Source organism: Fundulus heteroclitus, chromosome 13 (assembly GCF_011125445.2).
Source record: "Fundulus heteroclitus isolate FHET01 chromosome 13, MU-UCD_Fhet_4.1, whole genome shotgun sequence".
NCBI lineage: Eukaryota > Metazoa > Chordata > Actinopteri > Cyprinodontiformes > Fundulidae > Fundulus > Fundulus heteroclitus.
Window position 1 is genome coordinate 1,305,669 of NC_046373.1, and position 72,089 is coordinate 1,377,757.

The 72,089-nt window shown below is 43.0% G+C and overlaps 1 protein-coding gene and 1 long non-coding RNA gene across 10 annotated transcripts; one reads left to right on the plus strand and one right to left on the minus strand.

The window, feature by feature from the left end:
* The first annotated feature begins 350 nt into the window (after positions 1–350).
* On the plus strand, positions 351–29,547 carry zgc:91944 (HNF-1_N and homeodomain domain-containing protein). 9 transcript variants are annotated; one of them, XM_036144844.1, is made up of 11 exons: positions 363–1,348; positions 1,382–1,801; positions 9,801–10,236; positions 10,547–10,632; positions 14,838–14,948; positions 16,073–16,312; positions 19,451–19,607; positions 24,122–24,204; positions 26,587–26,682; positions 26,795–26,913; positions 29,197–29,547. In XM_036144844.1, the coding sequence occupies exons 3-11, from the start codon at positions 9,809–9,811 to the stop codon at positions 29,335–29,337; spliced, it is 1,461 nt and encodes a 486-aa protein (XP_036000737.1). In that variant the 5' UTR covers positions 363–1,348; positions 1,382–1,801; positions 9,801–9,808; the 3' UTR covers positions 29,338–29,547. The 9 variants fall into 9 exon arrangements, 7 of the variants coding, with proteins under 7 accessions (XP_036000738.1, XP_036000737.1, XP_012731226.2 ...); XM_021323192.2 differs by lacking the exons at positions 363–1,348; positions 1,382–1,801 and adding exons at positions 7,432–7,711; positions 28,635–28,713 and having other exon boundaries at positions 29,197–29,283; XM_012875772.3 differs by lacking the exons at positions 363–1,348; positions 1,382–1,801 and adding an exon at positions 7,277–7,711.
* Positions 29,548–31,800: 2,253 nt separating this feature from the next.
* Positions 31,801–34,027, minus strand: LOC118565157. Its single transcript, XR_004932220.1, has 2 exons — positions 33,910–34,027; positions 31,801–32,910 (listed from the first exon to the last, which is right to left on the minus strand). It is a non-coding gene; the product is annotated as an uncharacterized LOC118565157 (long non-coding RNA).
* Between the last annotated feature and the right edge of the window lie 38,062 nt (positions 34,028–72,089).

Sequence of the window (72,089 nt, forward strand, 5' to 3'; positions counted from 1 at the left end):
AGAGCATAAAAATCTACTCAGAGAAACAAAACATATTATCCAATTTATTATTTTTTTATATCCTCCTCTCCATCGTGCACTTTAAACATTGACAAAACGAAAAAAAAAAAGTTACTTTCTTCTCTAAATACAAATAAAAAGTTGACATGGTGAAGATTATACTGAGCTTAATATACATCGGAGTGTTTACAAACCATTATTTTGAAAATAAACGAGGGGGCGGTAGAATTCTAGAACACTGAAAGAGCAGTACTGTGATGTCATAAGACATTTGATGATGTCATTGTGGAACTCACTGTGTGAGAGTTCTTTTAATTATCACAGTTCAAGGAAACTACCAAGACGTGAAGACCTGTGCAGTCAGCTTTCAGCAAAAAAGATATTCCTTTAACTTTAGTCTTTGAGAAAAATGGAAAACCAAACAAAAGAATTTCCCAAGAACGAAATTCATTCCCAGGAAAGCGAAGAGGAGAACGAGAAAAAACAGGATGCCTGGATTCAGAACAGAAATTCACAGTCTGGCAACTCTTTTGAGGAGGAAATCAGCCGTCTGAAATCTCTTTTGGATGCAGAAAGCGCAAGATTTAACGAAGAACAGCAAAGAGCAAACAGGTTGGACAAAGAATTACATGATGCAAAACTCCAGCTCCAAAAATGGAAGGAGTTTAGTGAGAGGAACGGTCACATGGGATTGAACACCAGTGTTGACACCTTATCAGCTGAGCTCTTGATGGAAAAGGAGAAAAATAAGGTCCTACAGCGAGAGAAAAACGAGGCAAGCGAACAGCTCAAATCTTCTGAGGAAAGAGAGAAGCTTTTACAGAGCGAGTTGGACCAATTCAAGGCGTTACATGAGGAAGTTATCACTAAGCTTCAGATGGATCTTATTAGTCGGACAGAAAGGCTGGCGACGTTGGAGGAGGATCTAATTAGGGAAAAAAGAGCCAACTCCAAAACAACCGTGAAACTTACATTCCCGTGGAACCTGAAAGGCGAGAACAAAGCTCAGCGTACAGAGCCGAAGCAGGAGATTGCAATGCAGAGAAAGACGTCTGAAGAGCCGGAGACGCTTTTGCAGGGAGGGCTGGAGCAGATGACGGTATTATACGATGACCTAAGCACTCGTTATCAAACCGATGTTAAATTCCTAAAAACACACACTATATCATTAGAGCAGGAGCTAAGAAACCACAGAGAAACTCATTCCGAGGTGGTGAAGATGCACCGCATGCTTTACACTCAACAAGAAGCTGAGAAGGAGGCTCTCTGTCAAAAACTGGACTCCCTGCAAAACGCCTTTAAAGAGACAGAAACAGGTCACCAGAGAGAGCTGGAGGACATCAAGGAGGTACACCAGAGAGAGCTGGAGGACATCAAGGAGGTACACCTGGAGATCGTCAGGAAGAACGCAACAGATGCTGAGAACCTGAGGGGGCAGGTGGACGCTCTGGAGCGGGAGCTAAAGGATGAGAGGTACGCTCACGCTGAGACGGACATTAGGGCCATCAGGGACGTGAAACGTCTAAAAGCAGAGAAGAAGATGCTGCTGCAGGAAACGGATGAACTCAAAAAGAGGATCTCTGCGGGCCAGGTGAAGTTTAACGAAGAGCTGGAGGCTCTGAGAGCGGAAAAAGAAAATCAAATTCAACGTAACCGTCAGCTTTGCGACGAGCTGAACGAGAGAGTCAACAAGACTTCTGAACCGGAGGAGGCAGAAAAGAAGCCGTTTTTGAAAAAAGTACGACATGCTCTTGGTCTGAGGAAACCAGAAAAATGGAAGAAAAATAAGCCCACCTGAAATGTAAGACACCTTAACCATTTAAGACACATTTTATCCTGGGGGGGGGGGGGGGGGGTATTGCTGTCATTTATGTGTGACCAAAAGCTACAGTTGACGCTTTTGCTTGACTGAGGCTGCACAGTGGCGCAGTGGGTAGCGCTGTTGCCTTGCAGGAAGAAGGTCTTTCCGCATGGAGTTTGCATGTTCTCCCTGTGCATGCGTGGGTTCTCTCCGGGTACTCCGGCTTCCTCCCACAGTCCAAAAACATGACTGTTAGGTTAACTGGCTTCTGTAAATTCTCCTTAGGTGTGAGTGTGTGTGAGAATGGTTGTTTGTCCTGTCTGTCTCTGTGTTTTTCCTGCGACCAGGTGTACCTCGCCTCTTGCCCACTGACAGCTGGAGATAGACACCAGCAACCCCTCGTGACCCCATGAGGGATAGACGTGTCAGGAAATGGATGGCTACCATACAGAGCAGTATTTAACCTCCATCCTGACATGTCTTGCTGTGTGGGAAATTTGATAAGTGCTTCCTTTGGTTTTCGCCGGGTGCTCCGATTCCCCCATCTAATCAACAAAATGTGTCTTTTCATAACAAGTTTTAACATAAAGCACAATTTAGACCAAGAAATGGTAAACCGATTTCACCTTTATTGCTCCTCCCTACTTGAAGCGCTTTACAACTCAATATGTGCCCCCCATTCAGCCAATCCATACATAGAGACATACTGCATACAGCATCATGATCACAAAGCTATGCATATGGTATACATGTGGATGCAGCATTTGGACCTTTAACTGGTAAAGTAGACCCCTAAAAATATTCTGTTTAAGGCCCCCAAATGCCCAGGTTCAGCTCTGCTGACAGTATTTTATTCACAGTTATTGGAACACATAATCCCTGTCTCATGTAAAATGCAGAAGCCACATCTTCTATTTTAAGATTTAATGTTGTATATATATATATATATATATATTAGGGCTGGGCAACGATTAAAATATTTAATCGCGATTAATCGCACTGATTAATCGCGATTAATCGCGATTAATCGCATTGTATTTACAAACTCCAAGAATGAATTCAAAAGTAGTGTAAAGAGCACTTTTATTTTAATGTTCTGCTGCCATATGAACAAAAGTGTTGTAACATTTGTAGCACTTATCAGTAACACATATTTAGTGTAAAGCTCAACTTAAACATGTAAAACAAAAAATAGCAATAATAATAAATTAAAGCTTATTGCCACTGACAGGGAATTCTCTTTATGGGGAAAAAATCTACCAAAAACAGGCAATTTCTGAGGTAACAGCAGGGAGCAGCATTACCATTTTATGTTCAATACCAAAGTTTAACTTGGCAGTGGTTACAACTAACTTGTTTCTGTCATATTCCATGCTGGAAGAACTTTAAACTGAAATGCTTGCTAACTCGATATGCTTGAGTTTATTTGACGTTGACACGCGGTTTTTTGTTGTTGCTTTCTCGCGCGCATATAGTGAATGGCAGGGGGAAAACAGGCAAAAACACATGGATACTTTGAAACGAGAAGCGACTTCACCGACGGCGTCGATGCAGACCCCCCCGCTCCGCTCCGCACAAAACTTGTTCCGGCCGCCAACTCACCGCCTCGCCTCGCCTAAGCTCGCTCGCGGTACCTGCGGGAAACACCGCCTTCCGCATGTCAGCTGTGTTTTTTTCCGGCCAGCACCTTTCTTCCTCTTTGAATCCGAGGCTTGGCTGACAGCGAGGTTATTGGCGCATTATCGCCACCTACTGTTCTGATTCAAACCCCTACACCGCAGCAACAGACCTTCACAAAATAAAAGCATGTGACCAACATGCGTTAACGCGCGTTAAAGAAAATATCGCCGTTAATAGTCTAATGAGTTAACGCGAAATTAACGCGTTAACTTGCCCAGCCCTAATATATATATATATATTAGGGCTGGGCAAGTTAACGCGTTAATTTCGCGTTAATTCATTAGACTATTAACGGCGATATTTATTTTATCGCGCATTAACGCATGTTGCTCAAATGCTTTCAGTCAGTGTCAGTCAGCAGCGCGCTGACGGCAGCACTCTCCCGCTTCCCCTCCCCTCTCGTACATGGCTCAGCAGCGCCAGCCAATCAGCACGCAGGCTCAGCCTGGCCCGCCCACTCAGCTCTCACACAAACTTAATACACAAACAGCTGAGAGAGAACGCAGCAGCGGAAAAACATGAACAGAGGATGTAGCACCGTTTGGCTTTATTTTAATACCGTAAATGAAATCAAGCTGTATGTTTTGTAAAAAGCCGGTTCATTTCAGTGGAAACACAACAAATTTATCTAAGCACGTGAAAAAACATGAAAACGTCGAGCCCCAGAAACGGAGAGAGGAGACGAAACTTCTCTCACTGCCCCGACAGACCCACAGACGTCACTGACTGAGGCGTTTCAGTCCTCCTGGGAACATCCAGGTAGATCAGTGGATGGATGGATGGATGGATGGATGTTACTGGAGCCCACACATAACATGTAATTAAGACCTTGAAAGAACCCAGTACATATATTAAAAAGTGTTATTTAAGATAAGATAACATTAGCTAATCCTTTTTTTATCCCACGACGGGGAAATGTATAGGATTAAAGCAACAGGCAGGTGCACACAACACAGACAAAATTACATAAGGATTGAAATATATAAGAGGTGGATTAGCGAAAAAACACTGAACATAACATAACATTATTATTATTATTATTTAATTGTAATAATAAAATAAAAAACACAAAACCCAAAAGGTCAACAGTTTCATGATACATCAAGCTTAGGGACTGGCTAATACACAGCAGGTCAAAAAAGGCCATATTTTGGCTGCAGTGCTTGCTGTTCTCTTATGAAGAAAAGATCAACTAGTGCACTAAATTCAATAGATGGGTTGAAAATATCCAGTATAAAATAAGTGCTACAAATGTTACAACACTTTGGTTCATATGGCAGCAGAACATTAAAATAAAAGTGCTCTTTACACTACTTTTGAATTCATTCTTGGAGTTTGTAAATACAATGCGATTAATCGCGATTAATCGCGATTAATCAGGGCGATTAATCGCGATTAAATATTTTAATCGTTGCCCAGCCCTAATATATATATATATATATATATATATATATATATATATATATATATATATATATATATATATATATATATATACAATAACTCTGTAAAAAAGATAATATCCTCTCTGCTGAATTGCCACCTTAACGCGGTAGAGGGGTTTGTGCACCCCTATGATGCTGAGATCTATATTGTCAGGAGAGTCCTGGTAAGGTCTCCCATGGCAATTTGTCTTAAGGGGAGGGGTCAGACTAAGAGCGATTCAATAATTCCAATAGAATGGCAAACCACAAGCTCCAGGGTCACGTTATTTGACTCTTTTTAGTTATTTCTACATTAGTAGCTCACTCTGATTGCATACAAAGTTTTTATAAAGGTTTATCACATCCTGCTGGTATTTTAGTTGTTATTTTGGTGTGTAATGGTTTGTTTTTGTTCAGTTTCCTAGAGTCTCTAAAAGTAGAATGGGAGGCAGATCCTTTAGTTACCAGGCTCGTCTCCTGTGGAACCAACTCCCATTTTTAGTCCGTAAGACAGACACCCCGTTTACTTTTAAGACCAAGATTAAAACTTTCCTTTTGGATAAAGATTAGCTATTGTCAGCTTTAAACTTTATGTTCTCTCTCTGTTTTTTTTTTCTTCATAGTAACTACATCTGACAGACACACGTTTAGACAGACACATTAAATGACTGACCAGGGAGGTAAGTTATGATTCAAACCAGGAGTATGCTCCCCTACACTGCAGCGCCCGTACAAAAGAACACCATGGTTGACGGTGTCAGACGTAGTGGATCAGGATAAGAATTGAGGGTTTGGGTTTCTTGTAATAGTTCAGTCAGAGTCCCCCACCCTACCCCACCACCACCACCACCACAACCAGATGCAGCAGACATGTGATAAATATTTTTTTTGGCTATGCTAATATATAACCCGTAAAAAAGATCAGAACATCAAATTACATTTGATGATGCACACATTTTCCCCACAGGTTTTCCTTTGAAACTTTATCAATATATTGGGTCCACATTGTGTGTCCCTATGAAAGACTAATTTTGATAACCAATAATAATTTTTTCATTGCTGTATGCATAAAAAAATATATTTGGATTCCATTAAAACCGGTACTGGTCACTTATAATACTCAGATCCTCCACCAAAGAGTAGAAGGCACGTACGTATAAGATTTGGCATGGGAGGGTTTTAGGCAAGTGCTAGAGGTAGGAAAGCAGGTCATCTGACCTATTAGGAAATAAACTGGGTTTCTAGCGGTTTAAGATTTGTTTCAGAGTCGTTACAAAAAAGAGAGATAAACCAAACATGCATTTCCCTGTGCGGATCACCAAGCTGACATTTTTTTTTAATCATTATTATATTCAAAAATATTATAACAAGTCACATTCCACAAACAAAATAATAGTGATTTAACATGTTAAAAACTGAGCAGAGTATGTATAACACAAAAAGAGAAAATGTGTTTACAAGAAAAAACTAAAATAAAAAAGCAACAGTATCAGAACATAACCAGAAATTATCGAAATAATTGCAAGAGGGCTTTCACACTTTATATTAAGTTATTGATGTGTTGCATTACTGCTTGGGCTTTTGGGTTGTTCCAACGGTATAACACTTTGTTAAACAAGCATATCTCACTTATAAAGATATTGAAAGAGGGGGGGTAATTTTTAAAAAGCGGCACGTGTGAATGAAAATTTTTCCCAGAAGGAATAAAATATTACCATAGTTCAATTATTTTTCCCCTGTTAAAAAAAAACAACCTTTATTATATCAAAATTCAAAAGTGGAATAGAATTCTTAGGTAGGATCCAGGTTTGGAAATCCTTCCAAAACACATTTATGACATTACATTGAAAAAAAGAGATGTTCTGCTGTCTCAATATCTTAATCACGAGGTACACAGGTGTTGGTATTTATGTTGATTTTTTTTATTTTTTTGCAAAAAGTCATTACAAGGGTAAACGTAATACATAATTTTGAAATGGATCCGCCAAGCTGAAACAACACGTCCTGCGTAAACCGGAAAGGGTCTCGTACTGTGGGGGCATGTGTTGACAGCCTGCAGCTTTGTTGGCTAGCTGATAGCCGGCTAAATCAGTCAGCTAGCGCACTAAGTCGCTGTGAGTCGGCTGCGTTTAAAGCCCTTCGATGAAGCAAAACTCATGGTTGCTTACAGATAAGCAGAAGGATATTTGTTGCTATTAAACTATTTCCGAGATATTTCTTTCTTCACTTCACCGACACAGAAACGTAAGCTCTGTGTAGTTAGGTGAAAATAGTCAGCGTCAACGCACAACATCGGTATTTCCGGCACCCTACAAAATAAAAGTACACCGTTGACACGTTCCATGTTTTTTTTTTTTTTTTTACCATAAAAAGCGTCATAGTGTTTACTCAAAGCAGGGAATAAACAATATTTTTGTGCATGCTTATCTAAAAGCTTTATCCAGTCTATATACGAGGTGCTTTATTTACACTTTTTATTTTATTGTTTTGTTTTTTTTCATTTTTTTTTTCTTACAACTGTCCAAGAGAACGGAGGGTTGTTCTGGTCGCTCGGGGGAACCAACCAGAACCAGCTGTTCACGTCGCTAGCTTAGCTACCCCAGCACTGCTAGCGAGTGATTTGCCAGCATGCTAATGGGGACAGTTTAACCGCAGCACACTGCAGTGAGTCTCTCCTGTCGGAGTCCGTTAGAGGTGCCAGCCGAGCCGAGAGTCCGCCGAGCCATGCGACAGTGGTCTGTCCCCGCGGCGACCCCCCGCGCCGAGCCACTCCCGGGGTGCCCGTCCGCGTCACCCCCTCCATCGGGTAAGAGAGGGGGGGAACATGGGAAATAATGACAGGGGCTGTCAGGTTATTTGTTAAGCCGAACTCCCGATAGTCGCTTTTAGTTTACCAGTGGGAGAATGTGTTTACCGAGCGCTGCGGACATCACCAGACTGCCCTTGTTTATTTACAAAGTTTATTATTATTATTTCTATTTTGGGGTTTAAACCCATTATGCCCTCTTACGTGTTCATTAAAGGCATTTTAGTTCTGAATCATGAGAAGCGGTGTCAGATTTCCAGAGATATTCCACGCGACCAGAATAATATCCGCTCAGAGCAGAAGTAAAAAAAAAAGAAAAGAAAAAAAGAAAAGAAAGAAAAAAGTGAACAGAAAACGGCTGGGCATCACGTTGAGGAAAGCTTATGGTAATTTTCTGCCCGCTGGGAGGATTTTACTTTGATTTCTAGCCTGGGCAAAGTGACCAAGGTTAGTGTCAAGCGTCTGTGCCAAAAGTGTTTGAAAGGTTGCCAGAACTTTGAGCGAGCCGCTGGTTTCTCCAGAGGTGACTGCAGTCCGTTTTGTGCAATTCTTTAAACCCGCCTCGTCTAATTCAGTTAATGGAGCCCCTGCAAAAAAGTATTCTGGCCCCCCTTGAGCTTTTCCTCATTGGCCGTCCGGTTTGCTGGAGTGTTCTGGGGCTACACCCACACCTAGTTCTGTGCCAGATATGTCCAGCTCGCTTTGACTGAACTTGTAGGTGGTGTGTTTATGAGCGTAGATTCTCAACTCTCAAATGATTTACGGCAGGACTTTGACTAGGCCGATCTGATGTGCTTTCTTTCCAACCCATGGCAACCCATGTGTGGAGTGCTCGTTGGCCCAGTATTCTTGCCTGGCCTGTCACTTTTGGTGAGGACCAGGCAACCATCAACCATGGTGTCCTTCTCAGAGTGCAAACTGGGAGATTGTTTTCTGACCTAACCCTGCTTCAAACTTCTCCACAGCTTTCTCCCTGACCTGTCCGCTGTGGTCCCCTGGTCTTCACGAAGCCGTTTGTCTCTAATGTCCCCCTAACAAACCTCTGAGGCCTTCACGGAACATCTGGATTTTTACTGAGATCAAACAACATGCCAATAGACTTTATTCACTAATTAGGGGACCTCTGAAGGCAGATAGGCGCAGTGGGGGTTCTAGACCAAATTTAGCAGGGGGGCCAGGGTGGGGCCAGTGGTTTTTTCACAGGGGCACAGAACGAAAGATTGGGAAAAAAAGCCTAAACAGGTCAACATTTCGTCGTTTAATATATTAAGTAAGCCAAAGAGCCAATTGTGGCTCTGGAACTGCAGGTTGCAGACCCCTGATCTTTTCTCAATACGGTGGGAGCTTAATGTGAACAGCATTTTTTTTTAAATTGTTGTTAATTTTTATATTTATTTTTTAATTATTTTGTTATTTTATTATTGGGTTAAACCATACACGTAAAAAATACAACTGATCCAAATGACCAGTCGGTCACGATATCTTTATCAGCATTTATCATCCTATGAAATTTAATATCATGTCTTTAGTACAGGGGCCATAACAGGGGCCAGGAACAGTTCTACCGGGGCCCTGGCACCTGTTGGCCCCTGTCTAGAACCGCCCCTGGTTAGGCGCCTCGGGGTAAAGAGGCATAATACAGAAAAATGCCACCGTTTTTTTAATTTAAAATGTTAAAAACTGTCAATCCCTTGTCTTCCATTTCACAAAAACACACTAACTCTCTTTGACAGAAAGTGTCACCGCTAACCTTGGTATTTTATGCTTGTAATGTGAATCAAGAAGAATGATTTTCCGGGTACTTTTATAAGGCACCAGAGTTGTTTGTGCCAGCTTTTGCTTTTCAAAGTATCCACATAGTTGGACGAGCACGGAGCGAGGGAGGCGTCTGAATTCAAACGAGCCGGTCCCGTCTTCTTCATTTCATCTATAAATAATCCTTTGATCAATTATCAGCGGGGAAGAGATAAATATAGCCGCGTATGTTTTGGTAACACTTTTAAGAGAGTCTCGTGTTGCTCGTTATCGGGTGGGAAATCAACCCCGGCGGTCTCATCCATGCTTTAACGAAGCCCGGTTGTGTTTGCAGAGGCCAGGATGGAGGGATGCGAGGCGGAGCCGCGCTACACCATCGAGCAGATCGACCTCCTGCAGCGCCTGCGCCTCTCCGGCATGACCAAGCCTCAGATCCTCCACGCCTTGGAATCCCTGGAGCGGCTGGACCCCGAGCACCGCCCGGCGCACGGCGACCCTCGCCCGGCCCCGCCCAACGGCGCCGCCCCCGCCACGGGCGCCCCCGCCCCGTCCTCGTCCTCCTCCTCGTCCTCCGCCTCCTCGCTCTCTCTGGCCTCCGCCACCACCCAGACCTCGGGCCTGGACGGCGCCGCGCTGTCCCCCAGCAACAGCTACGAGGCCTCGCCGCCGCCCCTGTACCCGCCCAGCGTGGTGGTGCAGCGGGCGTTCAGCTACGACATGATGGGGGAGGAGGAGTGGGACCTGGAGGAGAAGGTGGAGGAGTACATGAGGTGAGGGGAGGACGGCAGCCGGGCGGGCGGTAACTGTCCTCGCGAAGCTGGAGAAACGAGACGTAGAGCGGTAATATGGCTGTGTGGGAAAGACAAAAAGAAAGAGAGAAAGGCTATTATACCATCAGATAATGACAGCTGCTGTCTCCAGAGCCGCAGGCTCGTACCCCAGAACTGTGGTGGAGTTAATTCAGGTCAGGTGTTTAGGGATGGCTGAAAAAAGCAAGCTCGCAGTGAGTAAAGCTGGTTAGAGCCTCAACCACTGGGTGATTTCTCTATTAACTTGATGTGCTTCCGTTGCTTTTTGCAGGAGAGACAGCAACCTGGTGAAGGAGGAGATCAAAACGTTCCTGAACAATCGGCGGATCTCTCAGGCAATCGTGGGCCAAGTTACAGGTATTTTCCTTCCTGGTGTTCAACAGATCTGCTGCTATTATATGATGTTATTTACCCACTGATCTTTGCAGGTCATTGCCTTGTAACAGTTGTCATACGCCTAGAACTTTTTCCCCCATTTTTTCCCTTTACAGCCACACTTTCCTTGGGTTTTTCTGTGATAGACTAACATAAAGCAATGAATGGCTGTGAAGGCAAAATGTTTATTTTTTATTTTTTACAAGTTAAGATTTGAACAGTTGCAGTGTTGTGAAAATTATTAATACCTTGATAAAGTCAATATTTAAAGAAATGAGTTATTCAAAGATACTTAATTGGATAAAAGTAGAAACTGCTTCGTTCACATTTGCCCAAATTGTTGCACTTCTTCCGAGCGCAGCGCTCAGATTACACTCCGTCGCTCATCTCAGCAATGATCTGCTGCTGGAAGTTTAAACTCTGCTAACATGTCGAGTTCAGCCAAAAAAAATACACGCAACCCTTTTTATCGACAAGACATACACAAAAGCGTTGTTTGGAGTACGTCTAATATGGATCAAAAATGACAACAGCTAATAGTTGGGTTTAAGGCTGGACGATATGGAACAAGAAAAATATCTCAATATTATTTGGGTAGATGCTGTTATACAATATCCCAATATGTTTTTCTTTTCATAAAGTAATTATAAAAAGGCGTCTCTGAATCAAAATCCCAAATGTCTCTCAGGGACATTTTTTAACAAACAGCTGTAGATGGATCAAAATGACAAACAGCTAAAAAATAACCTGCTGGAAAACACAAAAGTATAATTCTAACGCAACATAGACCATGTCAATATAGGCGATATAGTCTCTTCCTGTATTTCTTTCTTTTTTCAAATCTCAATATATTGCCCAGCCCTAGTTTGGAGTTACTTTCCCTGTATAGGCCAGGTGGATAAGAAAAAACAACATGCTGAACAATGCTACAGGCTAGGCTAAGATTACAAGCTAACACTACGACACTAAGAGCAATTTAAAATGGCCAGTAAAGTTCCTAGATCTGCAACAGTGAAGTAGTTAAGCTCCTGGATGACATAAATGAACCCTGTCTGGTTAAATATTTGTGACACGGACACAGACAGCCTAATGACAATGCCCAGATACTAAATAGCCAAGCAAAGAAATTGTCTTCCAACTATATCTCTAGGTATTTAGTCTTTTAGGCCGTGCATCCACATGGATGCAGCGTTTGAGACCATTGATGGTTTTTGAAACCTGGTTCTGTGGTTCTGTGTGTACCATATTTTTCGGACTATAAGTCGCTCCGGACTATAACTTGCAGCAGTCAAAGTATTCACCATAAAGAGTAAAAAACATATATAAATCACACTGGATTATACGCATTTATTTAGAAATTAATCTCACACAATCAGACCAAAAACTGACATTAAATGACACAGCTGCATTCACGACCGGTTGAATAACGTGGAACATACCCGAGAGGATGAATGGGTTAAAATAGTAACTCCAAGAAGGAAGGTTTTATGCAGCACATTTCAGCATGACGGCCCTTTTCGCTTAAAGTTTTCAGAATTACACCTAAATTTAGACCGTGAGCGTAACAGTGCTACGTGCTAAGCTAACAGGACGACACGGATGTTTGAGAGCAGCATAAAGCTCGTGTTCATCAGCAAAGCTGTAAACTGCTAGTGCTAGCTGGTATTAGCTTCACAGACAGCCCAGTAACTGGGTTCTGTCACAGTCTGGTCCCTTGGAGCCACACCACGCAACGCTCTCCTGCGTGAATGCATACTGAAACAGCGAGAGACCAAACAAATATGTGTTCAGTCTTTGTTGTCTATAGATTAACGTTTCAATACATTTTTATGTAGGCAAGATAGTTTTCACATGCCCAGTGAGCCCTCTTGTGGCTATTGACAGAGATGTTTACGCCTTGTTTCATACTGGTCGATATGATTTACCTTTTAAATTTGATATACGAGTCGCACCTGAATATAAGTTGCAAGATCGGCCGAACTATGAAAAGAATTGCGACTTATACCTCTTCACAAATGACAACAAACATGGCGGCGTCCAGTGCTTTGTTAGGTGTAAAATCCATCATAATTAAAGTGATTCAGTGACCTTTTAACGCTGTCTTCATGTAAACTGTTCCTGACTTTTATTATTACAACCGCGCTCCCACTTTCCTCTGTTTGTGAGCGACACAGTGAGTTAAAGCCTTAAGTAGAATATCCTTAAGTCATTGGCGATTTTGTGAGTTTCTGCTCGCTTTATTTAAAAAAACGGTTATCAGTTATTTAACAGCTTTTTAGCGAAGTAATGCCTTTGACAGTCACAACTGTTCAGTGTAGGTGTTGATTCTTTACCGCTAATTCAATAAGCTATCTATTACTAAATTACTTTATATTTGAAAGCAGTCTGAAATATGAAGACAGGATTGGGCTTTCACCACATAAAGACTAAAAATCTGGACTTGGAGGGAAGTTTTGCTTCAATCTGGGACTGCTCCTTTTGAATTCGTTTGGGTTAAGTAGGGACATTCAGCAAAATTCTCTGAGCTGATTGGACGAAGCGACGCCTAGTGCCCACCTACCGAAGGTTGGTTTTAGCCAATCATGGTCTCAAATTAAAACGTAAGCAGCAGGCGTCATGAGAAACCACAACAACGTAAGCTGGTTAAGATTGTTCTTGCTGTTCTATCAAAGAAGAAACCGTGGATTCTTACAAAAGAGATATGAGTGCGTCCTCCTGCACTGCCATGTTTGTGTTGGTTTGGTTTTGGACTAAGCTGCTTTAGCTTTTGTCGCAGCCGCATGTCCCGACTTAAACCACAATACTGCAACGTGATTGGCCCGAACAGCTTTTGGTTCATACATAATCGGTCAAAGCCGGACCAGGACAAGATGGATTCTCGTGTGTTTGTGAACGCACCAATACCGCAAGAAGTTATTTTGAAGGCAATATTAAATCCAGATTTAATATTTATCAGGGATAAGAAGGAAAAATATTTTTTTACTGTTGGAAAATCTGCCACTACGTCACATAGCGAGGTGTCTCTGATTGGTTGACGCCTCGCGTTCAGCTGCAAACGTTCAGATTTCCCAACTGTAGCGCCGGCCGCTCTAGAGGCGCCTAACGGGCATCAAGCCAAATGAGCAGCATGAAACGGCCGGAAAGCTTCAAAACACGCACCACAAGATGTGCGTGACGCACCGTGAGAGGTCTCAAACCCCCTAGAGGTGCGTCCGCCAAAGACTTTGGATGTAAACCAGATGACGTTAAGGTTCAGAGCGCGTTCAGTCTGAACGCAGCATTATTCAGACTTGGTAGAGTTTTTACCCCTTTCTGACAACAGTACCCTTCTGCAGTCGCAGAGCGGCGGCATTTTAACAATCAATGCCGGCGTACATGTCGGAAGACCAACAACATTGCCAGAAGTTGGTCCCAACAGAAAGTTAATGACGTGATATTAAATCGACAGATCTTAGGTTTAGGTTCCTCATCCCCCAATGTTAGGTTTAGCCCTCAGGGGAGGGGATAAACTGCAGGCATTACATCAGGTTTAGGTAATCCACTGACATTAGGTTTAGCTTCCCTAACCTTTCTGTCTGTGTCTGCATATTAGATGAAGAAGAAGAAATGTCCAAACACTCAGGTGTGGACTTCCAGTGTGATTGTAAAAATGGCGACGCCCTGCGTCTGCACTAGTGTGCCTCTCCTTTCTGACGCAACCAGGATTTGACCCAGGGTCCTCTGTATGAAAGATGCTAACTTTTGCCATTACATCCCTAAGGATCCCTACTCTGACCCACACAGCGCAATCTACATAACAAATCTCATGCTTTCATTTATGGTGAGGGAAATTGCCCTTCAGAACAATTTAGCAATTTGACCCTTCGCCTCCTGTCATAAAACACACCATTGAGAGTACCCCCCCCCCCCTTTACCACCCTTCTTTTACTGTGTATTATTACATCTAATGATAGACGTGAGAATGCCGGAGACGGTGCTTGTCTGTGCCGTTTCTGTGTGAAAACAGAGCAGGACGTTCCTCGCGAGTCAAGCGGGCGCGTCTTTCAGTGAAACGTCCACGTCGGGGCGGCCTCATCAAATCACCGTGGAGACGGTCGATCCGGGCCCGGCTGACGTTCACCGACATCATGAAATGACGAGGCACGTGCTCGGGTTGACACGGTTATATGTTTGCCGTCTGTGTGCAGGCATCAGCCAGAGCTACATCTCCCAGTGGCTCCTGCAGCAGGGGCTGGAGATGAGCGACTCCAAGCGCAGAGCCTTCTACCGCTGGTACCTGCTGGAGAGGAACAATCCAGGTGAGGTGCAGGGTATGAGGAGGAGGAGGAGGAGGAGGAGGGGAATTAGACCTCTTACCCACTACAGTAAGGGGACTCTGATCCCCACAGGAGTAATCAATGCTAGCTACAGAAAGAATATTTAGGCAGGTGCTGCTCTCTGGCCTATGGTTGAATGTCAGGTTTAATGGTGATAAATCAGGTCATTCAAGGCTTATTAAGCAGAGACGACACGCTCTGTGTTTAGTGAATATGACCCACTGCCTGCTCCCCCCTCACCTTCCCGCATGGCTAACCCTCCCACCTCCAGTTCCTTCCTGCTAACCCCCCCCAACCTGCTCCTGGAGGGCTGCGAGGTCAAGGAAGGACGCGGGACAGATCTACAGTTTCAGAGGGAAGACAAAATGCTAAAGGTAGTCCCGTCACAGGAGCTTCTAATCAATAAGCCCTCGGCTCATGGAAATCAAGCTGCGATGTATGAAGGCGGTCCGTCCACGCGGGCTACAGTAACAGCCGGGATCCGTTCTGACCTCTTCATGTCCTACAAAGCCGCTACAAACGCCCGCCTTCAGCTGCTCAGGATGCTCAGCAGCATGTTTCCACTCTAAAGCATCGTGCTGTTTTTTTTTTTTTATTTTACTGTCGAGAAACAAGTCGTCTGACAGCTGATCTGCTGTCAGCCTTCATGTTTGCTGCTTGTTTTGCGTTTGTCTGTTTTCTTTTTCTTGTTTTTCTTTTTTTTTTGTTTTACCACCCAGCCAAAGCTTTGCTTCAGCTCCTCTACAGTTTCCAGCCCCGATGCTGGAGGTACTCTGGTGCTGGTTTTCATCCCTACATGGCTAACAGTCTTTTTACAGAAATACTAACAAGAATGACCTTTTTTCTGTTTCCTGGGCCAAAAAAAATGGCTGCTGTCCTTCGCTTCTCATACTTTGCTCCTTTGGACCTGCCCGTGATCAGTCAGTTCCCTGTAGTCTGAAAAAGCCTTCCAATCTGCGACCAGGCCAAAGGCGATCGCAGGCGTTTGCTGTCCGACGCGTCCCGCAAATCTCACGGCAGGTCTACAGGAGCGCGTCCGAGAAACCGCACCTGGTGTCTAACCCGATCCGTGGCCTTGCCTGACTATTGGTTTTGTCCCAATGAAGGCCTGAGGTGGAGTGAAAGCCAGCACAGCGTGAGTCCCACGCCCAGGGCCAGGGGAGGGGACAGAGATGGGACGGTAGCAGGGGCGAGCGGCAGCCTCCTCAACATCTTCCCCAACCCCAACACCAGCCTGATGCCCAACCACAGCCCGTCGTGGAGCAGGCAGAGGGAGCTGCTGATGCACCTGCTGCCGTGGTACACTGCCGCCGCCGCCGCCGCAGCAGCTGCCCAGGCCCAGCCAGGTAACCCCGGCCTCGGCGGCGAGCTGCAGAGGACACCCTCATACCTCGACAGCCGTAATCCTCCACCTACTGTCGTTGTTTCTGACAGGATGTGGCTCCAAGGGGCTTATATCCTTCTCTGTTTTTTTATTAGTTTTGAGACTGAAAGAATTGTACTTCACATCTGTGCTGTTTCAGAGTTTGTTTTTTTTATTATTATTTTGTCAGGTTTTTTTTATGCTATACAGAAAAATGAAGGTTGAAATGCTACTATAGAGAAATGCTGCATGTTTATGCTAAGCTTCAGTAGGTTCTAGAGGCATGAAAATCAGCGCCCATATTCACAAAGAATCCTGAGTCTGAAAGTAGCGCTTAGTGATGTCGTTTTAGGAAAAAATCTCCTCAATTCTAAGATTTTTCTTAAGTTATTCACAAACCATGTTTGGAGTAGTGAGGTGTGTCTTAAGCAGAGAAGATTGTGGAAACAAAGAGAGCTGATTGGCTGATTCACCACCTAAACTGTGGAGGAAATGAGAACATAAACTTCTTTAACAATCATAAAATTATTTAAATATTTATATTATATCATTATTTAGCTAAGATAAACTTTATCATTCCTATGTGGAGAATATATTAATTTCAGCAGCCTGACAGGTTTAAGGCGGGTCTAGTAACGTAATTTTATTGAGGATAAAAAGTATTAATATTTGTAGCAGTACGCTTCAAAGTCCGTCTATTTGCACCGTGATCCGAGGGCCAATTTTACCTTTTAAACACTGCTTTATTCTCCTAGCAGCGCTTTGAGCAGGACAGTTCGGTATTTGCCACCTTTTTTTCTCTATTTTCTGTCCTTTTTGCAAAATACAGCTGCTTTAGACAAGGAGTAAAATGACGGGAGAGTTAAACTAGATAAGCAAATCCAGATAATGATGAGGATGTAAATAAGGTGCGCTCGTGCATTTTGATTGCGTGTGACAATCAAAATGACCTCATCATGACATACATTTCTGAATTCAATCAGTTAATTTTCCTCCATTACTAGGAGCGCATTTATGCTGTTTTTCTTTCTTGTACTATCAACCAATCACAGCTCAACGGGGTCAACCACACCACCCCACTAGGATAGAAAAATCTGTCACGTCTATCCTCATAGCTCTCAGCAGCTGAGACTGCTGGGTAGGAATCTTTAGGTAGGAGCTCTCTGAGACGACTCTTTGTGAATACAGGCACTGACGTTTCCTGACCGTGTTTGTGCTCGTGGACATGGCGCTTCAATGGTATTTCTCCTATATTGTTGAGCAAAGATGCTCCTGGAAGATGGGCTGATCCCATATTGTATTTACTACAGCATTTCCAGGGAAAGGGTTGGTGAGTTTGCCTTGACTTCACTAGACAGTCCCCTCAGTCTGAGGGAGCGTCTCCTCAGATAGCTTCTTTAGGGGGAGGGCCTGACACTTCCTGGGCTTTCATGCTTCCCTGAAACGTTCTTCATGACAGCGTAGGGCTGGACGATAATGATCAACAAATTCATAGCATATATTTTAAATGCAGCCCTGGTCATTTTATGCTGTCGCTTAGCGACCTGTTTTTCTTAACACACAACCACTGAATTCAAACTCAGCCTTTTATTAAGACAACTTTTTACCCAAACTGTATTTAAAAGAACGCATGCTCTCTGAACTCTTTGAAGGGGGCGGGGCTTGGTTCCTGGGTCTGCGTTGTGATTGGTTGGGAGGATGTAACGACTGTAGTATTAACCTACATGATACGCTAGAATACAAAAGGAAGGAAAACTGTTATTGTATTGAACTTTTTATTGACCCTTTTTTTTCTATCATTGATATACGCCTATCAATAGATATATATTGTTATTGAATTAACGTCCAGCCCTATGACAGCGGAACCTCTCTCCCCGCTGTTCTTTCTGGTCTGATAGTTGGACGCTATGGGCATGACCTCGCTTCCTTTTGATGGAAACCGAAAAGTGTTTCCTTTGGAGTAAAAAGGGCTATTGGAGAAGAATAATTTAAAAGAAACTGTTCTGCTCTTCAAATTCAAGAAGAAACCAGCCACAGTCCTCATCGTTCATATTTTCCTCTCCGCTAACAGGGCTAAAAGGCTAAAACACAGCGCAGATGAGACTTTCATTAAGTTTTCTAAACTTTGCCACGACTTTCAGTTCTGCCGATCAGCGTCCATAGCTGCGCAGAATCAAAGCATGTTTGCACCTTAGAGCGACGAAGCAGTGACGCAAACAAAGCAAACACATTATGGCTTTCAGCCGTGACCGTGCATCAGTTCAGACAGAGCCAGCTATAATTATGATCCTATCTATGAATCAATCTGTGATTTCAGTCTGGGCCATCATAATGGAAGTGCCCACTTACTCCACAGCTTCAGCCAGAACCAGGAGAGCCTAAGGCGTACATTTCTAACTAAAAGCATGTTTTGGATGCGCTTGTCTATCCAATAAACCATTTTGGACCTCCTTTTAGTTTAAAGTTATTTACCTAGAAAGGCCCTTCACAGATGTTGGACCTAATTCTAAGCTCATCTGTTAAGAGAATTATTTTCATTCAGAGACATTTGGCTGCGTCAGTCAGACACCCCTGAGCGATGTGAATCGTTCGCCTTTCCCTGCAGTGCTGGGAGGACTGCTTTGTTTTTCTTTCTATCTCACGTCTGATTGTTGTCGTAATAATAATCAGGTTACAGTTCTCGCATACAAACATGATTTTTGTTTTTATTTTGCCCTATGAATATGCATCGACCACACAAGCACCGCTGCGTTGTTTTAAAAGGAATGGCAGAAGACGGGAGGAGTATTGATTCGTGTGCAGTGAGACGGCTTTAAAAAAAACAAAACACCGAAACCAGGAAAACAATGATCTGGTCCTGCGCCTAATCCTCTACCAGTAAAACTGAGCGCAGGGATTCAAGGCCCTCGCTGGTACCCCTCTATGAAATGTCAGTGTAACGTTTGTCGCGGTTTAAGTGAGAGTTTCAGGAAGCAGGGTGGCTTAAGAGCGTCTTCAAACGATAAAGTAACAAGTTCTAAGATGCATGTAGTAAAAGTTCACTTGACCTGTAAGGCTGTCAGCCAGCAGGGCTGCAACGTTTGCACGAGATGAATTGTCTCTGCGTTCTGTGCTCCCCCAGGCGCCACCCTGTCGATGCGTTCTTTGGTGAAGGAGGAGCCTGACTGGAGAACGGGCATCATCGCCAGCGACAGAGCGGGGATAGTAGGCGGTCCTCTCAGGCTGCGCAGGGGGAGCAGGTTCACCTGGAGGAAGGAGTGCCAGTCGATCATGGAGAGGTGAGCGCGTTTAAAGGCACCTCAGATTTGCTCTTCTCCCGCTTCGCCGGCTGCCGGTGGTCAGAGGGGCCCCGTGGCTTCTGTCAGTCGGCCCCAGGGCAGCTGTGGCTACGATGTAGCTCACCACCACCAGTGTGTGAGTGAACGGGGGAATGGCGCTTTCGGGTTGTTGGACTTGATAAAAACGCCATACAACCCCAGACCATGTGCCATTTATTTCAACACAGTGTTATCTGCATTTACTTTCCATTGGAGCGGGGGAAAAATGTACCACTCTTTCTCTGTACCGCCGATTATAAAATCTGACAACTTTCTGCTCGCCGGTAATCAACAGTTGTGCTGAGCCTTTGAAATCTTTGACCCCATGTTTTTTTTTTTTTTTTCAAAGACCTTATTACTTTAGCTTAGTTTGGGTTGTGGAGTAAGGGAACTGCACATGTGGGATATAGTAGCCTGGTTCCAGAGCGTGCGTCAGGGATTGGTTGCTGCAGCTGAATGATCGTTCTCCACTACACTTCACTTAGGGCTTTCCAAACTCCCTCTTCTTCTGATATCAAAATAGGGCTGGACCATATAGAAAAAAAGCATATCGATAAATTTGAAATCTTATTCATCGATATCAATAATTATCAACAAATTGAAAACATAGATTTCAAGTGCATCCCTGGCTATTTTATACTGTTGCTTAGCAACCTATTATTAGATAAAGAACACACAAGCACTAAATTCAAACTCAACCCTTCATTCAACCAACTTTTTACCAAAACTGCTAGTTGTTAAAAAAGAAAAAAGAACGAGTGCTCTCTGAACTCTTTGAAGGGGGCGGAGCTTGGTCCCTGCATCTGCGTTTGTGATTGGTTGGGAAGATGTAATGATGTAATATTAACCAACATGGCTAGAATGCATAAGGTAGGAAAACTGTTATTCTATTGAACTTTTTATTGACTCTTTTTTTCTATCATCATATATACGTCTAACAATCGATATATATCGCGACTAAATTATCGTTCAGACCTATATCAAAATGGAATTATCAGTCAACATTTTACGTTGCAAAAACCATGCAAAATACAGGATTCAACCTAGGATTGGCAATGCAAGGAAAACTAGAGCACACTAGTATTAGTATTTGCTGTTGTACTGTGAGGAAATGATGAACTAATACAAGCAATCTTCTTTAGCTGCCTCAGTGATTGCTGAATAGCTAGCTACATTATCACCCCGTTGTTACAGGGTTCTTACTGATGTCTCTTCCTGTTATGAGAGTTGTTCTGCTCCACTGTCACCATGTGTTTCTTCTCGTGGAGGGATTGCTGCAAAGTTAAAGGTAGAGTCTGCGATTTTTCCGGAAGTTTCCCCAAGTCCCTTCTTGAATAACTGCGCATGCGCTAGATCGTCTTACCTGCTCTTCCTCTTCTCAGGTAGATTGTGTGAAAAAATTCCACTGAGGCCTTCCTCTTCTCATAAACATGTTGGATAGTTCACTTCTTGTGACTCTCAGCCATGTTCAAAGTATACAGTGAAAGCAGCGGAGCTAACACCGAAGCTAACCACTGAGCTAACCGGATACATAAACAGTAGAAGTGTGCGCAGCCAGCAAGCGGAAACTAACTAGGAACGTGGCGTAACAGGAGTGTGTCAGAATGATTGACATGTGGGACAACCAATAGAAAAGGCTCTGACAACCAAAACTCTAATTACTCAATTTAATGACTTGATCCAATCAGATAGGTTTCCACCATTGATAATGTTTGTCTCGTATCATTACAAACTCAAATTAACTGAACTATATTATAATTAAATTCAAAGCAGTTTGATATCATAATAGATTTCTATATTGTTGAAAATTGACAGATTCACTGTATAAACGGTTCCTACACATTCTAGACAATAAATCACTTTCATGGTTTCTAACATCCTTCCATATTACCCGCCGCCCTCCTTTTCTTGTGTCCTTGTATTCTTCTGCAGTTCTTTCTTTGTCCCTCATTCCTTCCCTTCTAGCGTAATTCCTTCCTTGTTTCCTTGTTTCCGTCCTTCCTATTAAAGCTTTGCATGGCTCCTTCTTTCCTCCTGTGCTTCATTCCTTGTGCCCCAACTTTTTTCTTTCCTAGCTGAAATCCTTTTGTATTTTCTTTCTTTTTTGTTATTCATTCCTTTCTTAGTTCCTTTCTTCATTTCTATCTCCAATTTTTCCATGTTTCCCTCTTCCATCTCCTGGCCTTTGCTTGTGTCAATCCTTCCTTTGTACCTCCAATCTTTACCTTTTTTGTACTTTCTTCCTTCATTCATTTCCTTGCTGAAAGTTTTCTTTGTTTCACTATTTGAGTATATAATTTCTTTTGTGCATCTCCCTTTTTTATTGCATTTCCTTCCTTCCTTCCTTCCTTCCTTCCTTCCTTCCTTCCTTCCTTCCTTCCTTCCTTCCTTCCTTCCTTCCTTCCTTCATTTTTATGTTTCCTTTCTCCTTTTCTTGTGGACTTCTACTCTTTCTTCCTGTCTTAAATCCTTCATATTCCCCTTCTTCATCCTGTCTTCTGTTTATGTCCTAACTCCCTTCTTCTGTCCTTTGTTCCTTTGAATCCTTGAGTTCTTCCTTCCTTGTTCCCTTCTTCCTTTCCTTTATTGTTTTGCCTTTCTGGATCAAATCGTGTGTTTCTTTAACTCCCGTGTATCAATTTCCTTCCTTCCTGGGTCAGTTTTTCCACACGGAAAACCTGTCAAAAAATCTAAAAAAAAAAAAAAAAAATTCTAATAATAATGTTATGGTGAGACCTTTTGTATTTAGTATTTTAGAGTGAATTAGGAAAAGTGTGGATGTTTCTCATGAGAAATATGTAGACACCCCGCCTGTATGAATAAAGCAGCAATAAATTACGGCAGCTGCACGTAAAACTGTCATTATGCGGAACATCTTTCTGCACTGCAAAAATATAACTAAAAATAAGAAAAATCGTCTTGAAATGAGAGTATTTTTCCTTGACTTGAGCATGCAAATAAGATTATTTGCCAATGGAATAAGATTTTTGCACTTAAAATAGGGACAATTCATCTCCATCATCTTATTTCAAGTGCAGGATGTCTAATTATCTTATTTTAGGGGTAAAAATACTCATTCCATTGGCAGATAATCTTATTTACCTGCTCAAATCCAGAGCAAATACAATCATTTCAAGAAAATTCTACTTATTTTTAGTTCTCTTTTTTTTCTGCTCCTTGCTCTTAGCCCACGGTCATCTCACTCTGGAGGCCTAAATGAAAATACAGTCGCCTTGAAGAAGTCAATGTGAATAAATTATCCTTAAGCAAGTTAGAGCAAATTGATTCAGCTTTTTCGTGTCTTTAAATAAGAACTCCACGTTTATGTTTGCTTTTATGTTATGTTGTAAAGTTGGTGATAAAAATACTACCCTGCTGAGATTGCTTCTGGAGACCCTGGAGCTCTTGAGCAAAGTCAAAAAGGGTCCCAGCGTTGTTCACCTCTCCACCCCCCCTTCTCATTACGCATCCGTTCAGCCATGCTTCTTCTTTAACACGCTGGCCCCAGAGAGACGTGCTGACAGAAAGCAGCGAAGCACCCGCTGAGCACAATTGATTTCTCTATTACATGCCCGCTGTAAGTGTAGTGCAGTCTGGGGCTCTCTCGGTAACAAGAGCAACACAGACAACGCTCGCCAGCAGCGCCTTCCGGATTACGCAACTCTGCTGCAGTGCTGCTCCTTACGAGCTGGTTTGGACCCAAGGACGATACAGCAGAGGTGAAGATGGTGCGCGAGCGAGCGAGAGAGAGAGAGAGAGAGAGAGAGAGAGAGACGAGGCGAGAGGATGTAGAGGGCTGAGAGGAATTGATCCCTGCGTGTTTTGTAATGCGAGATAATGAGTTAGCCGTGCAGTGACAGAAGCAGGAGAATGAATTTACAGAGAAAATGGGGGGGGGGGGGCACTCGGATCTTTAATGTAGCTAAACTGGGTTCATTTTACACAAAACCATCTTTGTGAATAGGATTAAAGTGGGATTTGTTTTAAAAATGAATACATGTATAAATGTATTAGTCTGCTGTTGGGAGCCTTATGTTCTCCTTCTGCGTAGGAAATGGACTAACTGGTGATGAAGTGTAATAAAAGACAAAGCAGCAATACTCCTGTAAACACTGCAAAAATAAGATCTAAAAATAAGTTAAATGTTCTTAAAGTTAGTGTATTTATCCTTGATTTTAGCGGGTAAATAAGATTATCTGCCAATAGAATGATAGAATGAGTATTTTGACCCCTAAAATAAGATAATTAGACATCCAGCACTTGAAATAAGATGATGGAGATGAATTGTTCCTATTTTAAGTGCAAAATTCTTATTCTATTGGCAAATCATCTGATTTACCTGCTCAAATCAAGGACAGATACACAAATTTTAAGAACATTTTACTTATTTCCAGTTCCGTTTTTGCTGTGAACGTTACATCTGCAACATGACCTGATTCAGCTGTTTCCGGCACCCCTGCGATGCTCTCTCACAGCTTCTTCGTGGAGAACCAGTATCCGGATGAGGCCAAGCGGGAGGAGATTGCCAACGCCTGTAATTCTGTCATCCAGAAGCCAGGTGAGAAGACCTTCGCTTTCTCCCAGATCAGCTCAGATTCTGTTTTTTTTACTCGCTGCAGGCCGTCTTTATTTCCTCCCTCCGACAGACCAGGAGGTCCAGACGCCTCCAACTATATTATCAAGCTAGTGAGAATATAAGCAAACATTGCTTTGATTAGATTTTATTTCTTCTGTTTCATCCATGGAGACTTATTCTTCCTCATATTGGAAAGAAAATGCACTTCTTCCTGTTTATCTGCTGACATGTTCCTCTCTCCACAGATATATATGTTTTATATAGGGCTGGGCAAGTTAACGCGTTAATTTCGCGTTAATTCATTAGACTATTAACGGCGATATTTATTTTATCGCGCATTAACGCATGTCAGCTTTCAGTCAGTGTCAGTCAGCAGGCACGCTGACTGCAGCGCGCTGTCTCACGGCAGCACTCTCCCGCTCCCCCTCCCCTCTCGTACATGGCTCAGCGGCGCCAGCCAATCAGCACGCAGGCTCAGCCTGGCCCGCCCACTCAGCTCGCACACAAACTTAATACACAAACAGCTGAGAGAGACCGCAGCAGCGAAAAAACATGAACAGAGGAAGTAGCACCGTTCGGCTTTATTTTAATACCGTAAATGAAATCAAGCTGTATGTTTTGTAAAAAGCCGGTTCATTTCAGTGGAAACACAACAAATTTCTCTAAGCACGTGAAAAAACATGAAAACGTCGAGCCCCAGAAACGGAGAGAGGAGACGAAACTTCTCTCATTGCCCCGACAGACCCACAGACGTCTCTGACTGAGGCGTTTCAGTCCTCCAGGGAACATCCAGGTAGATCAGTGAATGGATGGATGGATGGATGGATGGATGGATGGATGGATGGATGGATGGATGGATGGATGGATGTTACTGGAGCCCACACATAACATGTAATTAAGACCTTGAAAGAACCCAGTACATATATTAAAAAGTGTTATTTAAGATAAGATAACATTAGCTAATCCTTTTTTTATCCCACGACGGGGAAATTAATAGGATTAAAGCAACAGGCAGGTGCACACAACACAGACAAAATTACATAAGGATTGAAATATATAAGAGGTGGATTAGCGAAAAAACACTGAACATAACATTATTATTATTATTATTATTATTATTATTATTATTATTATTATTATTATTATTATTATTATTATTATTATTATTATTAAATTGTAATAATAAAATAAAAACCACAAAACCCAAAAGGTCAACAGTTTCATGATACATCAAGCTTAGGGACTGGCTAATATACAGCAGGTCAAAAAAGGCCATATTCTGGCTGCAGTGCTTGTTCTCTTATGAAGAAAAGATCAACTAGTGCACTAAATTCAATAGATGGGTTGAAAATATCCAGTATAAAATAAGTGCTACAAATGTTACAACACTTTTGTTCATATGGCAGCAGAACATTAAAATAAAAGTGCTCTTTACACTACTTTTGAATTCATTCTTGGAGTTTGTAAATACAATGCGATTAATCGCGATTAATCGCGATTAATCAGGGCGATTAATCGCGATTAAATATTTTAATCGTTGCCCAGCCCTAGTTTTATATAAATACGTTTACCTTCCTCTGTAGCTGACAGGTGTGAATATTATTTTTACTTTATCCTAAAGTACAGATCTTGAGCACCGACACTGCGGTTAGTGCTGAGATGTAGCAGCGGTTCTTTGTCTCCAAGGTTCTTCACACGACTTTTTTAAGAGCTTTAATCTCTGGAAAGAACTTTAGATACTTTTCTAAGCTTTACGTGGAAAAAAATATATAAAAAATATATTAAAAAGAAAGAACACCCTGTTTATAAAGCTAAGGTTTTTCTCATTAGGAACCCAACCCTCATAGGACTCTGGCACCGTTCAGTGCATAGAGGAGTTTGTTGTCTGATCGGATGACTGCATGGTGGCCAGAGAGCGGCCAAAGCAAACACTGGCTCTGTTAGGCAGGAGAGTTTAGTGTCGGCCACTAGATGGCGCTTCATCCTAAAATACAGAACTCCATTCATATTTTACATACATACAGGTATTTGCCTTATCTTTTCTCTGGAATCTCTTTAAGCTCTTGGATTATTAGCTACCCTCACGATGACGGCAGACTCCAGGATAAAAATCGTATTCCCTCCTGTTGGTTTTTTCTAACATCTAATAACTTTGTTAATTAATGTAAAAAAAAAAATGTCTGCCATTAAATAAAATAAAACTGATTCACATTGTTTTGCACATTTCCTCAGTGTGCTGCAAAGATTCACAGTAAAACCCAGAAAGCACATAAACACAAAGCTCTGCTCATCAGAGGATATATGTCAGTACTGAACCTCAGCAGGAGCAGGCCCCGTGTGTTATTCATCCCTCTCCCCCTCCAGGCTGTAAACTGTCAGAGTTTGAGCGGGTGACGGCGCTGAAGGTGTATAACTGGTTCGCCAACCGTCGGAAGGAGATGAAGAGAAGAGCAAACATAGGTGAGGGCAGCTGAGCCGACGGGAGCCGGCCAGCGGTTCGCACACAAAGACACACGCGCGCACGCACCGGTGGGCGCTCATTCTCTGCTCTGTCCTGCTTTATCTCACCCAGAAGCTGCCATCTTGGAAAGCCATGGGATTGAGGTGCCAAGTCCGAGCTGCCACTCAAACGGCGAAGAGGGAGAGCTGCAAGAGTTTGCAGATCCGGTGAACCATCGGTTCTCAGAGCAGGTAGGGGAACACGGAGGTGTAGTCAAGCAATTAAGTGCTTAGTAGTTAATTGAAACTATGCTCAACTATTCATTTGGCCTGCTACCAACACGCTTGTATTCTATTTAGATTGGTCATTAACTGTAAAGTGGAAGAGAAAGCAAGAATTAAAAGATATTTACCAAACATTTGTATAAATTCAGGGTCGTCTCAAAGAACTAGAATAGCAAGAAAAATACACCGGTAGGGCAATGCCCTGTTTGTCCCACTTCCATCATTTAAACGATTCAGGAACATTAAATCAAAAACCAATAGACTTAAAAACGGCTTCTTTCCCAAAGCTGTGAGGGCTGTCGCCCCCTGCTGAGGACCAGATAAACCGCCAGGCCAGTTCAGAGCCTGCTACATGGTTCCAAACATGTTGCTGTTTGGACCATAGGTTCTTGGTCTGACACAGAATTATAACACTGTCGTTCACAATGTCTATTTACACACGTTTAGTTTCTCAGGAAGTGGTGTTTCCATCATTCAACTTGGAACATTTTAGTTTTTATCTTTTAGTGCGGCCAGGTGCCAAGTCCTGCTGGAGAATAAAACCAGCATCTCCATACAGCTTGTCTGGAGAGGGGAGCATGGCGTGCTCTAGGATTTCCTGGTAGGCGGCAGCATTGATTGTGGAGCTCAGAAAACCCATCACTGACTGAGGAAACTTCCCTCTGGGCAACATGGATTCTGTGCCTCTCCTCTCTTCCTCCAGACTCTGGGAGCTTTGATTTGCAAAGGAAATATAAACTTTACTTTCATGTGAAAGCAGGACTTTGGACCAACGAGCACCAGTCCAGATCTTTTCTCCTTAGCCCCTGTAAGAGGCTTGATGCCCTTGTGTGGGATTCGTCTTTGCGTAGCGGTTCTTGATGCTCTGACTCCGGCCTCAGCCTGCCCCTTGTGGAGCTTCTTACATTAGTTTTGCTTGACAGTCCAGATCTGTTGTGGCTCACCCTACTTGTGAAGGGTGGTTGATGAACGTCTGTCCAGTCAGCAGTCTTCCCCATGCCTGTGTCGCCCACTGACCCAGACCGAGGGACTGTTTAGAGGTGTTTGCTTTCCTTCGCTGAGTAGGGCGGGACACCATTAGGAGTGGGGGTGGTGTGGGGGAGTGGAGAGAATCCAAGCACAAGAGTTAAGTTTCCACAGCCGGCTGTGATTTACGGAGCTGTGTCTGATGTTGGTCCAGTCTGTTTCATCAGGTCTGGAGTCAGTAAACTGCTCTGACGTGAGCCACATTAACGGGCCTTTTCCACCACACCAGTTTGGGCACTGAGCTTGTTAAGCACCAGCTCTTGGTGTTCCCACCGAGACCAAACTCGGGCTCTAGCGCTGAAAACCCGCGGCTATCCCAGCGCCAGTTCCCCATCGGGCCACAGAGAAACAACCGTTTTTGTGAGGAGCATGGGGCGGGTTGATTGGGAACAGCAGCCAATCAAAATGTTGTGCGTACCATATTTAAAACTCCAGAGTTCAGTTTTTCATTGGTCAAATTTAAAACAGAAAAAAAGGTGCTGTGCCTCATTAATAACATCAGAATAACTCAACCTGACTCTCTCTTATCCCCCTGCGGTTCATTTAGACATCCCCAGTCAAGAAGTTTAATTAGTTCAATCCATACCTTGCTGCTGATTAGAGCCCATAAACAGGATTTCCGACTCATTTCTTTAACGCTGTTGGTCTTTTGTTATCTCCAGGTGGTGTTAGTAAATCTTGCTCTAAAAGCTGCGCTTGACTCCCATCCTTGAGCCGTTGGGGCGGATAACAGATTAGATGGTGAGGTTTGGGAAGCGTTCTTGGTCATTTTCTAAGCTGGTAATAAATATAGCTATATGGAGATAAATAATGTCATTTTGTAGTGAATAATGATCCTCGAAACTACCAGAAATAAACTCAGATAAATGGGAAGGCATGTAATGAATATGTAGGAGTGGAACTCCTTTTTTTTAAATTTTTTTTTTTCAACTGAATTATGGAAATCGATTGACTTTTTGATGATATTCTAAGTTGTTGAGCTGCAGCTGTAGTTGGTAATGTTGTGGAAAAGAAGAACACCCCCCCCCCCCCCCCCCTATGAAGCAAGGTGTGGGCAGTATCATGCTGCGGGAATGAGGGAGGCTGCTCAGAGCTATTGGGAAGATGGCTGCAAGTACATACAGAAGAAAACCTGTTAGTATTTGAACTGGAACAGATATTTACGTTCCAGTTCACAGGGGGGGGATCCAACATGGCCGTCTAATTACCCTCTGCCTTTCACAGGAGGACAGCACTTCCCAGAAAACCGTTGACCACCAGAGCCGCTCCTCTCTGACCGGCGGGGAGGCCCCGCCGAGCCCCGGCACTCAGGGCGTACAGCAGAAGGACGAGGATTCAAAAAGGGAGTCCGTGGACGAGGAGTGACTAAACCCAGCCGAACGGAATTTGATTCGGTCTGAAACAGAACAGTAACCCCCCCCTCCGGCTCCTCCCACGCGGGACCTTTTGGGTCAGTGGGACGGAAGGAGGGCGTTGAAGCTCTCTGAGGTGCCTCGGGAAGGTGAGGAGGCCACCGCATCTATCAACAGTAATCCTGCTTATAATAATGGCAATATAAAGTTTATGTATAGGTAATATAAGGTCTAAGGTATATAAATCAATATATAGTGCATTCCAAGATGGTATCAAAATGCCTGAATCCTGTGAGGGGGGGCATCATGTAAAGGACACCTCACCATTTCAGCATCAGCTTTTCCCCGGTTCCTTTGCTCCGTGTTTCGTTAATTCCAGCGCGTGGCTGCTGAGTGGAACGTGCTGAGCCTGCAGGTCAGGTTTCAGCGGCCGTTGGGGAAAGTGTGGCTTGTGTCTTTTAATGAAAGAGAAAAAATGCCCCCCACTTGCTGGAATGGCTCTGACCCCTACCTGGTTTATAAAGTGATTGATGGGTTTAATCAATCGACACGTGCTGTTGGCGCGAATTCTGTAAAACCCAGAGGGATAACTGGAATCTCAGGTAATCCCGAAGTGACAGATTGCTCCAGCTTTCTTTTTCTTTTTTTTGTCTCACTATGTGCATCGTTTATGAAAACTGCGTTTAACCCTTTAACACCTGGGCCGAAAAACGACCGCCTGGCATTGATTTTCTTATTTTACTGTAAAACGGGCAGAAAAGGCCAACATCTGCCTGTATTTTACAATATCGTGTTAAAAAACTTTAAACTGAAGAAAAACAGAGAAATAAAATGTGATCTTAAAGCTTTGGTAAAAAAAATAAAACATTGCAGATGAACATAAGATAAGATTTTATATCATAAATTTAAACAGTATAAAACATATTTATATATATTTTTTGTTTTTATCTTTTACTTTTGCAATAAAAAAAAAAAAAACAGGCCAACAATGGAAACTATTTCCAGGCGTTCTTACCCACAAGTCCCTCTCCCTTCAAGTTTGGGAGTCCTGGTGGTAGACCCAGTGCCACCTCCCCATGCTGGCCCTCTGAGTTTTGGACTGAACACTGCTGGCAAAGACAGTTTTTTTTTTTTATGGGGCTCATTTTGAAGAGTAACTCCAAGGTGGTGTGCAGAAGTTCCTGTGGGAAACGTTGACGGGTCTTTTGCTGCACGTCGACCCTTGTGGACGACATAGGCCTTTGTTACAGCAATGTCACCCCAATGCCGGACCACCTCCTTGTGTTCGTCTGGTCTGGAGCAACAACATGTTGTACTCTGTCACTGCAGTGGGCACAGAGACCTTTGGTTGAGCTCCATCAGTTACTTCTGCCAGCGCTGCACGGTGATGGATGCTGGAGCAGGCAGAGACTTCCCAACCAGTAGATTCCTATCCCTGATCCACTGGATACTACCTCTTAGGGATCTTTTGGTGAGGGCAGTTTCCTTGGTGGTAGGGACACCAACTCCTCTTTGCTGCATCAGGTGTCAGAAGAGGAGGGGACTGGTGTGAGAGTTGTCTGTGAAGACTGTATACCCCGAAACCCAGGTAGTCTTTCCTGACCACTCTGCCTACAACATAGAGAGAGAGAGAGAGAGCCCCTCTCCTTGAGGCCATCTTGGACCTGCGGGTGTGGAGCTTGAAGTCGACGGTATAGCCATTCATGTCAGCAAGCACAAAAAACCTCAGCCACACCTTTGCTGGATGTTGCCTTCATGTACTGCTCGATGCTCAGCCTGGCCTCGGTTGCAGCCGGTCTCATCAACGTTCTGCGCGTGTTGTCGATCCTAACCATAGGAGGCCTGACCTGTTGGCGGTGTTCTGTCACCATTTCCCTAGTCTTTCTCTGGGTCTCTTTATGGACGTTGATCAGAACGGCCTACACGGCGTAAATCAGTCCGGCAAGGCTCCATCCCCTCCGGCCCAAGACAGACCGGACCAATCACAGCGCGGGAGGTGGGACTTTACGATGCGTCACTCTCAGCGACAGTATTGCCCAGAATGCAGCAGCGCGTTTCTGCTACCATAACAGTCAAGATACATATGGAGATTTTTGTTGTGTGGTGCCTTGGAATATTAAGAAGGTGAAGGTGAAACAAAAAATCGTTCACTGGAGAGTTTGCTCGATGTCATGACATGTTTCAGGGACTACAAATTGAAAAACAGAGTGCATCGCTTGGAGCTTATTACAGCCGTAGTTATCCGATTGGTTCTAACCTGGTGACGCTGACCCTGTTAGTCCCGCCTTTTAAATTGGACTCTACCATCTCCTTTCCAGACTGATACGCCGTACACACGGCTGGCCAGGCTATGGCAGCACCTCCGGCATCCCTATGGCCCAGGGGCGGTTCTAGGGAAAAATTTTCAGGGGGGGCAAGGTGGGGCCACTGTTTTTTCATGGGGGCACAGATAGAAGAATGGAAAAAAAATTACAAATTTTTTTTTAAACAACATTTTTGTTTATTTAGAGCACCAATGTAACAAAAACTTCTATTCAAAGTATTTCACATACAGCACATAGGAACAATAAACCTTCACAAACCTTCATAAACCTGTACATTAACATTTAGGAGACCTACAGTCACATTTTCATTTCAGTAATTTCTCATGGTCTTGCACTGGAAATACCAAACACTACAATAATAGTATTCTGCGTTTGTGGTTTCGTGCAAAATAGTCCACAAATGCATCAAGGTCCAAAGCCTTTGCCCTTCTGGATTCAATGCTTAACATCCCTAAACTGCTGAGACGTTCATCGGTAATAGTGGACCTGAGGTAGGTTTTCTCTAATCTTAGTTTGGAAAAACTCCTCTCACAGGTAGCAGAACTCACTGGGAGTGCAACAGCAATTTTGCACAGTCTAAAGAGCTGGCAGAATACGTCTTTGTATGGCTCAATGAAACGGATCAACTCCACTGTATCCGAAGGGTTTCCAATCTCGTGACTCTTTAGTTTTGTCTCGAAAAGTCTTCTGAACTGATTGAATTCAGGTCCCAGAGCCTCAATATTGGCATCATAAAGACGGCCAAATTCAAACAGAGTTGTGTCTATTAAAAATGCATCACTCTTGGGGTTAAGAGATTGGATACAACTCATCAACTCACAGTTGGTCTTTGAAAAACATCTGCTTAGTTCACTAAGCATGCAGTCAATGACAGGATAAAAGTAAGAGGACCGATAAGTTTCTTTATCACAAACTTGCTCCCTCTGACCAACAGAGCTTAGTATGTGGTACTCATGGAGTCTAGAACTTTTTGTTCTTTGTCGTTTTGCCAACGACTGGGTGGCAGCATCACACTGCTCACAGATGGTTAATACTTCATCCCACAGGTTGTCAAAAAAGGACTGTTGCCTGAAATCTGTCAAAGTCTGAACCAAACCTTCCACTAAATCTGCTGCTCTTGAGAGGTTAACAGTTGATGACTGCAGCATATCTGAAAGAAGCTTCGTTTCCCCAAACAATTTGCGAAGCGTAACTAGATGCACAACAAACTCTAGGTCAACTCAAAGGCTGCACTGGTGGATCATCCTTGCACTTACTGATATCTGAAAAGAAATGAATGAAAAGATGAGGGTGTAACAGAGCATTAGTTGATTCATTAGCTTGTAATTGTATATATTTATTCATTATAATCCATTAAGATCATACTGAAAAAACATAACTAAAAGTAAGTAATTGTTTTTAATAATTGTATTTGTCCTTGATTCGAGCAGGCAAATAATATTATCCGCCATTGGGAAAGCTTTTTGGTCTTAGACTAGCAAAAAATAATTTCCATCATCTTATTTCAAATGGAGTATGTCTTCTTATCTTATTTTAAGGGTTAAAATACTTATTCCATTGGCAGACAAGATTATTTGCCAGGTCAAATCAAGGAAGAATTCAATCCTTTCAAGAAAATTGTACTTTTCTTTTTCTTTTTACAGTGCAATAGTAAGTCAGCATGTTTCAGTAGCACTTAAACACTTACACAGGTTTGTTCAACATCACAAACCTGATGGCTGTGAACTTGATACATGTGATGGAGGATCCACTGGTTGTCCTTTCTGCTCCTCACTCTCTCCCTCACAGCCTACATCTTCTTCCTCACTCTCAAGATTGAATGCTTCTGTTTCTGATGTCTCAATGTCAGCTTCCTCGCTAATCATCTCCTCTTTCTCTCTTTCATCCTGCTCATTGGCTCTGTCATCCTCCCTCTCTCTACGTTTTTCTTTGCTAACAGCGGTGAAATATGACGTAATGTCTCTTTTTCTTTTCATGACTACTGACGTTTCCTGTGCTGCAAGAAAGTAATGGATAATATATAATTGGCATAACTGTGATAGAATCTCAAATATCCTTAAGTTTAAAACTAGCAACTTTATATATAATTCACTGGTAAAGCAATGCCATGGAGGAAAATATTAAATCAGTTCCTAAAGTAGTGTGGACTCCATTAAGCAAAAGTTTAAATATGACGCCAAGTTTCATTACAGTAAAAACGGCAGTAGCACTCAAAGATGAGCCAAAAAGCACATCAAGAAACAATCATATTTCTTGCTTACCTCGGTCTCTTTACTCTTTTTTCCGTTAGTCGTCCAAGTCGTCTGTAAATGCTATCCTTCTTTCTTGTTGTCGTGTTGAGAAAATCCTAAATGAGCGCGCACCGCTCTAAACATTCCCCGTGAAACGTGGCGGCAAATCAGTTCCGGTTTCTGTGATAGCGCATTCAGTTCGGCACAGGGGCCGTAACGGGGGCCAGGGCCGGTTCTACAGGGGCACCGGCCCCTGTTGGCCCTTGTCTAAAACCGCCTATGCTATGGCCTCTCCCACTGTGCTCCGGAGTGTGGGAACTGCCTCTTCCTGTCCCACTTTTCCTACTCCTGGCTACTCCTCATCACAGCAGATACTGAAAATAGTGGAGAAAAATCTTTAGCTGGACTCAAACCCACTATATAGAGCACTATGCAGACATACAAACAGGCATGCGTGCAAACATGCAGGACACAGTTAAACAGTCAACAGTCATGTACCAAAATGCATTATGCACAAATGTGTACATTTACACTTAAAAGTAAACATGTAACTAAAATGTATTTACTTGGTACCTATTCTAAAGAAAAAGTATCAACACACATCCAATCATGTGTACAAAGCAAAACCTACATATCGAAATACTGCAGAGCTCCATACAGCCAAAGAAAGTCAAACTTTACCTTTCTTCACAAGAAGTTGCTCCTTCGCTCTCAAAACGATCAAGAAAGCTCAGTGGGTGGGTTTATTGTCCTGGAAGGTCGTCTTTCAGACAGATTTCATGTTATTTACTCTTCGTTATTCCGCTCTGTCTCTGTTTTATTCCTGCTCTCTTTGCACCATCCGTGTGTGTGGGAGGGAGGGAGGGACCAAGAGGCCGATTTGCAGGCTTGTTGCAAAGCCGGGAGAGAAATAACCGTAACAACACGATGTTGACAGTAAAGAGAAAAATCTATTTGCCTTCAAAAACCGTTGAAATTGTTCTGACTGCACAAACTGTCACAGAGTTACGCTAATTTAAAATCTGCATAGATAACTGTGTCATTGCCGAAACCTTTGGTGTTAAAGGGTTAAAGAATGCAGTTTTATTTATACTTTCTTTTGTTTTCATGGTGTTCAGACCAGAGATGCTCCGATGAAATCCCCTGCTGACCATATTCAGACAATTTTCAGCATGATTGGCCCTATCAGGTGAACAGCCAGTCCAAAACCCCAATGCCATATGTTGTTGGAGATGTGAGTTAATTTAAGGGTGTACAGATTCTTAGCGAAACACACAGACTGTTGTTTAGTGTAGCTAGGCTGATGCTAACCAAGCTAACCACTAATACGAGATGCTAAAGACGTTCACAATCTCAACTCTGGGATTATTTGATATTTTAATATAGTAATAAAACAGTGCTTTATAGCAACTGCTCTTCCACACTGTAACAAGTCTGAAAAAAAATTAAAAATCAACAGAAAACATATTTAAACCGGTGCCTAGGAGCACAACGACGACACTAATTCCAGAAATAAATTTTCCTCATCGCGAGATGTGAAAGCTCACACCTAAACCACTAGACAACATTTTTATTGCTGTTAGTATATCTTGCTATGTTATACAGTGAATATGAGATGTCGAGAAACTCCCTTTTAAAATGTCAGGCCATGAAAAATCATTTTAAAGCATTTTCCACCTTTCAGTGTGACGCTTTTCTTGGGGGTGTCAGACTATCTTCTGTAGCTGCTAAAGAGAAATTGTGATCTACTAGAGAGGAAATCAGCAGGTAAAGGTAAAAAAAAAAAATCATACATTGGTCACAAAATTCTGATCGGTGCATCTCTAGGTCACACCCATCTGAGACAAAACGTCTGTGGATTTTATTTTATTTTTTTATTTTTTTTACGCACATTGGTGCTGTTTGGTATCATGTCAGAGCCTAGTAGGGTTACACAACATGTAGCCATTCTTCTTCTGATCTATCTATGTATGTGTACCGTTTCACAAATGCTAAAACTTGTTTGTGTCACCAGGAAGGTCACGCACACCTTCTCTCTTGCTGGGATAAGCTAAAGCTTCTGAGTCCCTGTAAGTTTGCGCCTCGGCAAAGCTGAGGAATCACCCGGAGACTCACTGGGGGGGGGGGCATTCTTTAAGTTATCCTGTCATGTTTCCCTCCCCAAGGCTGCAGCAGTCAACCCATCCTATTGTTCATATAATGAACACTAACACTTCATTCTGAAAGGAAGCCGCCATTGTTGCCTCCTAATGCCAAAGCTATGCCAGATAGAGCTGATCTACAGACGCCCAGAGCAGGGAGTAGGTTCCTTTGCTCCGTTCAACACTAGCCACCTCCAGCTTACCTCAGAATACCTGTGCTATGAGGGATTTCCAGGCCGGCTGTCAGAAAGCCCTGACAGCAGGTGGTGACCAGACTGTTTCTGCTCTGAACAGTGTTATGTAGCATTTACGGCAGCGGGCGTTGTCCTGTGTTCTCAGTGTCCAGTCACCTCGTCAAACAGCTGTTCTGTCCGGCTTCGGAAAGGAATCTCCAAAGCTGCTGCAGTTTCTTATTGCGACGCTCCTCTGTATAAGCTTTTATCTGATGAGGAAAAACAATAATAAAAGTGTACGATTTAAACAAACAATTTAAAGTTTGGGTTTGTTTGGCCAAGAAGCAGAGGCTCGCCTCTCAGTGGCTGAATGATTGAAGTAAATCTATAAATACTGACAGAACCTTTTGTTTGTGCTATTGATAACTAGGTATTAGATTGTCCTGGGCCCATGGTACTGGAGCGGCACAGAACTGGGCTCTCCAACCACCAAATTATGATCTAGGCCTTTTTTGTTTTGTTTTTCAAAAATGGGCCTATTTGTGAAAAAAAGAACCAGAAATAATATTTAAAAGCCTTTTTATTTATTTTTCACCGTCAGAGTATTGGTTCAGAACACCCAGTCTAGGTTTGACTAGACCACATATTGGGGTTTTCATGTTTGCCTTTTATGGTGGTTTTAATACCATAAAATCAATGAAAATGTTTTTTTTTTTTTTGTCTTTCCACAACTGGGATAGTTACTTCAAAACTGGAAATATGTGTTTTGAAGAATCTGCTCAGTGTAAAAGGACCCATTCCAAACTCTGAAATGGTTTGACCAACTTTCCCTCCTCAGTAAAGTAACTGCATTTAAATTCACTACTCACCAAATGCCGTGGGTGAAGGCCCATCTAAGAACATCTGGTCTGAAACCCAGGTAAGAGTAAGGTAAGGGTGTGTGTCGTCGCTTCTTATTCAAGTGTGGGGTTACCCTCATTCTGCCCCAGAATCCTACCATGACTGAAGACTGATCCTACAGCAAGTTCCTCCAACAATCCAAGGTTGATCTGAGAATTTTAGATCGCCGATTCACCATGTCACACGCCAAAAGCAATAGCAAAGGGTTAAGAGGCTAACGTTGAAGTTCTTGACCCAGAAGTTGATGTCCTGCGTCCGCAAGAAATGCATACGTTGTAAATATTGATTCTTCATGTAAATTCGATGTATTGGCAAACAAATTATTCAAACTATTGAATGACATCTACAGTCTCCCCATAAAGTACACCCCTCACATTTTTAAATGATATCTTTTCATGGAACAGCACTGAAGATATGACACTTAGCTGCCTCTTCAGAACACATTGCCATACAGTAATCAACGTCTAAACGCTAGTAACAAAAGTGAGTACCCCCGGAAGGGAAAATGTCCAGTTAGCCATTTTTCCTCCCTGGTGTCATGTGACTCGTTAGTGTTACAGGTCCTCCCATGTGTTGGATTATGTGTCACTGCTCTCGTACTGGTCACTGGCAGTTCAACACGCCACCTCATAGCAAAGGACTCTGAAGATTTAAGAAAAGAAAGAAACGGCTGCTCTTCATAAAGTTGGATGAGGCTATAAGAAGACTACCAACAGCCTGAAACAGAGACCTTAACAACCTCTGTCCCGTTAACGACTGTAAGGTCGTTAACGGGACAGATTCCTCTCAGACCAGGCTAACCATTGCCTGTCACAGAAGGAAGCTTCTTCTAAAGGTGACCCACAGGGAAGCCCTTAAGGTTTGCTGAAGACAAGCTGTGTAACGACGGATTACTGGAATTGTGTCCTGTGGTCTGATGAGACCAAGATACCCCTGTTTGGTTCCGTTGGTGTCCAGCCTGTGTGGAGACAACCAGGTGAGGAGTGTTTCCAGCCTACAGTCAAGCATAGTGGTGGGAGTGTCATGGTTTGGGGCTGGATGAGTGCTGCTGGCTGGGTGGTTTCCCTTGGCATACTGAAACAGGATAATCCCCTCCCAAAGTTATCGTTGATATTCAAGTTTGTTTGATCTGAATTATTAAAGTGTGACAAAAATAGAAGAAATCTGGAAAGGGACAAATACCATGGAGTCTATTTTGGTGGGACGGTTATTAGGAGGAGTGTTCTGATCTATGACTACGCACATCCAAGTAATAATGCTGGTCAGAACAGAAACCACGACAACTTTCTGTGTACTGTCAGAATTTTAGAGTTAAATTAACTATACCAGATTCTGCACCAATACGAACTGAGTGAGAACAGTTTAGATTGAACTGTAAGCCCCGCCCCCCAAACAGTTTTTTCCCCAATGAGAAACCGCTGACATGCGGTTAAGCACCCTCAAGCTCGTAATCCTCTGGAGGAAACAAGGCTTTGCGTGACTTTACTTCATTTTTCTTTGACATAAATGGCTACGTCTCGGATAAATTATATTTTTTTATGTCAGTGGTGAACACTTGCTGTTCTGTTTACATACCCTTACCAGCGGCTCCACACCTCGTGCCATCCTGGGTTATCCCTGGTTTGCTGCTTATCCTACTAAAAAGCCTGGACTCGCTCGATCGAACAATCAATTAGTCAATCGTTATCATCAAATTACGTCTTTTACCTCATAATATGTTGCGTAAAAAACATTTTTCTCAACCAGACAAAAAATTATTTAAGTGTAGTTTCTTTAAAAAATGAAACAAGCAGTCTTTCTGGACTGCAGTGATTTCCAGGCAGAACAGGTTTATGCCGCAGGTTTTAAATCCCTCAATGTGGTGCAGCGAGAAAAAAAGTCCCTACAACTTCCTCCTCCTCTTAACTGGATGAATAACCACATAAACAATATTGTTTTTCATTTTTCTCTTCCACATATCTCAATTTTGGACAATGCACATACATTTCATGGTCTTAACACAGCTGAAAAGGTTAAAAAAAAAATGTAAAAATTATGAACATTTTACATTATAATCAAGTAACTGCATGACAGAGATTGCAGGTAATAAAATTGCAGGCAAATAAAAAAAAAGTTTTATTTCATTTAAAACTGCAATAATGTAAAGAAATCTAACGTAAATCATTGATCTTCCCTCTGATTTTGGGGGGTTTGAGCAGAGAGCTGACGTTGAGGCAGAATGATGAAAGAACGTCACATGTTTTAGTTCCTGCGTGTTTCTGTCCAATCAGTGTGGCTCAGCTCACACGCTTAAAAACACCAGCGTGGACCTGATTTGTGACGTACTTCCTTTTGACTGCCATTCCTCCTATCAACCACACGAGGGAGACATTGTCTGCTGTGGATCGGTGAGCTCTTGAACGAGACCCAGCAGATTAGGTCCTGTTGTGTTTCTCTGTGGTCATTTGTTGAACTGTAGCAGCGAATTGAAAGCAGAAATTAACATTCTCCATGCTATGTTCAGATGGGACACAGAAAGCAGGTTTATTTTTTAAATCACTCGAAGCGCATTTGTTATTAAAGAATCTAAAAGGTTTCGCAGAATGAAACGTGATAAATGTCACTCCGACGTATTTGCATGGGAAATTTCCGCAGCTTCTTCTGGTTCTCCTCCTTTCCTGGCTTTTTGCTGAATGATTGCCTCGCATCAGGCTCACCGCCATCTGGGTACGCAGAGCAGACTGATGGGCCTCTGCATCTGGATGAGCGCTGACTTAATGCAGGGAGAAAACCTGCGAGAAGCTTTCTCCGCTTTGTGCCGTGATGCCGTCAGGCTAATGGGTGAGATTAAAAAGGTATAAAGTTGCCACTTCACTTAGACTTAGAATGACACCAAAACAGTTCCACAAAAGCAAATGAATAAGTCTGCATTAAGAGGGTTTATAGAGACATTAGACATGTAAAGCATCTCATTAAAGTTTTGTTGTGCAATATCCTGTTCAAATAATGACCAACTCAGTCAGAGCCTTCCAAAAGTATTAATACCTCTGGAACTATTTACCATTTCGTCACAACGAAACTACAAAATTCAGTATATCGAAAGGGGAGTTCATGTGGTAAACCAACACAAAATAGAGCATATGTTTTGAAGTGGAAGCAAAAGCATTAATTTTTTATACTAAAAATTAAATTAAATATGCATAGTCGTCCTGTTTTTCTCCGATCCCACAAAATGAGAGCTATTTCATCTAGAGTTTGTTAGAGCCCACCTGTGTTGGAATCTCAGTTTGAATCCAGATTTTCTCTGAAGGCCTCGGAGGTTTATCGAAGAACATTAGTGAACACATCGTCTTGAGGGACGAGGAACACAGAGGCGGTTTAAAAAGCAGGTTTAGGTTACACAACAACATAGCAAGATTTGGAGCCATGCAGCACATCATCCGAAAGTCGAAAGAGCATTGCACACCTGTGAACCCCTTCAAGATAAGAAAAGACGGCCAAGAGGCCCGTGGTGACTTTGGAGGAGCTGCAGAGATTCACACCTCCTCGTATCCAGCTCCACAGCTGATGACAGGGAAACTTTTAGATGTGAAGTCCACCGACCCGGCCTTTACAGAAGAGTGCCGGGCAGACGACTGTCGTTGAAATAAAAGTACTAAGAGGTGCTGTTTTTTTTTTTTCTCTCCGTTGACGACAAACCAAATAGTAGGAAACGGCAAACACGTGGAAGAAGACGACCCTCCCATCTGATGAGACCAGAGCTGCACTTTCTTTGACCTACTATTGCTGCACACCGTCCCGCATGCCATCATTCCCACTGTCACGTGTGAGCTGTTTTGCAAAGAAGGACTGGAGGCGGGGGCTGGTGGTGGTGGGGGAGTATGTGCAAAACTGGCAGGTGCCTACATCAGAAGACTTCCAGCTGGAATTGCTACAAAAGCGGCTTCTACAAAGCGCTCATACAGGGGAGGTGAGGGACCTCATCACAGCTTGGACTCTGATTTCCAGTTTATGCTGTACAGTACAAACACGCCTTCTAATAAGGCAGCGACAAGAGCTGGGCAAAAGAGCTTGTCTCCCTTTGTCTCACACACACACACACACACACTCTCGCAGACCTCCAGCCGTGTGTTTTGGCAGCGTCAGGCTTTAAGACGGTCATTGCTCCTCTATCATTCATTCCCTCAGAAGTGGTTTTCATCCTCTTCTTTTTTTTTAGCAGCCACTTGCAAAACAGAATTCATGACCTGCCACCTTTTTTTTTTTTTGTTGTCTTTTTTTTGCTGACTACACAAGGCGTCTTCCGGCTCAGTAAATCATTTTTTTTTCACCCCATCTTTTTCAGCTGGCTAACAAAACACTTGATGACACAAGTGGCACGAGGAGAACGCGGCTGAATCTGTTAGAGATCGTTAGTGCGCGGCGCCGACACTCCCTGGAAAGGTGTTGATTGTGGGCATTTTGTGTCAAGCCGCCTGCCTGCTCTCTCCCAGCCTGCTCCTGAAATAAAAAAGAAGCAGAGCCAAAGTGTTTACTTCTTTCCTTTCGGCGAGCCATTAACCCCCCCTACACACACACACACACACGCGTCTGATTAGATTTCATCCCGTCGCCAGGCATCACCTTTCAGCCAGCTGTCCTTTTGTTTGGCGAGAGAAGGGAGGTGAGAGGAACGAAGCGAGAGGAGAGGGGGCCGCACAGATGAAGATAGAGGAGACGAAAGAGAAAGGTTACCTTCAGACTGAGAGGAAAACCCCAGTTAGTCCTGATTGTTTCTGCAGCGCCACGCTGCAGGAGTGTGTCTGATCAAATAACCCCACCCCTGCAGCCCAACAGATTATTTGGCCTTTTATGGAACGACACGAGCAGATGAAGAGAAATCTTCTTCTTTTTTACCCCCCCCCTCCCCTCTTTCTTTCTACCATGTATCATTTCACAGGACAAATGAAAGGAACACAATGTCATGCTGTGCCCCGAATCTGTCATGGCCTCGGTTCCCCTTCCACCAGTCAGATAAGAATTCCTCAAAGGTCTCGTTGCAGTCGCACCGAGCTGCTTTTTTTTTTTTTCTCTCTCTCCCTGCTGACTTTTTTTTCTTCTCAAACAAACACAAGCAGCTTCGGAGGCAACAGAAAGCATCTCCTCTGCGCCTAATACGGTCGTGGCTAAAATAATTCAACCCCCACTGCACTATCCAATTTTTAATGACTTCAACCCACTGAATCAAATTCCTCCTTAGAACACATTTGAACGGCCCTATTATCTTCAGCTGTGACTTTTTACATTCCAAATTAAATAACACTGTATATTTTTCAGTGATGGTATCAAGACGTTGCTTGTTTGTACCTGTAATACTTTATCGATTGGATTTGCTGTTCTTTTTTTTTTCTATTTTTGCAGGTAAAAAAGCAGACTGAGAATGTTGTATCGCGCTCTCCCTTTTCTCTCCTTTTCTACTTTTTTCCTCTTCTACCTTCTTGTTTCAGTGTCCATTTAACATTAAATATTCCCTGCATAAATTCTAATAAAGCTTCTTGCATATATAAATCAAGCGGAGCACTATGACGAAAGCAGTAACGCTCCACTTGTGAAAGTAAAATTTGCTCTTTTTGGCATTAAGACAGTTCATAATGCCACATTGCCAGACATACACACACATACACACACAAAAAAGAACACATTTGCAAATAAAGTGTGGTCTCGGGCAAACCTGAAGAACCCAGTCGACGGCTACCCTAGTTGTACCTCAAATACCTGGACTGTTGATTTTCATTGTATGTTCAGAATATGGCTTAGACAAGAGAATTGTCCAGAACATTCGGAAAGGACACAACACAAGACTAATGTTAGAGATTATGAGATTACAGAGATTACCCTCTGCCTTTTAGATTAAATATGGTGACATATAGTTTCGGTTTCAAGAGTCCTTTTATTACTACAGAAGTCTACAGTAGAAACACCACATTATTCAGCAAAACAACCTGGGGTGACTGCAGCAGGTCAATTTTCACAGTAAAGTTAAAGGGAAGGGCAGAAAGGGAGCCCAAAAAGGCAGGCTGTCTAAGACTTGCAGCAAGTCTTGGTAGCAGTCGGTGAGATTTCAGTGTCCACTGTAAGGCACGCACTGAATGCTGAAAGGCTCCATGTCTGAACCCCTGGAAAACCCACTGTTCAACAAAAGGCCCCCAAAAAAAAAAAGACTGGTCCAGTTTGCTCAAAGTTAGACCAACAGTTTAAAAGCTTGTATAGTTCAAGCCATTGTGGAGCCGATCCAGAACACCGCTGCCCACGTCCTCACTAAGACTAAGGAAGCAGAGCACATCAGCCCAGTTCTAGGGTCCTTACACTCACTCCCTGTATCTCAGAGATGATTAAAAACGGTGTTTCGTGTTGAATTTGGGAAAAAAAACAACAACAATCATTTGAAGTGTTAGTTGTGATGAGCTATTAAAATTATTCTTGTCTCATTTGTTCAGTGGAGACAGCAGCTTGTTTTGTGTGTTTAATATTAAACCTAATTTGCCGCTGGGGTTGACGAATTTTTGGTGCCACTGTACGTGTTTGTCAATTTCCTCTCACTCTCTCTAGCGTCTGCAAGGTTTTCTCTGTACCTCGATCATCCATACCCTTCTGCAGGGATGGAGGGAAAGAAGAGAGTGACAGAAAAAGTCCTTGTCGAAAGATATCCAACCCGATGTTCCAGAACCCGCGGCTTTCATTCAGTTTTTCTGTGGCCTCTTTTCCTTAAAAAAAGAAAACTTCTCATCACACTCACAGTGGGATTGGCCCTCTCATGGCTGCACTTCTCTGCCGCTGCCCACTAAATAGATTAAACAGAGCCCTCGCACAGAGATTCCTCCCTCTAAAGCACACTCTTGAACATTGGTGAGTTTTCCATTTTCTGTCTTTTTTAGTTTTTGAGACTTAGACAGAAGGACACCACCTTTATTGGTTGCTTTTTTATCTATTTGTGGTATTCTTTGGCAGCATTCACGCACAACTGTGCCTAAACACATTCTATGCAAGCACAGATGCTCTGGTTTGGCTCCAGTGAAAAGCAGAAAGAGTATTTCTGGTGTTTTCAGTGTGTGTTTGGATTCAAAGCAAATCGCAGTTTTGGCAATGGGGCAACAACGTGTAAAGAAAAGAGTTCAGTGTGTGAAAAATAACCCTGAAAGGTGGGCGTTGGTGATTTTGAGAATGTTCCAACCCTGACTGAGACAGTGGAGAACGATGCACTCCAAACATAACTCTAACCTGGAGCAAACGTTTTGACACTTTGTGTTTTACTCTTAACAGTCTAAGAGATTATGAACTGTACAAGGACAGTGCCAGAATTTTGAATATCTCGAAATAGTTCAATAGTTATTGTCGCTCATTTCAGATATATGTTAGACACAGAGTGAAATATTTCAAGACTTTGTTATGTAATTGGGATGATTTTGGTTTATAGATAATGGAAATGAAAAATGCGGTGAATATTACATCTGGTTAATAAAAAAGGACAGGCAAACAGAATTGTCAGGCTTCTGAAAATGTTGATAACACTTTATTTGAAGGGGTGTACATAAGACTGACATTACACTGTCATAAACATGACATAACACCTGTTATGAACATAAATGACTCTTTATGAATGTTTAGGACTGTTGTCATTAATTGTCATTCGGTAAATTATGACACTATTAAAGCAAAGTTGACATTGTTTAACATGTCTTTGTTATGACAAGCCCTTAACTTAACAAAACCCCAAATCAAGCCCTTAACCAAATTCCAAATCAAGCCCTTAATTTAACCTAATCCCAAACCAAGCCCTTAATTTAACCTAATCCCAAACCAAGTCCTTAATTTAACCTAATCCCAAACCAAGCCCTTAATTTAACCTAATCCCAAACCAAGTCCTTAATTTAACCTAATCCCAAATCAAGCCCTTAATTTAACCTAATCCCAAATCAAGCCATAAACTTAACCTTGTCTCTGTTAATGTAAAGTTGTCATAACAAAGACATTTTAAACAATGTCAACTTCTCTTTAATAGTGTGATAATTTACCGAATGACAATTAATGACAACAGTCCTAAACATTCATAAAGAGTCATTGATGTTCATAACAGGTGTTATGTCATGTTTATGACAGTATAATGTCAGTCTTATGTACAACCCTTCAAATAAAGTGTATCCAAAATGTCCATTATATGCACTTAGTACTTAGGGCTTCTTTTGTATGAATTACCGACTCAACACTCCGTGGCGTTGAGACGATCAGTCTGTGGTTCTTCTGAGGTGTACTGGAAGTGCTCTGATGGTTGCCTTCAGGTCATCTGCCTTGTTGGGTCTGGTGTCTCTCATCTTCCACTTGACAGCAGCCCAGAGATTTTTTAATTGGGTTTCAGGTCAGGGGAGTTTGCCGGCCAATCAACAACAGGAACACCATGGTCATTGAAGCAGCTTTTTGTACCTTTGGCAGCATGGACAGGTGCTAAGTTCTGCTGGAAAAATAAAATCAGCATCTCCATACAGCTAGTCTGGAGAGGGAAGCATGAAGTGCTCTAGAGTTCAGAAAACCCAGTGGACCAACAGCAGCAGATGACGTGGCGCCCCAAACCATCACTGACTGTGTAACCTTCAGAGCGGACTTAAAGCAACATGGACTCTGTGCCTCTCCAGTCTTCTTCCAGATCCTGGGAGCTTGATTTCCAAATTAAACTGACTTTAACCTGAAAACAGGACTTTGCAGCATAGAGCACCACTCCAGTCCTGGTTGCCCAGGTCAGAGGATTCTGATGTCTCTGGTTCAGGAGTGGCTTGACGTGAGGAATGTGACATTTCTAGCCCATGTGTAGGATTTGTCTGCGTGTGTTGGCTCTTAATGCATTGACTACTTCCTCAGTCCACTCATTGTGAAGCTCCCTCAAATTGTTGAATAGATTTTGCTTGACAATTCTCTCAAGGCTGTAGTTAGCTGTGTTGTTTGTGAACCTTTTTCTGTGAGACCGTTTCCTTGTATACAGCACTCTGTGAAAAGCCAGCTTCTTTAGCAATGACCTTTTTGTGGCTCACCTTCCTTTGGAGGGAGAAATGACTGTCTGTTGGACAACTGGCGTCAGCAGTCTTCCAGACAATAGTGTAGTCCATAGCATGAAACTTATGTTTTTTTTAAAAAAAATACCTTTTTAATGGTCTTATTATTGTTATTCACACATTTAAGACATGGAATCTGTAAGAAACTGCAAAATTACAAGCAATAAAGCCTTGAAATATTTCACTCTGTCTAATAAATCTATACAACATCAAAGTTTCACTTTCTGAAATCAGTGACTTGAAAACTTTTTACCTTTTTCACAATATTACATTTTTTTAGCTTTACTTTTACATTGTAATATAATTAGGAAGACCAAAAGACCATGAGGTAAAAACCATATATTTAGTTAAATCTGACGAGATAAATTAGTTACGGAGTCGGGTAATTTTACTGCGTACTTTTGAACTGACATGTTTGTAATCACAGGAGCTGTAAACATATGGTGATATGATTGATCACAACATTTCAGCGCTTAAAGGAGCAATCAGCAATTTTCCACCCCTAGGTGGGGCTAGAGCACTCTCTGTAGACCAAAACTAGATGTGTATCAAGCCACGCCTCCCTTTACCTCTACTCCAGCTACAACCTAGTCCCCGTTTTCTCCTCCCCTATTTCACATGTATATTTGCAAAGAATAAATAAATACACAGCAAAACAGCATCACCTATCAGAGTAACATGTCTAGTGGAGACGTAAGTAACAAATAATAAGAATGAAATTTCGCTTATTGCTAATTTACAGGGTAACTCACCACAAAATCAACTTTTTTTGCCAGTAAACTGGTAACATGGTTGTCTTATCCTACTGACTACATATCCTGTTATTTTGAAAAATTAGTGCATGTTTGTTGAAATCCTGCTTTTGTATCTGAAGTGGTCAGTGTGGCGCCCTCCTCGGGTTAAACTGTGGTCTTGCATTGAATTTTGAATTAACATTACTTTTGGTTTATGTGACGTAATTCTGAGACTGTGAAGTCGGTAGCTCTGCCGCTGTGGGGTAAAAAAGCAGCTCCGTCTTAAAAAAAACACAGCCCCCTCCTTCTTCTGCCTCCAGAGCGAGCACTGTTGCACTTTTCAAACTCTCAAGCAACTTTTTTTTCTTCAAAAAAGAGACTAGAAACAAATCTACCAACTTTTTATGTGTTATTGTTGAATTTACGTGAAAGCAACCCATTAGTGTCTTGAGGCAGCCGGGAAGGGGCTGGTGTGAGACCGCGGTGAAGTTAGTTTTAGGTTGGATATTGGATATCCGACCTATATCCAATATCCTATATTCGCGGAGCACAAATGTCTACTGTCCAACCTAGAACTAACTTCACCGCTGAGAGTGTGAACTTCCCTCTCTAGATCAATGAACAGTGGCATAGCTACTAGCATAACTCTGCTCACTCTCCATGATTTAATATGGCTTGAGGCCGTTTCCCCCATGGTGAACACAGCCCCTCCCCTACCGTTCCCACGTATCCCCGCCCAGCGGCATGAAAACAAATTAACACCTGTCATGTTTTTATTTTGGTATATAAGTCTGTATGTGTGGTCTGGAAGTATGTCTCAGAAAACAATTCACTACAGTAACACGTGGTGACATTAAAAGATTCTTGATTGTTATTCCGTTTGTACGTACATTCAAATATGTTCATGCGCAGGACATTGCCAGTTGGACTCATTGCTATTTAACAAGTAAGAAATAAATTAAACAGGTCGTTTTTGTTTGTCCTAGACCTTTGTGGGAATGAAATAGAGCTTCTATTTCCTGTTTCAGGACATTCCATAAGGTCTCATCACAAAGGCTTTGATCTTAAATACTTTAGAAACAACTTTGTAAATGTAGTTACTACAATGCCTCCCTGTCTGCTGTATTGAATTGGTGTTGTATAACTCTAGTAAAGCTTATCATAAAACTATGAAAGTGTTTCATAAAAGAATCCACTCACCGCTCGCCTGCCTCTTGTTTACAGCTCCAGGTTACTTTGTTCTATTTTTTTACTTCATTCGCCCACATTTTATTTTCACAAATGGTCTAAGACCATAGATAAGAATCATGGGGATATCTTCCAACCCAGGTTCAGGTAAGCAGGTAAGTGGATCTAAGGTGCATGCAAACAACTTGAAGGACCATAGAAAGAGGTGAGTTAGATTACTGCAGCTATGGTGAGACAAGCTGCAACTTTTAGCAGCAACAGCTTCCAGGTAAGGAAAGTTGCAGAAAAGGGCACATATGGACGCCCACAACCGATTATCTTTGCAGTTTTGGACATTTGGCACTGGACTTACTTGTGGTATTTGACTGTTTCTGATCCAAAATGGTTTGGTTTATTTCAGACAGGTTGAACATTATCAGCAGAGCAAGAATATATATATATATAAAATGTATGTGTGTGTGTGTGTGTGTGTGTGTGTGTGTGTGTGTGTGTGTGTGTGTGTGTGTGTGTGTGTGTGTGTGTACGTACACAATAGAGAACACAAACAATGGGTTTGCCACTGCTTATCTGCTTGAAAAGGAGTAGGGAGAAGTGGAAACTTATCTAATCCTACGTTTTATCTATATTTAATTGAATATATAAGTCAGTAGTTATCAGTAATGCATAATTATAATAGCGTTGTTGTATACATGGTGTGCTGTCCACTGCAGGATATTTTGTATCGACCATGCATCAATTCCTATCTGCCAGCTGAAATAGAGTTTTTATATTCTTCCCATGGTATGCTGTATGGAAATGTAGTCACGTGACTCCAATAAATTATACAAGCAGGCTGACAGGGGTCGTATTGTCTTGTTTCTCACAAACACCCTCAAGCTCTAACTGGGATCTGAACCAAAATAAATGGAAATTGAGTGTAAGTCATAGTTTTCAGATAGCATACAACTGAATTAAATTATACATGAGATTTAAAAAAAAATATATTTCTTGAAAATGTGTAATTACACAGAAAAATTAACGTATGGTTTGTATGAAATGGATTGTTATTAGTGCAAAATGGAATTAGGGCGGAGGAAAATGCCAAAGCGGAGGTACAAAATGAATGTGCAAATTGGTGAAGGGGGAAAAGGATCCAGAGCCAACATACAGGTTACAGTAGAAAAGCAGAATTTAATTAAGAAGACGCAAACATGACAAAGATTGAAAACAGTGTGTACAACCCTGGGCTGAAGGGAGATATACTGTAGGTGGTAGCACTGCTGCCTTGCAGCTAGAAGGTGCTGGGTATAAATCCTGACCTGGGGTCTTTCTGCATGAAGTTTGTATGTTCTCCCTGTGCATGCATGGGTTCTCTCTGGGGTCTTCTTACAATCCACAAACATGCCTGTTACATCATGGATGTCTGTGTGTGCATGATTGTCAGTCCTTTGCTGTGATGGTGTGGCGACCTGTCCAATGTGTTACCCCACCTTAAGCCCAACGACTGCTGAAGATAGGCACTTGTAGCATTTATGATGCTGAAATCATGTTGCAATGAGGAAATAAATATTTACAGTAAGGGCTATTTACCAGAAGACCTAAAAATTTGACTCAGGAATGATCAGGGTTGTTTATAACACACCGAAGACAGTAAGATTGTGCAGAAATTGATTTATATTATAGTTAGGAAAACGTTTTACAATATATACAGAACTTTGTCAAACAGAGACCCTGCACACGCAGTAATAGTCCAACTTGTAGAACTGATAACCAGTCCAAGAGCTCAAAGAACTGAGCCAGTCTTTGGAAAATTCAAATGTTGACTAGAGTCCTTTGGATGTTGTGGAGACAGGCAATAATGCCTCCTATCACATAGATGGAGATTTAGCAGTTTAACATCCAGGCTCCTTGGCCCAAAGGCCTAGTGGGTAGCTCGCCATCAAATAGGGACCTGGCCTGTATAGAAAGGTCCAACAATAAGTTAATTTCATCTTAATAGTCAATATTAAGTCATTATTAATATCATAAACACTTCTTTTTTAAAGTAAATGGAATTAATAGGAAAAAAATATACATGTACATGATTCAAATAGAGTACTCTTCTACATTAATATCCGATTCTAAAACATGAAATAGTGCACCATCAGACAATATACAAACATCTTTCATCAATAATACTGAACAATATCTCCTCAATGGTATCAGGTCAACAACCAAAGATAGTATTAGCCTTAGTATAGCATGCTAATGCTAACATTAGCAATAAGACACATACTCACCAGTTAATTTCTTCCAATTTCTAAGCCCAAGAAAACCCGTTCTTTGTAGATTTGGGGTATCTGGGAACTGCAAGACATACCAGTGAGCATAGCATAATCTAAACATGATTTTCAGCAGCCAGCCCTGAACTTCCCTGTTCACCACATGCTCTAAGACCAAACAATGGGCACCGCCGTACTTTTGAAAACTAAAATCCCACAAAACCTCATGGAATTTCACTCTTAGTCCAAAAATGGTGGACAGGATGGAAAATTGAAAGGGAGACGTAGCCTTAATTATTAAAGATATCAGGATTACACCAAAAACCTGGGTTACACACTGATCACCGCATGAGCCCTCAAGGACTACCCAGTATAGACGGTGGATGGATGGGTGTCCAACTCTTGAATCTGGTAAAGTATGATCAGATTTTCCTAAATTTTTACTTTGGTGTAAGATTTTACATGGTTTGGTTCCTTCTCTGCTCCATAAACAAACATAAAAGCAGATCTGCAATAGAAGGAAAACGGAGTCAAGCATCACATTGGAAAGATTGCTCAGAGCTTTCAGCCTGTTCTTATAAGCAGAACAAGCCTCCCCTACACCTTCAGAGTGAGACATTACCGGTGCATATATCCGCTATTTCTCCATCTCTAAAAATACTTACTGTCAGTCAGTCATACATGCTGTCATAATTCATTGGCTTTGTCATATTTCCAATTTAATGTCTGTGCCTAAGGGCTTTTTGATTATAAGAGTACACCCCCACCTTTAATATTTCATGTGTAAAGAAATTAGCCTGTCCTGGTACATTTGTGTACAATAGGCCAAATTACTTTTGTCAATTAAACGGCACCATTCCTTCTCCATTTATTTAAATAAAGAGCTGTGGAGGCCTTTGTTTTCTGGACATCAAGTCGGGAAACTTCAATGTGGGGAGAAAAAGGTTCTCCCCACATTGAAGTTTTTTGCCAGTTGCTTAAAGTCTATTTCCAGGCCGACGAGCTAAAATTTCCAAAACGCTCCGCCATCTATCAAACACGCAGCCATTTCTCTAAAGTGCAGACATCCCGCCCTCTCCCCCCCCGCACCCCAACCACACAGTTTTGACAAATGATTCAGATTCGTTGAGCTGCTAGTGCAAAAAGACACAAATCCCTTCATTTATCATCGCCTGCGCCAGGTCCTCATTTATGTCGGAAGGCAAAGCTTGCTGTTTCAGGAAGATTGTCTGAGGATTTGGTTCTGAAATGGAAAACTGCAGATTTTTGAAGGTGGGTGTGCAGATTTTACATCCTTCTGTTCATTTGTCTGCACGCGCTACTCATTTGTTGAGAGCCAAACCATTATCGCCATGCTGCTAGGAGTTCTCTGTATGCGTTTTTGATTTATCTCACTTTTTCTTTTTTTTTGCTTTTATTTGTTGGTTTTCATGCTTACATCGTGCTTGGAGCGTTGCTTGGCCTGAGAAGTTTCATGAGGTATTTTTCACCTGCCGTCTTCCCTGTTCTGCGTTTGGACCATCCACCTTCACCGTGTCCTATGACAGATCTAAATTAATGATGAGGACGAAATCTAAATCGAGCACATAAATGTTCCATTTCATCCTTCCCTGCACACAAAACTATAACCATTTTTGTCTAAAGCAAGCAGACTAGAAGTTAAAATTGAACCTTGAGTCAGTTGATGACCCAGAACAAGTTGGTTTTCTTTCAAGCAACGCTCTGTGAGTTCAATAAGGAAGTTGGCTTCCCCCATGTTTGCTTTCATTGCAAAATGGGCCTCTTCTATTATATCGCCTGCATTTCGGTACAAATTCACGCTCCAGGATTCGAATGGTGTCTTGAAGAATGTGGAAAAGTATGTGAAAATGATTAATGTAGACTTCCATTCATGTTGAATTTCACTCCATGTTTTAGATAAGTATGAAAAACGGTCAAATTGATTAAGCAAAAAATATTTATGCTTTCAGAGCTTGTTCAATATGTGGTTTCTAGCTTTTCAAATGCTTATTCCATAAGCGATGAAGTATAGTTAGTATATCATTATGTTGCACTTAATGTTTGATGTAAAAGCATCTTAGTTTACAAATTACTGTCTGAAGAACCAAATATTAACGCTATCAAAATATGCCAAGGTTTTAAACAATTTCATTTATGAAACCATCACATTCTTCCAAAATCCTTTTTTTTTTACCCCAACTTCTCTTAATTAAAACTTTTTTCATATAAAACACAAACACTCAATAACAGAAGAACAAACCAAAGACATCAGAGGACACCTCTGTAGCAAACAACCAAAGTCCTTTTAATGAAAGGAAAAAGGACCTTCCCTTACCTGTTTTTGGCTCAGTACTGATAATAACTACACGGTTTTATTGGTAACAAGATACAGGATCAGCTGTTTAAACAGTCATGGCGTGCAAAACAAGGAGGATTGCCATCACTGTGCTATTAAAGTTACACCTGGTAGGCCAAGGCAGGTTAGCAATAAGGTGTGGCGAGCGTGAGACTGCAGGCTGAGAGGGGGGTCAGGTAACAGGTGTGTCTTTGTTTTGGGGAAACAACTCTTTATTGTTGCTTTTGTTATGAGCCTTTAAAATATTTAAATGAATTCCCTGTGAAAAGGTCAAAGGGTTGTTCATTTCGCCTTTGTAACACTACACACAGTGCAGATTGCTTTCAATGCGCATTTAAAGATTCAGTTATAGGTTACAGATGGTCATTTACTTTTTACTAAACTATACGATCACGGTTAGGATTGGTGGTAAACTGTGTTGTCTATTTGCTGCTTGACAATCCCAGTTTAGGTTTGTAAGATGTAAATTTAAAATATTAAGCTATTAAACTAGTTTCTAATGAAAGCAACCGCTTACTAAACAACTTAATTGTGTCCATCACCCCCTGTTAGTAACTGCAGTCTATAGTTTTTAATGCCTATCTGTTTTGTAACGTATAACGGTTGTTAGTATTGTATGCAACCTTCGTTTTGCTAAGGTGCCAAGCTACTAGCAACTCTTTGCCCAACTAGGCTGGGCAACAAATGTAGATTTTAAAAATATCAGGAGTTTTCCAACAGAGACTATATTGTTCATACCGAGATGGTCTATGTTGCGTCATAATTAGACTTTTATATATTCCAGTAGGTTATTTTTCAACCATTTCTCATATTTATCTGCAGAAATGTGCCTGTAAGACACTCAGGAAAAAGCTTTGATTCAAGACGCCTATTTACTTATGAAAACTTACTTTATGAAAAGAAAAACATATTGGGATAAATGTTGTATATCAGCATTTAGCCTAAAAATATTGAGATATTGTTTTTGTTCCATATCGTCCAGCCCTAAGCCCATGATTCATATTTTGTGCAGTAAAACCAAGGGAGATTATATGTTTGTTTGACAGTACGTCTCAAATGTTTGAGATTATGGAGACGGTGGTATGCATTGCTTGCAATATGCAGTTTTTTGTTTGTTGATTTCATGTACAGTTTAAAAGTTTAAAAGCTTTGAAAAAGTTGAAAATGCAAAACGTTCAAATCATTGCCATTTCTGTTAACGCATGCATTTTATCTTTGTAGGTTATCAACCTACTCACATGATAGTTAGCTTTCTCTGAATTCAAAAGAAAAGACAAATAAATATATTGGAACTGAGTTGAGTTCTCCTTTTGGTTGTGGCTAGGCCTTTTAAGTTTTTGTTGTGTAGGGGGGAGGAGCTCCCTCTGACTACCACCATCAACCACTGTCCTGTGTTTTTTCTGTAACAGTAGCCATGTTTCCATCAGCGTTTATTTATGCAGATTTTGAAGTGTCACATTAGAAAAGTTTAATGGAAACATCCAAATTCACAATAGCTTCCTCAATTTCACAAAGAAAAAAAAGAGAAAAAAGCTTTTACACTCGCATGAGGTGGTTTATTAACTCCCAAAACGAGTTAATGTGCAAAATGCAAGGTGGAAACACATTTGCCCAATATGTTCTGACACAGGGAACATTTACCTCACATAACTGATCAGATGTTTCCGTCTTCCTCGATATTCCCATAACACACATGGAATTGCACTTGTTTCTTGACGAGATTTGCTATCTCTACTTCCTGTTTATTATAGCACTGCGTAATGTCAACTTCTGACATTATTTGCATTTTGCATAGCGTGGTTAATTGTCTCCAGACCAGCGGATGGCAACAGGCCTATTTTACATTTTCTTTTGTCTTTTTTTTCTCTCGATATTTTAAAAGTCTGCTTAAAATTCCCATGGCAATTGGATGGAACCATAGTATGGTATATAATAAAGTGTCAGATTACACGCACAAATGTGAAAAAATAATATTCACACTGTTAGCAACAAGACAGTGAATTTAAAGTATGGATTTTTGCAATGAGAAATGTGTATAAAGTGCGTAGATGATCGTTCATTCTTTATTTTCTCAACAACACCGTTGTCCAATCTTTATTTCTATCTTGTTCCCAATCACATCACAACTACTACATCTCCGGCTATATTGTCAAATTCGGACATATCAGATCAAGGGTGTGGTGGCTATTGAGAAAACAAGTTCTCACGCAGTTACACAATATTGGCAAGTAAGTGTTTTGCGAGGACCTCAAGGATGTATGTCCGGTCCAATGTTGCTTTGTTTGTATCTAAATTAACTTCCAAAAGATACTAATTTGGGTCCCTTTGATCATTTCCTCTTCAGCTTTTTCTCCATGCTTCAACAAATCAAAAGGAAATTAAGAGTAAAGGTGCATCAGCTCATTGTATCAGTCAATATGGCTAGTATCAAATGATTACACACAACTGCCAAAATCTGCTTTGTGTTAGCCTGGAGGCATATTAACCATGGACACCAGGGGAAAACACATGCAGACAAACTGGCCAAATCTGACATTAGAAGACAATCAGTGTCACTGTTCAGTTATGTTAGCTAAAAACTAACCACAGGCTTCATGAGGATATGTATTTAGAACAAAAGAGCAAAACAATCAACATAATACATTAACTTCTCCCAGGTTAAATAGCCTTTACCTATTTCAGCGTGCAGAGAGACAACTGGCACCGCCGTTTGTTTCTTACGGGTTCAGGCTTACCTGCAGAGGACCCGTAAAATAAATCAGCTGCATGAGTGCACTTTGGAGGGTTCTTCTCTGCCCAACAAAAGATAAGTCGCCCTTTGCCGCAGCTTTCTTCAACGCACGCTCAGCCCTCGGTGTAAAAGATTGAAATGGAAGATTTCTCTGTAAATTTCAGAGCGGCAAGCAGGATCAACAGCTTAGGTGACTTTTCACTTCTCAGCGACTTCCACGTGTCTGATGTCTTTGCTGTCGGTTTGGTTTATCTTTTTTCAAATGCAGTGTGTGTGTGTGTGTGTGCGTACTTGTACTTCCATCTGTGTGAGAAATGTTTTTGCACATTTCACTCGTAAAGTGAGGACTTTGATGTAAAGGGAGGACCTTTTTTTGGTCCTCACTTTTTTTTCTGGGGTAGGGGTTAGGTTTAGCTCTAAGGTGTCAATTAGGTTTATGTTAGGGTTAGGTGTACATGGGTAAAGGTCCGGGTCAGGGTCAGGCCAAAGAAAGGGTTATGAATGGAAGTCTACGGAAGTCAAGGCACGGTCCTCACTTTGTATTTTAAACAAGAGTGTGTGTGTGTGCGTGTGGACAAGAAGGGGTGGTCCATTGTGGGAATTTATACAGCCTGTGTACTGGTGTGTAAAAGATGCCAGATTGCTGTCTTTCAGTTCGCTGATGATGTGTAGCAACCGCACGAATGGAGAACGTGCCCTCACACATGCAAACACCCCCCCCCCCCCCCCCACACACACACACACACACACACACACACACTGTAACTCCTGTCCTTTTACCATCACATGATTTGCGACAGTCGCATAAATACCCTATCTCTGTACATTATCACTTTTTAAAAAATCCTATTAAGTTCTGTCTTTTTTTTTTTTTTTTTTTTTTTTTTATGGCCACCGCTCAGTCATATGAATGGAAATGAGAGTGCGAGGATCCAAAAGGCAGAGCAGACACTCAAACAACAGCAAGCTCAGGCCAGAAAGCTCGCAGCTACAAATGCCAAAAAGCCTGGCGGGCATGTGCTTCTTTTCCCTGCTACTAATTCCTCAGTGTCTGCATTGTTTGCTTGATAAACTTGGAGCAGCTTAGCCGCTTTGTGGCCTAGTGAAGGATTGAAGCAGCTCGCTAGATGGTTGATGTTTGTGCGGGACGTTCCTCTGAAAGCGGCGGATTCCTCTTCCTTGCCAGAGGACAAAACTGAATCGATCAGAGGCAGAAGCCTGTTAAAGAGGGGGATCATGCACAGCCCCAGTCCCAAATGAAATAAACTGGTGGACAGAAACACAAGCCAGGACTCAAACTTGGAACACATTCTTTAGCAAAGATGTTAGCCAGAAGACTCCTTTAAACGACCTCTATGGATGTTTGCTTGCGCAGCTAAGAAAGCGTTTACTGTATCTGTCCTCAAAACCTAGCTATACACTTTAATTGGAGAGTTTTTTAAAAGATTATAGGTATTTAACGTCATACCTGTAGTATATATCTGTCTCAGTGTCCTAATTCGTTATCCCTGGGAAGTAATGGCGAGTTCAAAAGGGTCCTCAGAAGACTTTTACTGCCTTAAAACAACTCCAGTTTCAGAAGCATCATAAATAATTTTTCCAAACATTGTTTTATAAACCTTCAAACTGTCACTATGCTTGCAGTCACTGGCTAGTTACAGAGAAGATGATAAATATTTACACCTGAAATGGAGGTAGTATCCATGCGCGGTTCATGCAGTGATATTCTGGCATGAACAGTACATACTGCTTTGTTTTTTTCCCCCTTATTCTTCTATGTTTCCTAACTGGAAGTAATTCATTGTTACAAGTAATCAGGAATTTTGGGAGCACAGAAAAACACAACCTGATTGATGTGACCAGGTAAAATGGCAAAATGGCAACATCTGCGGAAACACCTTCTTTTACTTCTGTACTATGTCTTCTTCTTTTTTTGGATTTCTTAGTGGTACACTGCAAAAACGGAACTAAAAATAAGATAAATGTTCTTAAAATTAATGTATTTGTCCTTGATTTGAGCAGGTAAATACGATGATTTGCCAATGGAATAAGATTTCTGCACTTACAATAGGAACAATTCATCTCCATCATCTTATTTCAAGTGCAGGATGTCTAATCATCTAATTTTAGGGGTCAAAATACTTATTCCATTGACAGATAATCTTATTTACCTGCTCAAATCAAGGATAAATACACTAACTTTAAAAACATTTTACTTATTTTTAGATCTGTTTTTGCAGTGTAGGCACACCAATTTAAAGGTAGATTATTGCCACCATCGGGGTGTTGACTGTTATCTTACCTGAAAGAATTAAAAAAGATGCCTTTACTAAGTACATTAAGTCCATTTTACATTCACTGACAAACCTTTTTGTCCCCATGTACATAACCACTGCGTACCAGTTTGTGTTTCTCAATGTGAAGTAGTTGTTTGTAGATGAACATCACCACAAAAGACTAAAAAAATACCCACTTTTCTGCAGATGCGGTCCCAATTTCTCTATTAATCTCCCATTCCATTCTACCATCACTAACGGTCAAGAAATGAACATACTTTGAACTCATCCGCTTGAAGCAGAGACTGAGCTCCCCATCAGGAAGAAGCGGTCCACCTTTCTTTGGTTGAGAGCCATGGTCTCAAACACTAGAGAAACTACCTCACACTCAACTGCAAGACAAAAAAAAGATGCACACGAGCTGCAAAAAGCAAAGATGAAACCCTGAGATTGATGAACCAGGCAACCTGCTCTCCACAGGTACACCTTCACATTTTACCCATGAACACCTCAAACGGGATCAAGGACATGGGTCAGCTCTGGTGAAGCCTGACTTTGTGTCAAGGATACGCACACAGCTCCTGCTGCATGCTTCTGTGGCAAAGTGCCGCGAGGCACAAGATGACACGCCGTCTTCAGATCCCCAAAACCAAACAACTAACCTCCCAGCAACAACTAATAACACCTGCTGAAAGAAAATATGAAAGACTAAAACAGTGGCGTAGATCTTCCTTAGTTTAGTTCTCATTGACAGTTCCATCCCAACCAGTGTGTTGGATAATCCGGTGATGAATATGCATTAAAAACAAATTGAGCTAAATGGAACAGCTCATAGGAATGAGTGATTTCAGCAGCATTCGTGTGAGAAAGACCGCACTGGAGAAAAAGAATCTGCTGCTTGACTTGTTTGGGCTCTGGGCTGCTCCTGTGAGCTGGCCTGCGTTGACCTCGTCTTCACACCGTGCACACTAAGCCCCCTGCTTTTCACATTTTGACGACGGTCCACTCGGCCGGAGTTCTTTGTTGAAAATCACCTCTGCCCCGGCGTGCCCGAAGCGCCGGCTGCATACATGTCCAGATGTGTTGGAGATACCGCATTACCGCGCGGTGAGAGGAGGTGTGACTGACACGCGTGTGTGTGTCCTGCGATACGGTCTGGCAAATCCATGAAATCTTCACACTCATCTCCCTGAAAACCCCAGGAACTCTTTTTTTTGCAGTCTGTGAAGCCCGTTTGCTGAAAACTCCACTCTCCGTTCCCTCCGTGTTTCTACGTCCTGAGCTGTCCTATGTGACATTGCATTATTCTAATTATTCTCATTATCGAGAGCCTTTAGAGACTTCAAGCAGGAGGTACCGTGCTTACAGAAAGACCTCGGCTGACCTTCGAGACGAGGCTGGTGGCGGCTGGGGGAGGCGTTGAATCGTGGCTCATTTAAAAACCGCGGCGATGGGGATGTGTGGGAGGATGAGGGAGGGAGAGCGGGCTGCGGGTTTTTTTCTCTGGGAGCTGGTTTGCCTTCCACACAGGTAATTAATACGCCTATTAACTCCTCAGCTCATATCACTCTCCAAACCACAAGGAGAGAGCAGTAGGGGTGGAATACGTTAATGGACTTTGAGCTTTTACTCACAAGGTTGAACATGACGGTAGAGGCAGGGGGAAAAAAAAAAGTTTGAAGGTGATTGAATTGAACTTGATGCACAGTGTTTCTGGCACTGGTGGGCACTGAAGCGATTTTGGGAAGATAAAGTGTGGGCAGTGGCCGGCGGGTAACCTATAGATGACCCGCGACCTGGAGGGGGAGGAGAGGAGAGCTGAAACGGCCACAAATTGAAAGAAGTGCACTGGTGGGTTGATTTAAGAAGCAGAGGTCAACGCATCTAATATTTACAGGTTCATCTGTTGTGCCTGAGGTATATTGTGGGCGTTCCAGTTAAAGTTGTAATGTTTTTTTTTTTATTTGTAATTCTTAAAAGTCGTACTGCACTGTGCCAAAAATGCAAAATACTTGTTACTTGCCACTTTAACAATCAGCAAGAGTTTATTTAATCCTTAAAAATGGCTTCCAGTCAAAGCTCTTAGTTCTGGCTTGCAGGTCTTATTTGGAGTTTGGCTGTTCCCTCGTAAGACTACATTTTGTCTACTGTGTTCCTTATAAACAGAAGTAGAAAAGAGATGGCCAAAATGTCAGGATTTTGTTTACCGATAAACTCAGGATGCACACACGGGACTAAAAGTTTGAGAGTATTTTTATTACAAGGTTGATGGGTGGAGGTTTGATGAGGCCAGAGGAGTTGGTTGTACAGGAACGGAGAGAAGGTGATGGCAGGAGCTGACGGACCGGAGACAGAGAGTCCACCCTTGCTTGGTGTTGCTCGGCTAGTAGGCCTCGTAGCACTCAGGTTAGCAGTTCATAGAAGACACCAGGGCACAGAGCTGAGCTTCACCAGGGCGGCTAGTCAGGTTAGCAAAACTTGAGAGACACCAGGGCTCAGAGCTGAGCTTCTCCAGGGCGGCTAGTCAGGTTAGCAGAACTAGAGAGACACCGAGGCTCAGAGCTGAACTTCTCCAGGGCGGCTAGTCAGGTTAGCAGAACTGAGAGACAACAGGGCACAGAGCAGAACTCCTCCAGGGCGGCTAGTCAGGTTAGCAGAACTTGAGAGACAACAGGGGACAGAGCAGAACCTCTCCAGGGACAAACAGAGAACAAACAGTCTTTAGCGTGACTGACTGGACTAACCTTAACAGGAGCAAAAACAAAGCTTCCAAGGCAAACGGGGACTGGCATGGAGAGGTGTGGAGTGATGATGACGGCCCAGTGCTGAACTAAAGACAGAGGGAGGTTTAAATAGAGAACTGACAGGTGACACCAGGGTCTGACTAATTAACCAGCAAATGATCTCAGGTGTGACTGACTGCTGAGGAGGTGAGGTGAAAATTGACAGAAAATAACTGATGACTGAAAACTAACAATAAATAAAGTCAAACCTAACCCAAAAGAGATGAAAAAATGAAAATAACAGAAAAACAAAGCCAAACTAAAACTCAACCATGACATTACCCCCCCCTCAAGGCCGGACTCCGGATGGCCTAAAATCAAACAAAACAAACTACAAAGTGACCGAACCAGGGTGGGTGGAGGGAAGGCAGGATGGCGGGCAAGAGTCATAACCAAGCTGATCGAACCAGGGTGGGTGGAGGGAAGGTAGGATGGTGGGCTAAAATCAAACCAAACAAAGGGCATCTAACAGATGTTGGCAGGCTAACATCGCCACAAGGCAAAAACGGGCAGAACAGGCAAACATCGCCACAAGGCAAAATAGGCGTACGACAACGCCAGAGGGAAGAACAGGCGTACGACAACGCCAGAGGGAAGAACAGGCGTACGACAACGCCAGAGGGAAGAACAGGCGTACGACAACGCCAGAGGGAAGAACAGGCGTACGACAACGCCAGAGGGAAGAACAGGCGTACGACAACGCCAGAGGGAAGAACAGGCGTACGACAACGCCAGAGGGAAGAACAGGCGTACGACAACGCCAGAGGGAAGAACAGGCGTACGACAACGCCAGAGGGAAGAACGGGCGCACCACAGCGCCAAAGGCAAGGAACGGGCGCACCACAGCGCCAAAGGCAAGGAACGGGCGCACCACAGCGCCAAAGGCAAGGAACGGGCGCACCACAGCGCCAAAGGCAAGGAACGGGCGCACCACAGCGCCAAAGGCAAGGAACGGGCGCACCACAGCGCCAAAGGCAAGGAACGGGCGCACCACAGCGCCAAAGGCAAGGAACGGGCGTACTTAACGCCAAAGGGAAGGAACGGGCGTACTTAACGCCAAAGGGAAGGAACGGGCGTACTTAACGCCAAAGGGAAGGAACGGGCGTACTTAACGCCAAAGGGAAGGAACGGGCGTACTTAACGCCAAAGGGAAGGAACGGGCGCACGACAGCGCCAAAGGGAAGGAACGGGCACACGACAGCGCCAAAGGGAAGGAATGGGCGCACGATAGCGCCAAAGGGAACCCACCGGGGCGTGAGGAAAACGCCGGGGCTTGGGGAAGAGAGCGTCGGGATGTGAGGGAAGCAGGAACATCTAAAACGCCTAGGAACAAGAACGGAGGGCGTACTTACACGCCGGGGAACCGAAAACAGAGGGCGTCCTAACACGCCGGGGAACCAAGAGTCAGAGAGCGTCCTAACACGCAGGGGAACCGAGAACAAAGGGCGTCCTAACACGCCGAGGAACCGAGAACAAAAGGGCGTCCTAATACGCCGGGGAACCGAGAACAAAAGGGCGTCCAAACACGCCGGGGAACCGAGAACAAAGGGCGTCCAAACACGCCGGGGAACCGAGAACAAAGGGCGTCCAAACACGCCGGGGAACCGAGAACAGAGGGCGTCCTAACACGCCGGGGAATCGAGAACAGAGCGCGTCTAAGCACGTCGGGAACACTAAATCTAAACGCTAGAAATCTAAACACCAGGGAACCAGGAACAAAGGGCATCCTAATACGCCAGGAGACAAAGGGCGTTCTAACACGCCGAGGATCCAAGGGGTCAAAATTTAAGAAGGCCGAGGAACAAGAAGGCCAAAAACTTAACTAAGCCAAACCGAAGGAGCGTGAAACAGCTCATTATCAGGGGTCAGAAACCTAAGCAAGCGCTAGGAACTAAGGAGCGCTGGGAGAGCGCAGGACAAAATAAAGAATTTAAACTAAGAATTAGAAAATAAAGGCAAGACTAGAACAGGGATAGCACCACAAAAGAAAAAAACTAAAGCTAACCCCTGAATCAAAACAAAAACACTAAGCAGAAAACTAAAACGATACCAGAAAATAAAAACAAAACAAAGAAACTAGGATCCGAACTGGTAAACTAATGTAAAACTAGATAGCTAATGTAACACAAAACTGAAGCTGAAAAACTAAGGTAAAAAACAATACTTAAGCAAAATTATGAGACTAAAGCTAAACTAGAAATTAAGGCAAAACAAGAAAACTAGAACATGAATAAGTAAACTAACGAGAAAACCAGAGAACTAAGGCTGTAAATGAGGAAATAAAGCAAAGCCTGGAAACCAAGGCGAAATCTAGAATCCTAAAACGGAGCAGGAAAAACAAAAGCAAAACAGAGACTAAGAACTCTAAGAAAACAAGAACCCCTAAATAACTCTAACACCCCAAAAATCCTAAGTAAATCAAAACTGAAATCGAGCCCAAAAAAACAACAAGGCACTGGCCTTAAGGGCTCAGGCAAAAACGGCTGCTAAGCAAAAAAAGAAAAAAAGTCTTCGTGGAGGTCGTCCTGGACGAGGCAGGCGGCGGAGCAGCATCGCTCGATTAAACCCTCGAGGAGGGCGGCCCCGACGAGGCAAAGTCAAGCGGCCTGGAGACGGCGGTCGACGGCTCCGGCCGAACAGAAAAGTCAGAGACGGGCGCCGTGGTGGACGGCCCCGACGAGGCAGAGTCGAGCGGCTCGGAGTCCGCAGTCTGCGGCTCCGGCCGAACAGAAAAGTCAGAGGCGGGCGCCGTGGTGGACGGCCCCGACGAGGCAGAGTCGAGCGGCTCGAAGTCCGCAGTCTGCGGCTCCGGCCAAACAGAGAAGTCAGAGGCGGGCGCCGTGGTGGACGGCCCCGACGAGGCAGAGTCGAGCGGCTCGAAGTCCGCAGTCTGCGGCTCCGGCCAAACAGATCAGTTGGAGGAGGTGCCAAGCTACAGGTCTCGGTGGAAACCGAGGCCAGAGGCGGGTCCTCCTGGACCTCCTCACGAGGCTTGGGCGGAGGCAGGTCCTCCTGGACCTCCTCACGAGGCTTGGGCGGAGGGAGGTCCTCCTGGACCTCCTCACGAGGCTTGGGCGGAGGCAGGTCCTCCTGGACCTCCTCACGGGACTTGGGCGGAGGCAGGTCCTCCTGGACCTCCTCACGGGACTTGGACAGAGGCAAAGCGGCTCCCTCGGAGGCCTCGGGGTGAGGCAAAGCGGCTCCCTCGGAGGCCTCGGGCTGAGGCAAAGCGGCTCCCTCGGAGGCCTCGGGCTGAGGCAAAGCGGCTCCCTCGGAGGCCTCGGGCTGAGGCAAAGCGGCTCCCTCGGAGGCCTCGGCTTGAGGCGGAACAGCTCCCTCGGAGGCCTCGGCTTGAGGCGAAACAACTCCCTCGTCGGCCGACGGGTCTGTCTTAGGCGGCTCGGAGCTTTCGGCGGCAAGCAGAGCGGAGCTTTCGGGCGGAGACGGGCAACAGGCTTTGGCGGGCAGCGGCGCCGGGCAACAGGCTTCGGCGGGCAGCGGCGCCGGGCAACAGGCTTCGGCAGGCAGTGGGGTTGGAGGCGGAAACGATTCCTCTTGAACCTTGACGGACCCTCCGCGCCGGTGGTTCTGCTGTCTTCGCCGGGAAGGGACAGATGAGGAATCTGAGGCAATCTCCGGGGTGGTAGCTGGCCAGCAGGGCAGAAGGTCGTCTCGGTCTCCGTAGTAGAACTCCCACAGCTGGCTCTCCTTGATGCGTGGGGGTCTGCTAGGTGGAACGATGTGCTTTACTCGAGGGGCCAGCTGTGAGTCATGGAGATGATGACCGAGACGACGAGAGGCTGAGCGGCTTCCTTTCCCGGGCTCTGAAGTAGCCGTTACCACACCCACTTGGACCACCAGGGGAGTAGAGTTGGCCCGGATCGGTGGCGCAGGGTTCCGGGCTGAAGCCATCCTGGCGTACCTTTCCCTCATCTGACGTTGGCACATCTCTAAATATGCGATGATTTCCGGGTCGTCAACTCCTGCAGGTAAGTCCCGCATGGCGCCTGAGTTTACCTTGTGACTGGGCCGTACTGTCAGGATTTTGTTTACCGATAAACTCAGGATGCACACACGGGACTAAAAGTTTGAGAGTATTTTTATTACAAGGTTGATGGGTGGAGGTTTGATGAGGCCAGAGGAGTTGGTTGTACAGGAACGGAGAGAAGGTGATGGCAGGAGCTGACGGACCGGAGACAGAGAGTCCACCCTTGCTTGGTGTTGCTCGGCTAGTAGGCCTCGTAGCACTCAGGTTAGCAGTTCATAGAAGACACCAGGGCACAGAGCTGAGCTTCACCAGGGCGGCTAGTCAGGTTAGCAAAACTTGAGAGACACCAGGGCTCAGAGCTGAGCTTCTCCAGGGCGGCTAGTCAGGTTAGCAGAACTAGAGAGACACCGAGGCTCAGAGCTGAACTTCTCCAGGGCGGCTAGTCAGGTTAGCAGAACTGAGAGACAACAGGGCACAGAGCAGAACTCCTCCAGGGCGGCTAGTCAGGTTAGCAGAACTTGAGAGACAACAGGGGACAGAGCAGAACCTCTCCAGGGACAAACAGAGAACAAACAGTCTTTAGCGTGACTGACTGGACTAACCTTAACAGGAGCAAAAACAAAGCTTCCAAGGCAAACGGGGACTGGCATGGAGAGGTGTGGAGTGATGATGACGGCCCAGTGCTGAACTAAAGACAGAGGGAGGTTTAAATAGAGAACTGACAGGTGACACCAGGGTCTGACTAATTAACCAGCAAATGATCTCAGGTGTGACTGACTGCTGAGGAGGTGAGGTGAAAATTGACAGAAAATAACTGATGACTGAAAACTAACAATAAATAAAGTCAAACCTAACCCAAAAGAGATGAAAAAATGAAAATAACAGAAAAACAAAGCCAAACTAAAACTCAACCATGACACAAAATATATATTATTAAAAATAATGATCTTTCAGTGGGTAAGGGGTTGTGCTTATATTACTATTATACACACTGAGTAAAGAATGATCCCATTGCTGCCCGGCAAAAAACTCTTACCTCCATTCAGTTTTGTTTTCTTGTTAAATTCAACTCTATTGATCGGCCTTCACATCTGTCAGAGGTGTCATTTCTTAATTTCAAGTGACCAGAAAGAGCAAGTTATTTTGATCAAACGGTTTGATTTTAGTTTTAAGAATCTAATGTTTTTGTTTCATTTTTTGAAAAAGCAGCGAATGCTTCAAATGTGTTAACAATAAACTGTTGCAGGAGGTTTACACAGTAATGTATGGTAGCTATTAATTGCCGGGATGTTCTACCAGTACAGAACATTCCTAAACACGCTCGTTGCCGTTAAATAATATAATAGCAAAATAATATTCCGGATGAAAAGTATCTAAACATTTTTTTTTTCTCAAACAGATGGACAAAAAAATCCAGCAAAGGTTTAACGCAGGACATGGTAGCGAAATCTCCCTTAACTTGATCATTGAGGTTTATTTACCATCATCTTGTTCAGTCATCTCCTTCGTGGAAATGTTTTGTGTCAGATAAAGTTATGTTTGTTTTTTTTTGCAGTTTCCACAAAAAAAAAAAAAAAAAAAAACGGCGTCAAATTGTGTGTTTGGCAAGCTGTGTTCTAGTTACAAAGTGTATGAAGCTGTTCTCACGTTGTTTTCTATTATGCCAAAATGGAAGTTATAAAATACACATTACACAGGTATAGTTCTGCCACTAACTATCATTGAGCCATTCCACCTGGTACTCCGCCCGCTTCTACCTGCCTCACTCACCCCTCCCTGACAGAATGCCACTTCTCGCTGCCTGCATGTGCTTTCCCCCAGTGTTTGTGTCACTCAGCCTGCTGATCATGTGGACCTGTTCTCGCCCTGCCATCACTACTTTGTCTCACTGGTGCTTGTGTGTGCCGCCCGCTTCATGTCGTCCCTGTGGATTCTGCAGCTCGCTCTGCCCTCGCTGGGAATTCATCGGCTGCGACTCTCGTCATTACCTGCTTCAGTCACCTTCGGACATTTTCATCTGACTACAGGCCTGTCATTGCCAACATCATCTGGTCACCCGTCTGCATATGCCGTCATCAGCTTTGAACGTTTTAATAAACTTCAGATATCTCTTTGTGTCCGGTTTGAATGTTGGGTTCCATGTGTACACAAAGCATTACAGACACCAATAAAAAGAGGATGAAGTGACATCATGTAGCACTCTTGCATTAAACTGTGGGAGTAAACTGTTAGAAAGGTAGTGGCCTAAGTGATTTAGATGTGAAAAAAAGCAATGACTGTTTCCCAAAGGTTTGGGAAACACTGTTTTAGAGAAGTCATATAGCATGTGCAAACTGGCACAGAAAGAGTCAGGGTGAATGAACTGACTTGATTCAAGAAAATAGAGCTTTCTGTTTTTTTGCATAAGTTCACATCAACTGTAGGTGTCCATGCTTTATGAGTGCTGCTGCACAATATTTGAAGCGGCACCATGAAACCTTTAGCCACCAGGTGCACTAGACCTGTAATTTCAAGGAATGCCCCTAAAGGCCACTGGCAATACTGCACTGTGCAAAATTAGACAAGGTCCCATTCAACCTGAGGGCCGGATACTTTTCACATTTGAACCGATATGGTACCGATACCTGGTACCTGGGAACGGATACAGGTACTTAACGCTGTGTATTTTCAGTACTTTTGTATGTTTATGTAGCAATAAATCTTAGTTTATTAATAAAATCTCTACATCTTTCAATGTAACATTTATTTCTCAATATATAAACTTGTTTGGATCACATGACCTCTAGGTCACATGACCGAGTCAGCGATGGATCCGATCCTCAAAATACATTGGCGAGTCTTTGAGAAGGGCAGCCTGCACAGAACATTGATACGTGCAAAGAGCTGTATATTGACCTGGTAAAATCATTTAATATATCATAAATTAAGCCAATACACGGTGCTGCTTTAATGAAGATGTTGTTCCACACATGAAATTATGATATTTCCAGCAGAACACAAACAACCCTATCATCCTGTGACTCCGTAATGCACAGTACCCAGCAGGACAATTGTAGCCAGAGGAACCAGAGGCCCTTTTTTTTTTTTTTTTAAAGAAATACAGCTTGGTTTCAGAGGGTGGACAGGCTGTCTGACCTCTGTGCTGCTGGGTACACTTCAGGTGGCTGAGCAATAGCATCAAGGATGCAGAGTTGCAGACACACATCAGACCTGATCAGGCCAGCTGTCGGGATGCAGGTGTTGTTTGACACTGCGCTTCGCCCACAGCTCAGGTTGGAGCATGTTTTAATTCAGCTTCTCGTGGGCAGTGTTGGTTATGTTTGAGTGTGGAGTCTTTCAACAAAGGCCAAGCTGGACAAATCTGACCTGACAGCCACGAAGGACCTCATGACCTTCAAGTGAGTGGTGGCGGCGGTTGGGGGGGGGGAGTCAAACTGAGCAAAACTTTGTGGTACATGAGAAGATGATAGAAAAAATCCCTAATTATGATTGATTGACTTTAGGCCTAATGTAAGCCTCCCCAGTTTGACCCACTGTGTAACATAGATTTTGCCACTTATGTACCAGCCCACAAGGGCACAATAGGACTCTAAGTGAGCATCCACATGAAGCATAGAATTTGTTCACAAAATCGACAACATGATACAGTGGGCCCTGTCTTTCAGTGGTTAACCATGTCTAGACATCGCTATTGGCTGAGCTTTTTCTGTGACTAACTGCATGTGCTCTCTTTCATCCTCTAAATTTGAAGACTGGCTCAGAGCTTATCTGCTCAGCTGATTTTTTTTCCTAGATTAAGCCACCTATAAAGCAAGAACTGCCGCTACCCTTTTACTTTTCTCTCACATTGAAAGTACCCCTGGACCAATGCTTCTGTGTTCTTTGAGTGTACAAGCTCCTTCTCTTCAAACCTCCATTGTGTTGAAGCAGGTGGATGGTCACATTGAGCCTGGTTCTGGTTCTACTGGGGGGTTCTTTCCTGTTAAAGGGGAGTTTTCATCTCCACCGTCGCTATGTACACGCTTGGTAAGAGAGATCGCTGCAAGTCAGTGACACAATGCAGACCACTGTCCAATGTGGCTGCATGCTCATCCAGAAGAAGGAAATGCTCATTGGATCAAGTCTATGACTTGATCCAATGAGCTGGGTTTCCTTAGATAGAACATATTAACCAATTTGTCTAAATGGTTCAATAAGACTGACTTTGTAAAATGCCTTGAGATGACATGTTGTGAATTGGATCTTATAAATATCCATCCATCCATTTTCCAAACCGCTTTATCCCTCATGAGGTCGGGGGGGGTTGCTGGTGCCTATCTCCAGCGTTCATTGGGCGAGAGGCGGGGTACACCCTGGACAGGTCGCCAGTCTGTCGCAGTCTATATAAATATACTGAAGTTAATTAAATTAAAGTTCAAAATCTGGAAGACTTGTGAAATCATGACTGTAAACAGAGGTTATTTAAGTCCTTAATATTTGATATAATTTTTTTGCAACAAAATCAGTCCTGTACAAAGAGCCATATGCCCAGCTAAAACCCTGATCACCCTAAAGGTCAGAAAACCATTGACATTTTTATTTTATTTTTTCCCGTTTTTACACGAATGTGAGTTTATCTGTGGATCTTCTGTCATTAACTCAAAAACCCAAATAATGAATGAGTTGTGGGGGGAGGGGACATCTATTTTGCAGTTATGCATTACTTTATTGGTAACAGAATTTCTTTTAAAATTGACAGCGAGGTAGATGAAATTGCACTTTCCTTTTTTTATCACCAAGTTTCTGTCTAATAGTGTGAAAAGTTCATGTCTGTCGTCTCACACACACACACACACACACACACAGACACACACACACACACACACAACTCAGGGACCGCTTTTCATCTAAAATCTTTGGCTCTGAAGAATGCTGTTTTTGCTTACTATGCAACTGAACCAAAGTTCAATGACACACACATGGATGCATATGTGTGTGTTAATGTGTGTGTGTGTGTGTGTGTGTGTGTGTGTGTGTGTGTGTGTGTGTGTGTGCATGCGCACAACCATGCGTGCCCATTCCTCGATCAAAGGCGACCCTGAAAACCAGCTCGAAGGCGGTATTCTTCTCCTCTCCACCCCTTCAGTTTACCTTTAAAGAACAGATGCTTTGAAGAAGCTCTGTGAAGAAAGGTGTATCATTTACAATCATTAAAAAGTCACTGTGGGATGAATTAAGACTTTAATCATATAAATGACCTTGAAGGTAGACAGCAGGTGAGGTGAAGGGGACTAAAAAAAACACCCCGGCTGTCATTTTTTCCCCCCTCGAAGCTTTAAAGGAAAGAAAGGCCAGTGGTCTCAATCGGTAGAGAGCCTTTGAAGGCCTGAATGCGTTTCGGGTATTAGAAGCCAAAAGCAAACGCTAAATCCTGTTTTGGTTTGGGAGATTATTTCGAGCATTTGGGCTATCTGTGCACCGTTCAGCTGAACAGCGACTGGAGGGACCAAAGACAGACAAATGAAACGGGCTGTTAGCTGTGTTTGATGTAGCAGAATCACAGCGGCAGCAGAGAGGATGAGGTCGTGAATGTGTCAGACCACCTTTTGTAGTGGACAGAAGACAAAAGGGCAGCCAGAACGTTTATTGGTTGATTTAGAGGTGGGAAAATATTGAGGGTTGAACATTAGAGATAAAAGCAAAGGAAAGAAACTTTGACAAGATGGTTTCCTCATTTTATTTGGATTAAAATTGTCCTATAAAAAGTCAAAATATTTCATGACAATGTAAAGTCTGTCTTTCAAATTGCTATCCACTTGCTGTCAGCTTTTATTTTGTCTTGTTTGGTAAATTTAAAGGGAAATTTTGCTCAAGTCATATTCTTGTGAACCAATATGTAGTCACCTCATTATGTTAAACCCCTAGCTTGTATAAGGTATTCATTTGCAATTTCTTTTGGTTTTCTCTTAAATAGTTGCTCAGAAAACTTGACCTCTTTTGCTAAGAATCGTCGGCTGTAAGCGATCTGCTTCGGCGCAAAGTCAGTGGGAGTCTCTGCTGGAGGAGATGGACAGCTCGTGCAAACTCAAACCGCTCCACTGTGTTGTCAGATGGCTTGGCTGTGGAAAGGTTCTGGAAAACTACGTGTGGATTGTTTCGATGCAGTACAAACATTCCTGGCAGAAAAAGGGGCAAAGCCACCTTGAAGTCGAAGACGAGAAGTGGGTTTTTGCAACTTTTCTCGGAGCTATGACAGAGCACCTCATCCTGTCTAAGCTTAGCTAAGACAGGATGCTCCATTTCAGGGAGCAGGACAAAGCCGTTTAGACATGCGTGACACGTGGGAAGCTTTCGTTCAAAGGCTGACCGTTTTTTCAAGCGTCATTGAAACGTCCATGTTCCGTCACTCAGCACAGCATTAGCACAACAGACATACACACATATTTATAGACTTTTTTTTCTGATCATACCAGACAGCTTTAATGACCAGTAGGTTTTGTCTCTCTTCAACTGGCTGGACACAAAGGACATGGAAATTCAGCTTATAGACCTGAAGAGCACAGCTCTGCAGGGATCAAGGTTTGCAGGACTGTGCCAGCAGCTGGAATCTACAGCTGTGCAAGGTCATGGAGCTTGAATTTTCACCTGCCGGAGATCACTACCAGACAAGTTTAACTCTCTGAAGAACACGGCGCAGGCCTTATTAACAGTATTTGGCTCTACATATCTGTGTGATCAGATTTTCTCTCACATGAGAAGTGTGCTGAGCGCCTCCAGTAGTCGTCTGACAGCTGGACACTCATAGAAATGTGTGCTCCTCTGAGTTCCTCATCACTAAGTGTGATCCCCAGACAACAGAACTGGCAAATACAGAGCAGGGACAGGGATCTTGTTTACAGGCATGGCCCAGTATTAACAATATGCTGGCCCAGTTTCTATTTGCCTCAGCACCGATGTGAGGAAAGCATAAATATCAATATATATATATATATATATATATATATATATATATATATATATATATATATATATATATATATATATATATACATTGTTTTTTTAGTTTTATTTTATATAACTGACTTGTCAATAAATACAGTTTAATAAAGTTGTTGTCTATGATGTATAGCTGTTGATATGCCACTTTATTTAAAATTTCCGTCCATATGACACATTGACTTCTGAGGAAACTATTGATGGCACTCCTCTTCAGAAATGCTACTGACCCCTGGTCTAGAGAGTACTGTAGTAGTCTACCATCTCAAGAACTCAACACCACTTCAAGAGAGGGGGAAACAAAACTAAACTAAAATATTAAAACAACTACATTGAACACATTTTTTGTTGGTTTTTACACTCTATTCATTTTTAATCAGATAAGCAAGTAGAGTTATTTGTCATTTCACATGTATTAAAAGTGTAAATAATAAAAGCACCTTGTCCATTCCTTGGTAGTAAATCTTAATATCTGTAATATCTTCCTGGCAGACATACTCCTGAGTCTCCATAGTACCCAACAGCTTCACGGCTCATTGGGTAGCTGCGGTTACCACCGCGTTACTGCTTCAGGTTTTAGCTCAGATTTACACCATGACACTGGAGTGGCTCCCTAGCACATCTAGCTGCTTAAATTGATGTTGCTAACAGAGATAGTCAACAACA

Bases quoted from the DNA above. Each gene is read 5' to 3' on its own strand.
- zgc:91944 (XM_012875772.3), top strand. From the start codon at position 7,630: ATGCGACAGTGGTCTGTCCCCGCGGCGACCCCCCGCGCCGAGCCACTC. The intron at 10,633-14,837 runs GTATTTTCCTTC...GTCTGTGTGCAG, and splicing joins AATCGTGGGCCAAGTTACAG to GCATCAGCCAGAGCTACATC. The intron at 26,683-26,794 runs GTGAGGGCAGCT...TATCTCACCCAG, and splicing joins GAAGAGAAGAGCAAACATAG to AAGCTGCCATCTTGGAAAGC.